This window comes from Anopheles marshallii, assembly GCF_943734725.1.
Source record: "Anopheles marshallii chromosome X unlocalized genomic scaffold, idAnoMarsDA_429_01 X_unloc_1, whole genome shotgun sequence".
NCBI lineage: Eukaryota > Metazoa > Arthropoda > Insecta > Diptera > Culicidae > Anopheles > Anopheles marshallii.
In genome coordinates, this window is record NW_026525668.1 from 304310 (window position 1) to 375091 (window position 70782).

The window sequence follows — 70782 nt, forward strand, 5'->3', positions numbered from 1 at the left end:
TCGCCGGGGCAAAGTCCGAGTTTGCGCCCGATGTGGTGTTGTCGCCGCGTGTGTGCGCGTGTTTCGGTACAAAATACTCGAGGGGTCCGGTGCAGGTGCACCGAAAAAGTGTAACACTTTGGGCAGAGTGCACGATTTAAGACACTTTTCGTTCACCGTGTGTTTCTGTGTGCGTGCGTGTGTGTGCGGGTTTCAGTGCGAAAATCGGCCGTACCAGCCAGGCCACGCGTGCTAGGGCCTTGGTTCCACGTGTGCCGTCCCCGATCTTGACCGCGGACCTCCCACCCAAATTTCACCCCCCATCCCCTCAAGGGGGAGGAGTTTTTCGCGGGAAGGTTTTTTAATTTTGATAAGAGTTGTGAACGAGCCACAAAGTCAAGCGAAACATCGTTGGATGCGTATTTGAAGGACCCATCGTTTGACGCATCATTCGTGTCTGTGTGTGTAACGGTTACAAAATGGCGGCGCAAAATGGCGGCGACATTATAAGTGCGCGTTAGTTTTGCACTAACTTTGAGTGCGTGGATTGATCCAAAAACATTGCAAAACGAAAGCTGAGACTCTTCGGCTTCGTTTGATAGGTCTACCATTTTTGTGCGATAAAAACTGCGGAAGTTATCAGCGGATAAAGTGCGATTTTTTTCACGTGGATTTTGTACCGAAAATCAACATTGTGAGGTCGGGTGTTGTCGCCGCGTGTGTCGCCGGGGCAAAGTCCGAGTTTGCGCCCGATGTGGTGTTGTCGCCGCGTGTGTGCGCGTGTTTCGGTACAAAATACTCGCGGGGTCCGGTGCGGGTGCACCGAAAAAGTGTAACACTTTGGGCAGAGTGCACGATTTAAGACACTTTTCGTTCACCGTGTGTTTCTGTGTGCGTGCGTGTGTGCGGGTTTCAGTGCGAAAATCGGCCGTACCAGCCAGGCCAAGCGTGCCAGGGCCTTGGTTCCACGTGTGCCGTCCCCGATCTTGACCGCGGACCCCCCACCCAAATTTCACCCCCGCACCCCTCAAGGGGGGGGAGTTTTTCGCGGGAGGGTTTTTTAATTTTAATAAGAGTTGTGAACGAGCCACAAAGTCAAGCGAAACATCGTTGGATGCGTATTTGAAGGACCCATCGTTTGACGCATCATTCGTGTCTGTGTGTGTAACGGTTACAAAATGGCGGCGCAAAATGGCGGCGACAGTATAAGTGCGCGTTAGTTTTGCACTAACTTTGAGTGCGTGGATTGATCCAAAAACATTGCAAAACGAAAGCTGAGACTCTTCGGCTTCGTTTGATAGGTCTACCATTTTTGTGCGATAAAAACTGCGGAAGTTATTAGCGGATAAAGTGCGATTTTTTTCACGTGGATTTTGTACCGAAAATCAACATTGTGAGGTCGGGTGTTGTCGCCGCGTGTGTCGCCGGGGCAAAGTCCGAGTTTGCGCCCGATGTGGTGTTGTCGCCGCGTGTGTGCGCGTGTTTCGGTACAAAATACTCGAGGGGTCCGGTGCGGGTGCACCGAAAAAGTGTAACACTTTGGGCAGAGTGCACGATTTAAGACACTTTTCGTTCACCGTGTGTTTCTGTGTGCGTGCGTGTGTGCGGGTTTCAGTGCGAAAATCGGCCGTACCAGCCAGGCCACGCGTGCCAGGGCCTTGGTTCCACGTGTGCCGTCCCCGATCTTGACCGTGGACCTCCCACCCAATTTTCACCCCCCCACCCCTCAAGGGGGAGAAGTTTTTCGCGGGAAGGTTTTTTAATTTTAATAAGAGTTGTGAACGAGCCACAAAGTCAAGCGAAACATCGTTGGATGCGTATTTGAAGGACCCATCGTTTGACGCATCATTCGTGTCTGTGTGTGTAACGGTTACAAAATGGCGGCGCAAAAACCGACATTATAAGTGCGCGTTAGTTTTGCACTAACTTTGAGTGCGTGGATTGATCCAAAAACATTGCAAAACGAAAGCTGAGACTCTTCGGCTTCGTTCGATAGGTCTGCCATTTTTGTGCGATAAAAACTGCGGAAGTTATCAGCGGATAAAGTGCGATTTTTTTCACGTGGATTTTGTACCGAAAATCAACATTGTGAGGTCGGGTGTTGTCGCCGCGTGTGTCGCCGGGGCAAAGTCCGAGTTTGCGCCCGATGTGGTGTTGTCGCCGCGTGTGTGCGCGTGTTTCGGTACAAAATACTCGAGGGGTCCGGTGCAGGTGCACCGAAAAAGTGTAACACTTTGGTCAGAGTGCACGATTTAAGACACTTTTCGTTCACCGTGTGTTTCTGTGTGCGTGCGTGTGTGTGTGGGTTTCAGTGCGAAAATCGGCCGTACCAGCCAGGCCACGCGTGCTAGGGCCTTGGTTCCACGTGTGCCGTCCCCGATCTTGACCGCGGACCCCCCACCCAATTTTCACCCCCCCCTCCCCTCAAGGGGGGGGAGTTTTTCGCGGGAAGGTTTTTTAATTTTAATAAGAGTTGTGAACGAGCCACAAAGTCAAGCGAAACATCGTTGGATGCGTATTTGAAGGACCCATCGTTTGACGCATCATTCGTGTCTGTGTGTGTAACGGTTACAAAATGGCGGCGCAAAATGGCGGCGACACTATAAGTGCGCGTTAGTTTTGCACTAACTTTGAGTGCGTGGATTGATCCAAAAACATTGCAAAACGAAAGCTGAGACTCTTCGGCTTCGTTCGATAGGTCTGCCATTTTTGTGCGATAAAAACTGCGGAAGTTATCAGCGGATAAAGTGCGATTTTTTTCACGTGGATTTTGTACCGAAAATCAACATTGTGAGGTCGGGTGTTGTCGCCGCGTGTGTCGCCGGGGCAAAGTCCGAGTTTGCGCCCGATGTGGTGTTGTCGCCGCGTGTGTGCGCGTGTTTCGGTACAAAATACTCGAGGGGTCCGGTGCAGGTGCACCGAGAAAGTGTAACACTTTGGGCAGAGTGCACGATTTAAGACACTTTTCGTTCACCGTGTGTTTCTGTGTGCGTGCGTGTGTGCGGGTTTCAGTGCGAAAATCGGCCGTACCAGCCAGGCCACGCGTGCTAGGGCCTTGGTTCCACGTGTGCCGTCCCCGATCTTGACCGCGGACCTCCCACCCAATTTTCACCCCCCATCCCCTCAAGGGGGGGGGGTTTTTCGCGGGAAGGTTTTTTAATTTTAATAAGAGTTGTGAACGAGCCACAAAGTCAAGCGAAACATCGTTGGATGCGTATTTGAAGGACCCATCGTTTGACGCATCATTCGTGTCTGTGTGTGTGTAACGGTTACAAAATGGCGGCGCAAAATGGCGGCGACATTATAAGTGCGCGTTAGTTTTGCACTAACTTTGAGTGCGTGGATTGATCCAAAAACATTGCAAAACGAAAGCTGAGACTCTTCGGCTTCGTTTGATAGGTCTGCCATTTTTGTGCGATAAAAACTGCGGAAGTTATTGGCGGATAAAGTGCGATTTTTTTCACGTGGATTTTGTACCGAAAATCAACATTGTGAGGTCGGGTGTTGTCGCCGCGTGTGTCGCCGGGGCAAAGTCCGAGTTTGCGCCCGATGTGGTGTTGTCGCCGCGTGTGTGCGCGTGTTTCGGTACAAAATACTCGCGGGGTCCGGTGCAGGTGCACCGAAAAAGTGTAACACTTTGGTCAGAGTGCACGATTTAAGACACTTTTCGTTCACCGTGTGTTTCTGTGTGCGTGCGTGTGTGCGGGTTTCAGTGCGAAAATCGGCCGTACCAGCCAGGCCAGGGGTGCTAGGGGCTTGGTTCCACGTGTGCCGTCCCCGATCTTGACCGCGGACCCCCCACCCAAATTTCATCCCCGCACCCGTCAAGGGGGGGGAGTTTTTCGCGGGAAGGTTTTTTAATTTTAATAAGAGTTGTGAACGAGCCACAAAGTCAAGCGAAACATCGTTGGATGCGTATTTGAAGGACCCATCGTTTGACGCATCATTCGTGTCTGTGTGTGTAACGGTTACAAAATGGCGGCGCAAAATGGCGGCGACAGTATAAGTGCGCGTTAGTTTTGCACTAACTTTGAGTGCGTGGATTGATCCAAAAACATTGCAAAACGAAAGCTGAGACTCTTCGGCTTCGTTTGATAGGTCTGCCATTTTTGTGCGATAAAAACTGCGGAAGTTATCAGCGGATAAAGTGCGATTTTTTTCACGTGGATTTTGTACCGAAAATCAACATTGTGAGGTCGGGTGTTGTCGCCGCGTGTGTCGCCGGGGCAAAGTCCGAGTTCGCGCCCGATGTGGTGTTGTCGCCGCGTGTGTGCGCGTGTTTCGGTACAAAATACTCGAGGGGTCCGGTGCAGGTGCACCGAAAAAGTGTAACACTTTGGGCAGAGTGCACGATTTAAGACACTTTTCGTTCACCGTGTGTTTCTGTGTGCGTGCGTGTGTGCGTGTTTCAGTGCGAAAATCGGCCGTACCAGCCAGGCCACGCGTGCTAGGGCCTTGGTTCCACGTGTGCCGTCCCCGATCTTGACCGCGGACCCCCCACCCAAATTTCACCCCCCCTCCCCTCAGGGGGGGGGAGTTTTTCGCGGGAAGGTTTTTTAATTTTAATAAGAGTTGTGAACGAGCCACAAAGTCAAGCGAAACATCGTTGGATGCGTATTTGAAGGACCCATCGTTTGACGCATCATTCGTGTCTGTGTGTGTAACGGTTACAAAATGGCGGCGCAAAAACCGACATTATAAGTGCGCGTTAGTTTTGCACTAACTTTGAGTGCGTGGATTGATCCAAAAACTTTGCAAAACGAAAGCTGAGACTCTTCGGCTTCGTTTGATAGGTCTGCCATTTTTGTGCGATAAAAACTGCGGAAGTTATCAGCGGATAAAGTGCGATTTTTTTTCACGTGGACTTTGTACCGAAAATCAACATTGTGAGGTCGGGTGTTGTCGCCGCGTGTGTGCGCGTGTTTCGGTACAAAATACTCGAGGGGTCCGGTGCAGGTGCACCGAAAAAGTGTAACACTTTGGGCAGAGTGCACGATTTAAGGCACTTTTCGTTCACCGTGTGTTTCTGTGTGCGTGCGTGTGTGCGGGTTTCAGTGCGAAAATCGGCCGTACCAGCCAGGCCACGCGTGCTAGGGCCTTGGTTCCACGTGTGCCGTCCCCGATCTTGACCGCGGACCCTCCACCCAATTTTCACCCCCCATCCCCTCAAGGGGGGGGAGTTTTTCGCGGGAAGGTTTTTTAATTTTAATAAGAGTTGTGAACGAGCCACAAAGTCAAGCGAAACATCGTTGGATGCGTATTTGAAGGACCCATCGTTTGACGCATCATTCGTGTCTGTGTGTGTAACGGTTACAAAATGGCGGCGCAAAATGGCGGCGACATTATAAGTGCGCGTTAGTTTTGCACTAACTTTGAGCGCGTGGATTGATCCAAAAACATTGCAAAACGAAAGCTGAGACTCTTCGGCTTCGTTTGATAGGTCTACCATTTTTGTGCGATAAAAACTGCGGAAGTTATTAGCGGATAAAGTGCGATTTTTTTCACGTGGATTTTGTACCGAAAATCAACATTGTGAGGTCGGGTGTTGTCGCCGCGTGTGTCGCCGGGGCAAAGTCCGAGTTTGCGCCCGATGTGGTGTTGTCGCCGCGTGTGTGCGCGTGTTTCGGTACAAAATACTCGAGGGGTCCGGTGCAGGTGCACCGAGAAAGTGTAACACTTTGGTCAGAGTGCACGATTTAAGACACTTTTCGTTCACCGTGTGTTTCTGTGTGCGTGCGTGTGTGTGCGGGTTTCAGTGCGAAAATCGGCCGTACCAGCCAGGCCACGCGTGCTAGGGCCTTGGTTCCACGTGTGCCGTCCCCGATCCTCACCGCGGACCCCCCACCCAATTTTCACCCCCCCTCCCCTCAAGGGAGGGGAGTTTTTCGCGGGAAGGTTTTTTAATTTTAATAAGAGTTGTGAACGAGCCACGAAGTCAAGCGAAACATCGTTGGATGCGTATTTGAAGGACCCATCGTTTGACGCCTCATTCGTGTCTGTGTGTGTAACGGTTACAAAATGGCGGCGCAAAATGGCGGCGACATTATAAGTGCGCGTTAGTTTTGCACTAACTTTGAGTGCGTGGATTGATCCAAAAACATTGCAAAACGAAAGCTGAGACTCTTCGGCTTCGTTTGATAGGTCTGCCATTTTTGTGCGATAAAAACTGCGGAAGTTATCAGCGGATAAAGTGCGATTTTTTTCACGTGGATTTTGTACCGAAAATCAACATTGTGAGGTCGGGTGTTGTCGCCGCGTGTGTCGCCGGGGCAAAGTCCGAGTTTGCGCCCGATGTGGTGTTGTCGCCGCGTGTGTGCGCGTGTTTCGGTACAAAATACTCGAGGGGTCCGGTGCAGGTGCACCGAAAAAGTGTAACACTTTGGTCAGAGTGCACGATTTAAGACACTTTTCGTTCACCGTGTGTTTCTGTGTGCGTGCGTGTGTGCGGGTTTCAGTGCGAAAATCGGCCGTACCAGCCAGGCCACGCGTGCCAGGGCCTTGGTTCCACGTGTGCCGTCCTCGATCTTGACCGCGGACCCCCCAACCAAGAGTTGTGAACGAGCCACAAAGTCAAGCGAAACATCGTTGGATGCGTATTTGAAGGACCCATCGTTTGACGCATCATTCGTGTCTGTGTGTGTAACGGTTACAAAATGGCGGCGCAAAATGGCGGCGACATTATAAGTGCGCGTTAGTTTTGCACTAACTTTGAGTGCGTGGATTGATCCAAAAACATTGCAAAACGAAAGCTGAGACTCTTCGGCTTCGTTTGATAGGTCTACCATTTTTGTGCGATAAAAACTGCGGAAGTTATCAGCGGATAAAGTGCGATTTTTTTCACGTGGATTTTGTACCGAAAATCAACATTGTGAGGTCGGGTGTTGTCGCCGCGTGTGTCGCCGGGGCAAAGTCCGAGTTTGCGCCCGATGTGGTGTTGTCGCCGCGTGTGTGCGCGTGTTTCGGTACAAAATACTCGAGGGGTCCGGTGCAGGTGCACCGAAAAAGTGTAACACTTTGGTCAGAGTGCACGATTTAAGACACTTTTCGTTCACCGTGTGTTTCTGTGTGCGTGCGTGTGTGCGGGTTTCAGTGCGAAAATCGGCCGTACCAGCTAGGCCACGCGTGCCAGGGCCTTGGTTCCACGTGTGCCGTCCTCGATCTTGACCGCGGACCCCCCAACCAAGAGTTGTGAACGAGCCACAAAGTCAAGCGAAACATCGTTGGATGCGTATTTGAAGGACCCATCGTTTGACGCATCATTCGTGTCTGTGTGTGTAACGGTTACAAAATGGCGGCGCAAAATGGCGGCGACATTATAAGTGCGCGTTAGTTTTGCACCAACTTTGAGTGCGTGGATTGATCCAAAAACATTGCAAAACGAAAGCTGAGACTCTTCGGCTTCGTTTGATAGGTCTACCATTTTTGTGCGATAAAAACTGCGGAAGTTATCAGCGGATAAAGTGCGATTTTTTTCACGTGGATTTTGTACCGAAAATCAACATTGTGAGGTCGGGTGTTGTCGCCGCGTGTGTCGCCGGGGCAAAGTCCGAGTTTGCGCCCGATGTGGTGTTGTCGCCGCGTGTGTGCGCGTGTTTCGGTACAAAATACTCGAGGGGTCCGGTGCAGGTGCACCGAAAAAGTGTAACACTTTGGGCAGAGTGCACGATTTAAGACACTTTTCGTTCACCGTGTGTTTCTGTGTGCGTGCGTGTGTGCGGGTTTCAGTGCGAAAATCGGCCGTACCAGCCAGGCCACGCGTGCTAGGGCCTTGGTTCCACGTGTGCCGTCCCCGATCTTGACCGCGGACCCCCTACCCAATTTTCACCCCCGCACCCCTCAAGGGGGGGGAGTTTTTCGCGGGAAGGTTTTTAAATTTTAATAAGAGTTGTGAACGAGCCACAAAGACAAACAATACATCGTTGGATGCGTATTTGAAAGACCCATCGTTTGACGCATCATTCGTGTCTGTGTGTGTAACGGTTACAAAATGGCGGCGCAAAAACCGACATTATAAGTGCGCGTTAGTTTTTCACTAACTTTGAGTGCGTGGATTGATCCAAAAACATTGCAAAACGAAAGCTGAGACTTTTCGGCTTCGTTTGATAGGTCTACCATTTTTGTGCAATAAAAACTGCGGAAGTTATTAGCGGATAAAGTGCGATTTTTTTCACGTGGATTTTGTACCGAAAATCAACATTGTGATCGGGTGTTGTCGCCGCGTGTGTCGCCGGGGCAAAGTCCGAGTTTGCGCCCGATGTGGTGTTGTCGCCGCGTGTGTGCGCGTGTTTCGGTACAAAATACTCGAGGGGTCCGGTGCAGGTGCACCGAAAAAGTGTAACACTTTGGGCAGAGTGCACGATTTAAGACACTTTTCGTTCACCGTGTGTTTCTGTGTGCGTGCGTGTGTGCGGGTTTCAGTGCGAAAATCGGCCGTACCAGCCAGGCCACGCGTGCTAGGGCCTTGGTTCCACGTGTGCCGTCCCCGATCTTGACCGCGGACCCCCTACCCAATTTTCACCCCCGCACCCCTCAAGGGGGGGGAGTTTTTCGCGGGAAGGTTTTTTAATTTTAATAAGAGTTGTGAACGAGCCACAAAGTCAAGCGAAACATCGTTGGATGCGTATTTGAAGGACCCATCGTTTGACGCATCATTCGTGTCTGTGTGTGTAACGGTTACAAAATGGCGGCGCAAAAACCGACATTATAAGTGCGCGTTAGTTTTGCACTAACTTTGAGTGCGTGGATTGATCCAAAAACATTGCAAAACGAAAGCTGAGACTCTTCGGCTTCGTTTGATAGGTCTACCATTTTTGTGCGATAAAAACTGCGGAAGTTATCAGCGGATAAAGTGCGATTTTTTTCACGTGGATTTTGTACCGAAAATCAACATTGTGAGGTCGGGTGTTGTCGCCGCGTGTGTGCGCGTGTTTCGGTACACAATACTCGAGGGGTCCGGTGCAGGTGCACCGAAAAAGTGTAACACTTTGGTCAGAGTGCACGATTTAAGACACTTTTCGTTCACCGTGTGTTTCTGTGTGCGTGCGTGTGTGTGCGGGTTTCAGTGCGAAAATCGGCCGTACCAGCCAGGCCACGCGTGCTAGTGCCTTGGTTCCACGTGTGCCGTCCCCGATCTTGACCGCGGACCCCCCACCCAAATTTCACCCCCCATCCCCTCAAGGGGGGGGAGTTTTTCGCGGGAAGGTTTTTTAATTTTAATAAGAGTTGTGAACGAGCCACAAAGTCAAGCGAAACATCGTTGGATGCGTATTTGAAGGACCCATCGTTTGACGCATCATTCGTGTCTGTGTGTGTAACGGTTACAAAATGGCGGCGCAAAATGGCGGCGACATTATAAGTGCGCGTTAGTTTTGCACTAACTTTGAGTGCGTGGATTGATCCAAAAACATTGCAAAACGAAAGCTGAGACTCTTCGGCTTCGTTTGATAGGTCTGCCATTTTTGTGCGATAAAAACTGCGGAAGTTATCAGCGGATAAAGTGCGATTTTTTTCACGTGGATTTTGTACCGAAAATCAACATTGTGAGGTCGGGTGTTGTCGCCGCGTGTGTCGCCGGGGCAAAGTCCGAGTTTGCGCCCGATGTGGTGTTGTCGCCGCGTGTGTGCGCGTGTTTCGGTACAAAATACTCGAGGGGTCCGGTGCAGGTGCACCGAAAAAGTGTAACACTTTGGTCAGAGTGCACGATTTAAGACACTTTTCGTTCACCGTGTGTTTCTGTGTGCGTGCGTGTGTGCGGGTTTCAGTGCGAAAATCGGCCGTACCAACCAGGCCACGCGTGCTAGGGCCTTGGTTCCACGTGTGCCGTCCCCGATGTTGACCGCGGACCCCCCACCCAATTTTCACCCCCCATCCCCTCAAGGGGGGGGAGTTTTTCGCGGGAAGGTTTTTTAATTTTAATAAGAGTTGTGAACGAGCCACAAAGTCAAGCGAAACATCGTTGGATGCGTATTTGAAGGACCCATCGTTTGACGCATCATTCGTGTCTGTGTGTGTAACGGTTACAAAATGGCGGCGCAAAATGGCGGCGACAGTATAAGTGCGCGTTAGTTTTGCACTAACTTTGAGTGCGTGGATTGATCCAAAAACATTGCAAAACGAAAGCTGAGACTCTTCGGCTTCGTTCGATAGGTCTGCCATTTTTGTGCGATAAAAACTGCGGAAGTTATCAGCGGATAAAGTGCGATTTTTTTCACGTGGATTTTGTACCGAAAATCAACATTGTGAGGTCGGGTGTTGTCGCCGCGTGTGTCGCCGGGGCAAAGTCCGAGTTTGCGCCCGATGTGGTGTTGTCGCCGCGTGTGTGCGCGTGTTTCGGTACAAAATACTCGAGGGGTCCGGTGCAGGTGCACCGAAAAAGTGTAACACTTTGGTCAGAGTGCACGATTTAAGACACTTTTCGTTCACCGTGTGTTTCTGTGTGCGTGCGTGTGTGTGGGTTTCAGTGCGAAAATCGGCCGTACCAGCCAGGCCACGCGTGCTAGGGCCTTGGTTCCACGTGTGCCGTCCCCGATCTTGACCGCGGACCCCCCACCCAAATTTCACCCCCCCTCCCTTCAAGGGGGGGGAAGAGTTTTTCGCGGGAAGGTTTTTTAATTTTAATAAGAGTTGTGAACGAGCCACAAAGTCAAACGAAACATCGTTGGATGCGTATTTGAAGGACCCATCGTTTGACGCATCATTCGTGTCTGTGTGTGTAACGGTTACAAAATGGCGGCGCAAAATGGCGGCGACAGTATAAGTGCGCGTTAGTTTTGCACTAACTTTGAGTGCGTGGATTGATCCAAAAACATTGCAAAACGAAAGCTGAGACTCTTCGGCTTCGTTTGATAGGTCTACCATTTTTGTGCGATAAAAACTGCGGAAGTTATCAGCGGATAAAGTGCGATTTTTTTCACGTGGATTTTGTACCGAAAATCAACATTGTGAGGTCGGGTGTTGTCGCCGCGTGTGTCGCCGGGGCAAAGTCCGAGTTTGCGCCCGATGTGGTGTTGTCGCCGCGTGTGTGCGCGTGTTTCGGTACAAAATACTCGAGGGGTCCGGTGCAGGTGCACCGAAAAAGTGTAACACTTTGGGCAGAGTGCCCGATTTAAGACACTTTTCGTTCACCGTGTGTTTCTGTGTGCGTGCGTGTGTGTGTGGGTTTCAGTGCGAAAATCGGCCGTACCAGCCAGGCCACGCGTGCTAGGGCCTTGGTTCCACGTGTGCCGTCCCCGATCTTGACCGCGGACCCCCCACCCAAATTTCACCCCCCCTCCCTTCAAGGGGGGGGAAGAGTTTTTCGCGGGAAGGTTTTTTAATTTTAATAAGAGTTGTGAACGAGCCACAAAGTCAAACGAAACATCGTTGGATGCGTATTTGAAGGACCCATCGTTTGACGCATCATTCGTGTCTGTGTGTGTAACGGTTACAAAATGGCGGCGCAAAATGGCGGCGACAGTATAAGTGCGCGTTAGTTTTGCACTAACTTTGAGTGCGTGGATTGATCCAAAAACATTGCAAAACGAAAGCTGAGACTCTTCGGCTTCGTTTGATAGGTCTACCATTTTTGTGCGATAAAAACTGCGGAAGTTATCAGCGGATAAAGTGCGATTTTGTTCACGTGGATTTTGTACCGAAAATCAACATTGTGAGGTCGGGTGTTGTCGCCGCGTGTGTCGCCGGGGCAAAGTCCGAGTTTGCGCCCGATGTGGTGTTGTCGCCGCGTGTGTGCGCGTGTTTCGGTACAAAATACTCGAGGGGTCCGGTGCAGGTGCACCGAAAAAGAGTAACACTTTGGTCAGAGTGCACGATTTAAGACACTTTTCGTTCACCGTGTGTTTCTGTGTGCGTGCGTGTGTGCGGGTTTCAGTGCGAAAATCGGCCGTACCAGCCAGGCCACGTGTGCTAGGGCCTTGGTTCCACGTGTGCCGTCCCCGATCTTGACCGCGGACCTCCCACCCAATTTTCACCCCCCATCCCCTCAAGGGGGGGGAGTTTTTCGCGGGAAGGTTTTTTAATATTAATAGGAGTTGTGAACGAGCCACAAAGTCAAGCGAAACATCGTTGGATGCGTATTTGAAAGACCCATCGTTTGACGCATCATTCGTGTCTGTGTGTGTAACGGTTACAAAATGGCGGCGCAAAAACCGACAGTATAAGTGCGCGTTAGTTTTGCACTAACTTTGAGTGCGTGGATTGATCCAAAAACATTGCAAAACGAAAGCTGAGACTCTTCGGCTTCGTTTGATAGGTCTACCATTTTTGTGCGATAAAAACTGCGGAAGTTATCAGCGGATAAAGTGCGATTTTTTTCACGTGGATTTTGTACCGAAAATCAACATTGTGAGGTCGGGTGTTGTCGCCGCGTGTGTCGCCGGGGCAAAGTCCGAGTTTGCGCCCGATGTGGTGTTGTCGCCGCGTGTGTGCGCGTGTTTCGGTACAAAATACTCGAGGGGTCCGGTGCAGGTGCACCGAAAAAGTGTAACACTTTGGGCAGAGTGCACGATTTAAGACACTTTTCGTTCACCGTGTGTTTCTGTGTGCGTGCGTGTGTGCGGGTTTCAGTGCGAAAATCGGCCGTACCAGCCAGGCCACGCGTGCCAGGGCCTTGGTTCCACGTGTGCCGTCCCCGATCCAGACCGCGGACCTCCCACCCAAATTTCACCCCCCCTACCCTCAAGGGGGGAGAGTTTTTCGCGGGAAGGTTTTTTGATTTTTATAAGAGTTGTGAACGAGCCACAAAGTCAAGCGAAACATCGTTGGATGCGTATTTGAAGGACCCATCGTTTGACGCATCATTCGTGTCTGTGTGTGTAACGGTTACAAAATGGCGGCGCAAAATGGCGGCGACATTATAAGTGCGCGTTAGTTTTGCACTAACTTTGAGTGCGTGGATTGATCCAAAAACATTGCAAAACGAAAGCTGAGACTCTTCGGCTTCGTTTGATAGGTCTGCCATTTTTGTGCGATAAAAACTGCGGAAGTTATCAGCGGATAAAGTGCGATTTTTTTCACGTGGATTTTGTACCGAAAATCAACATTGTGAGGTCGGGTGTTGTCGCCGCGTGTGTGCGCGTGTTTCGGTACAAAATACTCGAGGGGTCCGGTGCAGGTGCACCGAAAAAGTGTAACACTTTGGGCAAAGTGCACGATTTAAGACACTTTTCGTTCACCGTGTGTTTCTGTGTGCGTGCGTGTGTGCGGGTTTCAGTGCGAAAATCGGCCGTACCAGCCAGGCCACGCGTGCTAGGGCCTTGGTTCCACGTGTGCCGTCCCCGATCTTGACCGCGGACCCCCCACCCAATTTTCACCCCCCATCCCCTCAAGGGGGGGGAGTTTTTCGCGGGAAGGTTTTTTAATTTTAATAAGAGTTGTGAACGAGCCACAAAGTCAAGCGAAACATCGTTGGATGCGTATTTGAAGGACCCATCGTTTGACGCATCATTCGTGTCTGTGTGTGTAACGGTTACAAAATGGCGGCGCAAAAACCGACATTATAAGTGCGCGTTAGTTTTGCACTAACTTTGAGTGCGTGGATTGATCCAAAAACATTGCAAAACGAAAGCTGAGACTCTTCGGCTTCGTTTGATAGGTCTACCATTTTTGTGCGATAAAAACTGCGGAAGTTATCAGCGGATAAAGTGCGATTTTTTTCACGTGGATTTTGTACCGAAAATCAACATTGTGAGGTCGGGTGTTGTCGCCGCGTGTGTCGCCGGGGCAAAGTCCGAGTTTGCGCCCGATGTGGTGTTGTCGCCGCGTGTGTGCGCGTGTTTCGGTACAAAATACTCGAGGGGTCCGGTGCAGGTGCACCGAGAAAGTGTAACACTTTGGGCAGAGTGCACGATTTAAGACACTTTTCGTTCACCGTGTGTTTCTGTGTGCGTGCGTGTGTGCGGGTTTCAGGGGGAAAATCGGCCGTACCAGCCAGGCCACGCGTGCCAGGGCCTTGGTTCCACGTGTGCCGTCCCCGATCTTGACCGCGGACCCCCCACCCAAATTTCACCCCCGCACCCCTCAAGGGGGGGGAGTTTTTCGCGGGAAGGTTTTTTGATTTTAATAAGAGTTGTGAACGAGCCACAAAGTCAAGCGAAACATCGTTGGATGCGTATTTGAAGGACCCATCGTTTGACGCATCATTCGTGTCTGTGTGTGAAACGGTTACAAAATGGCGGCGCAAAATGGCGGCGACATTATAAGTGCGCGTTAGTTTTGCACTAACTTTGAGTGCGTGGATTGATCCAAAAACATTGCAAAACGAAAGCTGAGACTCTTCGGCTTCGTTCGATAGGTCTACCATTTTTGTGCGATAAAAACTGCGGAAGTTATCAACGGATAAAGTGCGATTTTTTTCACGTGGATTTTGTACCGAAAATCAACATTGTGAGGTCGGGTGTTGTCGCCGCGTGTGTGCGCGTGTTTCGGTACAAAATACTCGAGGGGTCCGGTGCAGGTGCACCGAAAAAGTGTAACACTTTGGGCAGAGTGCACGATTTAAGACACTTTTCGTTCACCGTGTGTTTCTGTGTGCGTGCGTGTGTGCGGGTTTCAGTGCGAAAATCGGCCGTACCAGCCAGGCCACGCGTGCTAGGGCCTTGGTTCCACGTGTGCCGTCCCCGATCCTCACCGCGGACCCCCCACCCAATTTTCACCCCCGCACCACTCAAGGGGGGGAGTTTTTCGCGGGAAGGTTTTTTAATTTTAATAAGAGTTGTGAACGAGCCACAAAGTCAAGCGAAACATCGTTGGATGCGTATTTGAAAGACCCATCGTTTGACGCATCATTCGTGTCTGTGTGTGAAACGGTTACAAAATGGCGGCGCAAAATGGCGGCGACATTATAAGTGCGCGTTAGTTTTGCACTAACTTTGAGTGCGTGGATTGATCCAAAAACATTGCAAAACGAAAGCTGAGACTCTTCGGCTTCGTTTGATAGGTCTACCATTTTTGTGCGATAAAAACTGCGGAAGTTATCAGCGGATAAAGTGCGATTTTTTTTCACGTGGACTTTGTACCGAAAATCAACATTGTGAGGTCGGGTGTTGTCGCCGCGTGTGTGCGCGTGTTTCGGTACAAAATACTCGAGGGGTCCGGTGCAGGTGCACCGAAAAAGTGTAACACTTTGGGCAGAGTGCACGATTTAAGACACTTTTCGTTCACCGTGTGTTTCTGTGTGCGTGCGTGTGTGCGGGTTTCAGTGCGAAAATCGGCCGTACCAGCCAGGCCACGCGTGCTAGGGCCTTGGTTCCACGTGTGCCGTCCCCGATCCTCACCGCGGACCCCCCACCCAATTTTCACCCCCGCACCACTCAAGGGGGGGAGTTTTTCGCGGGAAGGTTTTTTAATTTTAATAAGAGTTGTGAACGAGCCACAAAGTCAAGCGAAACATCGTTGGATGCGTATTTGAAAGACCCATCGTTTGACGCATCATTCGTGTCTGTGTGTGAAACGGTTACAAAATGGCGGCGCAAAATGGCGGCGACATTATAAGTGCGCGTTAGTTTTGCACTAACTTTGAGTGCGTGGATTGATCCAAAAACATTGCAAAACGAAAGCTGAGACTCTTCGGCTTCGTTCGATAGGTCTGCCATTTTTGTGCGATAAAAACTGCGGAAGTTATCAACGGATAAAGTGCGATTTTTTTCACGTGGATTTTGTACCGAAAATCAACATTGTGAGGTCGGGTGTTGTCGCCGCGTGTGTCGCCGGGGCAAAGTCCGGACCCCCCACCCAATTTTCACCCCCGCACCCCTCAAGGGGGGGGAGTTTTTCGCGGGAGGGTTTTTTAATTTTAATAAGAGTTGTGAACGAGCCACAAAGTCAAACGAAACATCGTTGGATGCGTATTTGAAGGACCCATCGTTTGACGCATCATTCGTGTCTGTGTGTGTAACGGTTACAAAATGGCGGCGCAAAAACCGACATTATAAGTGCGCGTTAGTTTTGCACTAACTTTGAGTGCGTGGATTGATCCAAAAACATTGCAAAACGAAAGCTGAGACTCTTCGGCTTCGTTTGATAGGTCTGCCATTTTTGTGCGATAAAAACTGCGGAAGTTATCAGCGGATAAAGTGCGATTTTTTTTCACGTGGACTTTGTACCGAAAATCAACATTGTGAGGTCGGGTGTTGTCGCCGCGTGTGTGCGCGTGTTTCGGTACAAAATACTCGAGGGGTCCGGTGCAGGTGCACCGAAAAAGTGTAACACTTTGGGCAGAGTGCACGATTTAAGACACTTTTCGTTCACCGTGTGTTTCTGTGTGCGTGCGTGTGTGCGGGTTTCAGTGCGAAAATCGGCCGTACCAGCCAGGCCACGCGTGCTAGGGCCTTGGTTCCACGTGTGCCGTCCCCGATCCTCACCGCGGACCCCCCACCCAATTTTCACCCCCGCACCACTCAAGGGGGGGAGTTTTTCGCGGGAAGGTTTTTTAATTTTAATAAGAGTTGTGAACGAGCCACAAAGTCAAGCGAAACATCGTTGGATGCGTATTTGAAGGACCCATCGTTTGACGCATCATTCGTGTCTGTGTGTGTAACGGTTACAAAATGGCGGCGCAAAATGGCGGCGCAAAATGGCGGCGACATTATAAGTGCGCGTTAGTTTTGCACTAACTTTGAGTGCGTGGATTGATCCAAAAACATTGCAAAACGAAAGCTGAGACTCTTCGGCTTCGTTTGATAGGTCTGCCATTTTTGTGCGATAAAAACTGCGGAAGTTATCAGCGGATAAAGTGCGATTTTTTTTCACGTGGACTTTGTACCGAAAATCAACATTGTGAGGTCGGGTGTTGTCGCCGCGTGTGTGCGCGTGTTTCGGTACAAAATACTCGAGGGGTCCGGTGCAGGTGCACCGAAAAAGTGTAACACTTTGGGCAGAGTGCACGATTTAAGACACTTTTCGTTCACCGTGTGTTTCTGTGTGCGTGCGTGTGTGCGGGTTTCAGTGCGAAAATCGGCCGTACCAGCCAGGCCACGCGTGCTAGGGCCTTGGTTCCACGTGTGCCGTCCCCGATCCTCACCGCGGACCCCCCACCCAATTTTCACCCCCGCACCACTCAAGGGGGGGAGTTTTTCGCGGGAAGGTTTTTTAATTTTAATAAGAGTTGTGAACGAGCCACAAAGTCAAGCGAAACATCGTTGGATGCGTATTTGAAAGACCCATCGTTTGACGCATCATTCGTGTCTGTGTGTGAAACGGTTACAAAATGGCGGCGCAAAATGGCGGCGACATTATAAGTGCGCGTTAGTTTTGCACTAACTTTGAGTGCGTGGATTGATCCAAAAACATTGCAAAACGAAAGCTGAGACTCTTCGGCTTCGTTCGATAGGTCTGCCATTTTTGTGCGATAAAAACTGCGGAAGTTATCAACGGATAAAGTGCGATTTTTTTCACGTGGATTTTGTACCGAAAATCAACATTGTGAGGTCGGGTGTTGTCGCCGCGTGTGTCGCCGGGGCAAAGTCCGGACCCCCCACCCAATTTTCACCCCCGCACCCCTCAAGGGGGGGGAGTTTTTCGCGGGAGGGTTTTTTAATTTTAATAAGAGTTGTGAACGAGCCACAAAGTCAAACGAAACATCGTTGGATGCGTATTTGAAGGACCCATCGTTTGACGCATCATTCGTGTCTGTGTGTGTAACGGTTACAAAATGGCGGCGCAAAAACCGACATTATAAGTGCGCGTTAGTTTTGCACTAACTTTGAGTGCGTGGATTGATCCAAAAACATTGCAAAACGAAAGCTGAGACTTTTCGGCTTCGTTTGATAGGTCTACCATTTTTGTGCAATAAAAACTGCGGAAGTTATCGGCGGATAAAGTGCGATTTTTTTCACGTGGATTTTGTACCGAAAATCAACATTGTGAGGTCGGGTGTTGTCGCCGCGTGTGTCGCCGGGGCAAAGTCCGAGTTTGCGCCCGATGTGGTGTTGTCGCCGCGTGTGTGCGCGTGTTTCGGTACAAAATACTCGAGGGGTCCGGTGCAGGTGCACCGAAAAAGTGTAACACTTTGGTCAGAGTGCACGATTTAAGACACTTTTCGTTCACCGTGTGTTTCTGTGTGCGTGCGTGTGTGCGGGTTTCAGTGCGAAAATCGGCCGTACCAGCCAGGCCACGCGTGCTAGGGCCTTGGTTCCACGTGTGCCGTCCCCGATCTTGACCGCGGACCTCCCACCCAAATTTCACCCCCGCACCCCTCAAGGGGGAGGAGTTTTTCGCGGGAAGGTTTTTTAATTTTAATAAGAGTTGTGAACGAGCCACAAAGTCAAGCGAAACATCGTTGGATGCGTATTTGAAGGACCCATCGTTTGACGCATCATTCGTGTCTGTGTGTGTAACGGTTACAAAATGGCGGCGACATTATAAGTGCGCGTTAGTTTTGCACTAACTTTGAGTGCGTGGATTGATCCAAAAACATTGCAAAACGAAAGCTGCGACTCTTCGGCTTCGTTTGATAGGTCTACCATTTTTGTGCGATAAAAACTGCGGAAGTTATCAGCGGATAAAGTGCGACTTTTTTCACGTGGATTTTGTACCGAAAATCAACATTGTGAGGTCGGGTGTTGTAGCCGCGTGTGTGCGCGTGTTTCGGTACAAAATACTCGAGGGGTCCGGTGCAGGTGCACCGAAAAAGTGTAACACTTTGGGCAGAGTGCACGATTTAAGACACTTTTCGTTCACCGTGTGTTTCTGTGTGCGTGCGTGTGTGCGGGTTTCAGTGCGAAAATCGGCCGTACCAGCCAGGCCACGCGTGCTAGGGCCTTGGTTCCACGTGTGCCGTCCCCGATCTTGACCGCGGACCTCCCACCCAATTTTCACCCCCGCACCCCTCAAGGGGGGGGAGTTTTTCGCGGGAAGGTTTTTTTTAAATTTTAATAAGAGTTGTGAACGAGCCACAAAGTCAAGCGAAACATCGTTGGATGCGTATTTGAAGGACCCATCGTCGTTGACGCATCATTCGTGTCTGTGTGTGTAACGGTTACAAAATGGCGGCGCAAAATGGCGGCGACATTATAAGTGCGCGTTAGTTTTGCACTAACTTTGAGTGCGTGGATTGATCCAAAAACATTGCAAAACGAAAGCTGAGACTTTTCGGCTTCGTTTGATAGGTCTGCCATTTTTGTGCGATAAAAACTGCGGAAGTTATCAGCGGATAAAGTGCGATTTTTTTCACGTGGATTTTGTACCGAAAATCAACATTGTGAGGTCGGGTGTTGTCGCCGCGTGTGTCGCCGGGGCAAAGTCCGAGTTTGCGCCCGATGTGGTGTTGTCGCCGCGTGTGTGCGCGTGTTTCGGTACAAAATACTCGAGGGGTCCGGTGCAGGTGCACCGAAAAAGTGTAACACTTTGGTCAGAGTGCACGATTTAAGACACTTTTCGTTCACCGTGTGTTTCTGTGTGCGTGCGTATGTGTGTGGGTTTCAGTGCGAAAATCGGCCGTACCAGCCAGGCCACGCGTGCTAGGGCCTTGGTTCCACGTGTGCCGTCCCCGATCTTGACCACGGACCCCCCACCCAATTTTCACCCCCCCTCCCCTCAAGGGGGGGGAGTTTTTCGCGGGAAGGTTTTTTAATTTTAATCAGAGTTGTGAACGAGCCACAAAGTCAAGCGAAACATCGTTGGATGCGTATTTGAAGGACCCATCGTTTGACGCCTCATTCGTGTCTGTGTGTGTAACGGTTACAAAATGGCGGCGCAAAAACCGACATTATAAGTGCGCGTTAGTTTTGCACTAACTTTGAGTGCGTGGATTGATCCAAAAACATTGCAAAACGAAAGCTGAGACTCTTCGGCTTCGTTTGATAGGTCTACCATTTTTGTGCGATAAAAACTGCGGAAGTTATCAGCGGATAAAGTGCGATTTTTTTCACGTGGATTTTGTACCGAAAATCAACATTGTGAGGTCGGGTGTTGTCGCCGCGTGTGTGCGCGTGTTTCGGTACAAAATACTCGAGGGGTCCGGTGCAGGTGCACCGAAAAAGTGTAACACTTTGGGCAGAGTGCACGATTTAAGACACTTTTCGTTCACCGTGTGTTTCTGTGTGCGTGCGTGTGTGCGGGTTTCAGTGCGAAAATCGGCCGTACCAGCCAGGCCACGCGTGCTAGGGCCATGGTTCCACGTGTGCCGTCCCCGATCCTGACCGCGGACCCCCCACCCAATTTTCACCCCCGCACCCCTCAAGGGGGGGGAGTTTTTCGCGGGAAGGTTTTTTAATTTTAATAAGAGTTGTGAACGAGCCACAAAGACAAGCGAAACATCGTTGGATGCGTATTTGAAGGACCCATCGTTTGACGCCTCATTCGTGTCTGTGTGTGTAACGGTTACAAAATGGCGGCGCAAAAACCGACATTATAAGTGCGCGTTAGTTTTGCACTAACTTTGAGTGCGTGGATTGATCCAAAAACATTGCAAAACGAAAGCTGAGACTCTTCGGCTTCGTTTGATAGGTCTACCATTTTTGTGCGATAAAAACTGCGGAAGTTATCAGCGGATAAAGTGCGATTTTTTTCACGTGGATTTTGTACCGAAAATCAACATTGTGAGGTCGGGTGTTGTCGCCGCGTGTGTGCGCGTGTTTCGGTACAAAATACTCGAGGGGTCCGGTGCAGGTGCACCGAAAAAGTGTAACACTTTGGGCAGAGTGCACGATTTAAGACACTTTTCGTTCACCGTGTGTTTCTGTGTGCGTGCGTGTGTGCGGGTTTCAGTGCGAAAATCGGCCGTACCAGCCAGGCCACGCGTGCTAGGGCCTTGGTTCCACGTGTGCCGTCCCCGATCCTCACCGCGGACCCCCCACCCAATTTTCACCCCCACACCCCTCAAGGGGGGGGAGTTTTTCGCGGGAGGGTTTTTTAATTTTAATAAGAGTTGTGAACGAGCCACAAAGTCAAGCGAAACATCGTTGGATGCGTATTTGAAGGACCCATCGTTTGACGCATCATTCGTGTCTGTGTGTGTAACGGTTACAAAATGGCGGCGCAAAATGGCGGCGACATTATAAGTGCGCGTTAGTTTTGCACTAACTTTGAGTGCGTGGATTGATCCAAAAACATTGCAAAACGAAAGCTGAGACTCTTCGGCTTCGTTTGATAGGTCTGCCATTTTTGTGCGATAAAAACTGCGGAAGTTATCAGCGGATAAAGTGCGATTTTTTTCACGTGGATTTTGTACCGAAAATCTACATTGTGAGGTCGGGTGTTGTCGCCGCGTGTGTCGCCGGGGCAAAGTCCGAGTTTGCGCCCGATGTGGTGTTGTCGCCGCGTGTGTGCGCGTGTTTCGATACAAAATACTCGAGGGGTCCGGTGCAGGTGCACCGAAACAGTGTAACACTTTGGGCAAAGTGCACGATTTAAGACACTTTTCGTTCACCGTGTGTTTCTGTGTGCGTGCGTGTGTGCGGGTTTCAGTGCGAAAATCGGCCGTACCAGCCAGGCCACGCGTGCTAGGGCCTTGGTTCCACGTGTGCCGTCCCCGATCCTCACCGCGGACCCCCCACCCAATTTTCACCCCCACACCCCTCAAGGGGGGGGAGTTTTTCGCGGGAGGGTTTTTTAATTTTAATAAGAGTTGTGAACGAGCCACAAAGTCAAGCGAAACATCGTTGGATGCGTATTTGAAGGACCCATCGTTTGACGCATCATTCGTGTCTGTGTGTGTAACGGTTACAAAATGGCGGCGCAAAATGGCGGCGACATTATAAGTGCGCGTTAGTTTTGCACTAACTTTGAGTGCGTGGATTGATCCAAAAACATTGCAAAACGAAAGCTGAGACTCTTCGGCTTCGTTTGATAGGTCTACCATTTTTGTGCGATAAAAACTGCGGAAGTTATCAGCGGACAAAGTGCGATTTTTTTCACGTGGATTTTGTACCGAAAATCAACATTGTGAGGTCGGGTGTTGTCGCCGCGTGTGTGCGCGTGTTTCGGTACAAAATACTCGAGGGGTCAGTGCGTCTCGACAAGACGCATCCATCGAGACGTCGGGAGCGTGTGTAAGTGCAGTCTACCGGAAAACCACACTTTTTCTGTTCTGGTAGATTTTGCCCCCCCAAAAGTGTACACAGCTGATCAACAATCGTGCGGAACGCTAAGTAAGAACAACGCGCTTCGTTAGAGGGGTCTGCCGTTCGTGTAGGTGCAACGATCGCCTAGATATAGGTGTCGGGACCGGTTTTTGGTACTTCAGTATCAAAGTTTGTACCAAGTCGCTATTTAGTACAAACGTGTCTCGACGGGGTGCAAAAATCCCCGTCGATCGAGCCCTCGCGCGTGTGATTCGGCGGCAAACTTGCGGAGCTAGAGCGGATTAAAAAGTTCGATAAGTAGTTATATAACTACTTATACACTTATCAGACTTTGTTGAAAATTCGCAAAAGTGTGATTACTCGGCCATCCTTGGGGCTAGGGACACGCCCGAGGCACCGTTGGAAAGGTCTCGGCGAGGGGCAGCGGACCGTTACTCCCCCCTTCCCCCCCCCCCCCCCCCCTACCCCCTCCCCTACAGGAGGGAAAAGGCCAGTTTGGAGAGCGTTTTCATCGTGTGGGGAGTCCATCAACGCGCTACGTCGCCGCGAGTCGGGGAGAACACCTCCACCGACTCCCCACCCACCGCCCACCCCCACCCCCCAGGTCGGAAAAAGGGTAAGTGAAAACGATTTTCCATCATTTTCACCATTAAGGGGTGGAGATAGACGTTTCGGGTGTTCGGGGGAATTGCTCGGGAGGCAATTTCGCCGCTATTCATCATGGATCCCGAATGTGAAGGGCGTGTGTTGCGGTCTCGAACGAGATCCATGTCCACCGTGCCGAAGGAATCAGTGGCTGAGTTGCCTCGCCCATCCACCCCGGTCGAGGTAACGGTCTGTTTGTCTTCGGACGATGAACGCGAGGACGACGAGTTCTCTGACGCCACCCTCATGGAGGAGTCCATCGCCGGGACTGCCTCAGCCAACGATACACGAGTTCCATCCGTGGACTTGGAATTCAACCAGAAGCTGTTGGAGTCGCTTCTGAAACAAGTACAGTCGTTGACGGAGGAGCTACGCCTTAGCCGTGAGCGGGAGGTAAGCTTGCAGTATACGCTGGAAACGCTGCAGGAAGGCATCGTTCGCTTACCGAGCTGCATGCTTCGGCAACCGTGGGAACCAAGGGTGGACTTGGTCGCAAACGCAGCCGTAACCGCCGGAATCGCATGCGTCAGCAGCAGCAAAGCCAGCCACAACGACAGACGGTCGTTGGCGTGGCAACGCAGCAGGAACGGCAGCAACAACAACGGGGACAGCAACAGCAGATGCAGCCACAACAGCGGCAGCAGAAGCAGCAGCCGCAGCAGCAGTCGCAGCAAAAACAGCGACAGCAGAAGCAGCAGCCGCAGCAGCAACGGAAACAGCAGCAGCAGCGAACGGTTGCAGTGACGGCTACGGCGGCGCCGTCTCTGAACCATGCAGGCGGCTCCTGGGCAGAAGTGGTGCGCCGTAAGCCGGCACAGCCGCAACTGGTCCAGCAGCGGCAGCAACAGCAGCAGCGACACGAGGTGGGGCCTTATCGCCCGCCTCAAATTCGCCAGCAGCAGCAGCAACCGAGCCAGGTACATCGCCGTAACCCCCGGCCTGATATCATCCGGGTCACGGCGATGGGTGGGTCAACATACCTCGAGGTGTATGCCACGATACGCCGGTTGACCACCGTTGACAAGGATGTTGTCCGTGCGCGGCGTGTTGACGATCACACGCTTTCAATGTATCTGCGGCCAGGAGCAGACGGCTCAACCATCAAGGCCGACATTGAAAAGTGTTCGGGCGACAAAGCTCAGGTGCGCATGGTGAGCGACATGAGCCAGGTGCTCATCTCTGATATTGACATGCTGGCGGAGCCTTCGACTACAGCAGCAGCAGTATCGTCAGTGGCAGGAATTGCCATCACCGAGGAGGCGGTGGACCAGTGGCGCCGACAGGAGGGCACCCAACGAGCACGGGTGAAAGTTCCGCGTCTGGTCGCCCAACGGTTGGATGGTGCTACCGTCACCATCGGCAACACTCGCTGCCACATGCGAGAGCTGGAGGTCCTGTCCAGCGACAGTAAGCGGTGTTTCCGCTGCTTAGAGAGGGGGCATTTGGCCTCTAATTGCAAGGGCATCGACAGGCAGACCAACTGCCTGAAGTGCGGAGCCACTGGCCACAAGGCCAAGCAGTGCGACGCGACGCCCAAGTGCATTGTCTGCGGAGGAACCCACGTCATCGGTTCCGCTCGGTGCATTGGTGTATCCAATGTCTGACGCGGCCCCCAATGCATCAGCAGTGACGACATCACCCCATCGGCGTGGTGCAAGGGCACCCCACAGCGAAATCGTCATCGGCTGCAGCAGCGTCATTAGGATGGCTACAAGCGGAACCAAGGGTCCGAGCGTTAATGCCCGTCATAAGGGCCAGACCCCATCCCCTACCATGCCTCGCGGCGATACGTAGGGGAGAAGCGGGATGCGCACATCGTGGGTTTTAGTCGGTAAAAATCCGGCATGCGGTTTCCCACGATGTAAAAAAAAAAAAAGCCAGTTATCCCTGACACACCATCGACCTGGAGGAGCGTAGCATCGCGGCGGCCGATCATCGCACGGCGAAGCGCAACCTTGAGAAGGCGATTCGAGCCAGCAAGCGGCAGGAATTCGTCAATCTGATCAGCGTCGCCGAGGAAACGGTGTTCTGTGCGGGGTACAGGGTGGTGACGTCTCGGCTGCGTGGCAGTCGTGTGCCGCCCGAGACCGACCGCGTCGAGCTGGAGCGGATCGTTTCTGATCTGTTCCCGGTCCATCCACCGGTTTCGTGGCCTGACACGGACGTCGTCGTTGACTCGGTCGAGGCCACAGTCGCAGACGTGACCTGCGACGAGCTGCTGGCCATCGTCGCCGACATGAGCTCGAGGAAGGCTCCTGGCCTGGACGGCATCCCGAACGCTGCGGTGAAGGCGGCGATCAGGAAGTACCCGGAGGTCTTCTGCCGTGTGTATCAGGACTGCCTGGCCCGCGGGACGTTCCCGCCGCAGTGGAAGAGGCAGCGCTTGGTGCTGCTGCCAAAGCCGGGCAAACCTCCGGGTGAGAGCTCGTCCTACCGGCCACTCTGCATGCTGGACGCGCTGGGCAAAGTGCTGGAGAAGCTCATCTTGAATCGCCTCGACGCGGGCAGAGGGGCCATGTCGTTTGGCCGCACCAACGCCGTGGACAAGCGCTGCCTGATGGTGGTTGCGCTGGACATTCGCAACGCCTTCAATACGGCGAGCTGGCAGTGCATTGCCGAGTCGTTGCGCACCAAGCGAGTTCCGTCGATGCTGGTCAACATCATCCGGTCATACTTCGAGGGACGCGAGCTGCTGTTTGACACACGTGATGGCCCCGTCGTACGTCCCATCACTGCCGGGGTTCCACAGGGGTCCATCCTGGGCCCGACCCTGTGGAACGTGATGTATGACGGTGTGCTCAGCGTTCCGCTGCCGCCTGGTGCCGAGATCATTGGATACGCGGACGATCTCGTCCTTCTTGCACCGGGTACAACTCCTACAGCGGCAGCAGCTACAGCGGAGGAGGCTGTGTCAGCAGTAGACCGGTGGTTGCGCGAGCACCACTTGGAGCTGGCACACGCCAAGACGGAGATGACTATAATTTCCAGTCTTAAGAAACCTCCGGTTGGAGTTACCATCACCGTTGGCGGCGTGGTCGTCCCGTACTCTCGTACCCTCAAATACTTGGGGGTGAGGCTCCAGGACCACCTCTCCTGGGTACCTCACGTGACGGCGATCACCGAGAAGGCAACACAGGTTGCACAGGCAGTCAACCGCCTAATGCCGAACCACCGGGGGCCGAAGACGTCAAAGTCTCGCTTGCTGGCGGCAGTCGCAGACTCCGTCATGCGCTACGCCGCCCCGGTCTGGCACGGTGCTCTGGCGAATCGTGAGTGTCGCAGGTTGCTACAACGGGTCCAGCGATCTTCGGTGATTCGCGTTGCTCGGGCGTTTGCGACGGTCCGGTATGAGACTGCCGTGCGGATGGCTGGGCTCGTGCCAATCTACAGAGCGGTGGAGGAGGATACCAGAGTCCACAGTCGCCGAGGAACGCGCACCAGCGGCGAGCTTCGGATAGAGGAGCGGCAGCGGACCATCGCCGAGTGGCAGTCGGCGTGGGATGCTGATGCCGCCGCAGAGGGAGCGAGTAGATATGTCAGGTGGGCCTACCGCACGATCCCGGACATTGAATCGTGGCAGTCGCGGAACCACGGAGAGGTGACCTTTCACCTTTCGCAGGTATTATCCGGTCACAGATTTTTCCGAGAATACCTGAGCGACATGGGTTTCACCTCATCCCCGGACTGCACGTGGTGCCCCGTGGTTGCGGAGAGCGCGGAACATGCTGTGTTCGCATGCCCTCGCTTCGCTGCCATCCGCAGAGAGTTGCTGGACGGTGTAGTTCCGGAATCGCTTGTAGGCCACATGCTTCAGTGTCCGGAGAACTGGAGTAACGTGTGCGAGGCCGCCAAGCGAATCACGCATGCGCTGCAGCGTGACTGGGACGAGTTCCGGACTATGTTGGCGGCCCAGGGAATGCTGCCAGACAACGCTCATCGTCCGAATCCCGAGGCTGTTCGACGGGCTCGGTACGATCGGCGCAACGTCGCTCGACACCGGCAACGGGCGCAGGAACGAGAGGAGCGGCGGGATGGGCGTCCGCCATCGCCACCCCCATCCCCGACGACGGAGGCTCGGCGAGCAGCAGTTCGCGAACGGGTCGCTCGATGGCGAGCCCGACGGCGCGAGAGCCTCGCCGATATCCCCCGTGGACGGTTCTGGGAGCATTAGCCGTACGACACCAGTACCGACGATGAGGAACAGGAACGCTCGCACCTCGGCCTTACGGCGGCTGAAGCTGCGGCTGCCGCGGAGGCAGTCACCTCGTCGCGTTAGTGGGTTTCACGCGTGTGATATTGAGGGCCAGCGGGGCACCAGTTTGCGGCCGATAAGAAGCGGGAAAAAAGGATGAGTATTCGCTAATCAAAAGGGAAAACGGAATTATTATATTATTTGAAAAATAAGAAAATAAAATGAAAGGTGCACTCGTGCACGGCATTAGGAGGCCACATTAGGTGGCATATTCGTTCTCACCCCTTACGACAACCTTCGCGGGTGATGGGGTGGGATTGACGAGAGAATGCTCTATTGTAAATGTGCTAATAGTTCAATAAAGCAATCTCACTTAAAAAAAAAGCCAGTTATCCCTGTAGTCTGTGTCTGGCAGCCGAAGTGGACGGACCTAATCCACGCTGCTCCGTGTGAAAAAAAGTGCAAGTGAGGAAAACTTTTCTTCTAGTGATTGGATCCAAGTGGTTTTTGGTATTGGGGGCGGAACCGCGATCCTGAACCCCCCCACCAAGTTTGGTCGCGATATTCGCGGAAACCGTGGAGTTTTTCGCGGATCCGTTGTTTGTGAATAACTAGTGAAGTTCTATACGGATTTTGAAAAGTGATACGTCAAAAGACGGGCGCCATCGAGGCGCACCAGTGGGTGCAAAAATATCCGCGGAATTCATGGAGTTCGCGGAGTTATCCGCATAAAAGTCGAAAACGGGCACCCTAATTACTCTCGTGTTTGCTGACCGATTTACAAGCTAAAACTTTTAAAAGCTAGAACTCAGGAGGACTACCGCAGTGCAAAATTTCGTGGCGATCCAGTGAAAACTCGCGAAGTTATTAGCGGACAAAGTTTGGAGCAAAAAGGGGGAAAAAATTTTCCACGCGGTAAAATGGCGGCTTTCGGCCGAAAGAACCGGTCCGGCCGATGATCGGCCGTTAATTTCAAAATTTCGTCCGGGAGTTGTCTCCGGAGGAACACTCGCGTGGAGCACCCGGTGATTTTTGGGTTGTGTCCGCCCTGGCTTCCTGGCTGGTGCCTGGCGGGCCTTCGGGGGTCACTTCGTAAAGTTGCTCCGATCCGGGCGTGCGACCCCTCAAACGACACGTCTCGGAGAAGGGAGTGAGGTGAACACCATCCCACCCACCCACCACCCACCGCGAAAAAACTCGCGACTTTTCGCGGTGACTTATTGGACCGTAGGTGAATGCTGATTCGGCCCCCTGGACATTGGCCGCCCGTGTGGAAAAGTGCGTCCGCGGAATTTTTCGCGGTTTTCGCGGTTTCCGCGGGTGAAAAAGTGCGTTTACTGAAAAAGTGCAATAACTTCGTGAAAAATTGACCGATCGGGACGGTTTCACGCATTGCGCCCCCGATCCTGGTCCTGAAGGTGTTAGCAAGAAATTTTGGCAAAAAGTTCAATAACTGGAGTTTTTCGGAAACTATAAAAACCCGATTTATAAGAAAACTATTAGTCCGATCGGGACGTTAGACGGCTCAAAAGTTGCGCGCGCGAAAGACGCTTATAGTGCTGTGTCGAGAAAAAATCGTCGTTGAGTGCAAATATTTTTTAGGAGTGTTTAAAGTGTTTTTTGAACACTTATCTAAAAATATTTGGAAAGTGTGCGTACGAACGATCGCAAAAGTATGCGAATAAGGTGCGCGCTAAAAAGACGCTTCGATTGAGTCCTGGATCGCGTAAATCGGTTCACTGGCGCCGGAGATATTCGGTTTATAAGTGTTGAGTAACGGTGTCGGTGCGTGCGTGTGACCACCACCCGCGGATCGAGCCGCGGTCTTTGTCGCGGGGTGGTGCCGCGATAGTGGGCGGTGAACAATTTTTTGCAGCACAAACGCGTCTCGGAGAGAGGAGTCCGAAAAACACCCTCCTGACCACCCACCACCCACCCCCGCCCCCATAGAGCGTGAAAAGTGTGGGTGAAAACGCGTTTTTCGCGTTTTTCACCCACAAGGAGCGGAGTTAGCAGCTCGGCGTGTTCCGCAAAAGTGAGCGGGAGGAAATTTCGCATTTTTTCCACCCTCCGCGAAGGCTCCACATCAAAGGGGGAGGAGATAGGGCGGAAAATCGCGATTTTCGCGAAATCCATTTTTCCAGAAATCCAATCCGCAGCAGCGGCATCAAGCGCAGGGGCGAGGAGCTCAGGGCCTGCCGGGCCAGTCGTCGGTGCAGACACGAACCTCGCAACCTTCGACGCAGCGAGCATCGCAGGGGGCTTCGAAGCGTCGGCAGTGCAGCCGCCCAGACGCCATCGAGATTACCCCTGGAGAGGGGCAAACATGGTCTGGGATGTACCAGATCGTACGCACGGCGCCAGAACTCCAGGAATTCGAATCGGTCCTTGGAGTGGGAAGACGGACGAGCCGCGACCGGCTGGTCATGAACATACGTGGCGGCAGCCCTCACAGCGCAGGTGGGGGAGCATGTTTCAGCGGCAGACGTTCGACTGTGGGAAGCCTGGAATGGCACGAAGACGGCGTGCGCGCGCGTCTCGGTCAAAGCCGCGGAGAAGGTGGCGGAGAGCACCATCAAGGTGAAGTACACCTCGTGCGTCGTCCGCCTGGTCCAGCCGCGTGCCAAGAAACAGCTACGCTGCTACAAGTGCCTGGAGATAGGGCACGTCCGGGCAGCGTGCAAGAGCGAGGTGGATCGCTCGGCCTGCTGCATTCGCTGCGGGAAGCCAGATCACCAGGCGAAGAACTGCACAGCGGAGGTGTGCAGTGCCGTGTGCAACGGCCCGCACCACGTCGGGCATCCGACGTGCCGGCGCTAAGAGTACTGCAGGTGAACATTGGGCGAAGCCGGGCAGCCCAGGACTTGATGCTGCAGACGGCTCGCGAGCTCGAGGTTCAGGTGGTGCTCGCCTGTGAGCTGTATCGGCCACCTCGTGACGATCCGCGGTAGGCCATCGATGTGGAGCAGAGCGTGGCGATCATCGCAACAGGTGCGTATCCTATACAACGTCTTTGGGGGAGCGTCGTTCCGGGACTGGTGGTGGCCACCATAGCGGGAGTCACGTTTGCCAGCTGTTACGTGTCTCCCAGCAGCGGTCTTGAAGACTTTGAAAGCTTCCTCGGTGCGGTGGAGGTGTCGCTGGTCGGACACACAACATCGGTCCTGGCCGGGGACTTCAATGCCTGGAACGAGGAGTGGGGGAGCGCGCGCACCACCCGGAAGGGGAAGGAGCTTCTGAGCGTAGTGGAGCAGTTTGGGCTTAATACGCTGAACCGCGGCAACGTGCCCACGTTCAAGGGCAACGGGGTTGCGCGGGAAAGCGTCATCGACGTCTCCTTCGCCAGCCAATCCATCGTGCGGCCGGACTCATGGCGCGTGCTCGATCGCTTCTCCGGTAGCGACCACGCCTACGTCGAGTTTCAGGTGGACGTTCCAGGGCAACGTTCCACGCGACGAGGTCAGCAGCACCAGCGAAGCCGAGCAGCAGCCAACGACGGGACAGCTAGGCACGCCGGGACCCGGTGGAAGACGGCGCAATTTGACAGCAAGTGCTTCGACATCGCCCTCACACGCGGCCGCTTCGAACAGGTCGACACTCCGGAGGGGCTGATCGGCGGACTGACCCAGGCGTGCGATGAGACCATGCAGAGAGTGTACGGGGCTACTTTTCACCGCAAGCCCCAGGTGTACTGGTGGTCCCCGGAGATCGAGCGCCTGAGGGAGGAGTGTGGAGCAGCAGAGGCCGCCCATCGCAGGGCTCAACCGTCGGAGCGTGCGGTGACGTCAGCCAGGTTGCAGGACTGCCGTCGTTTGCTGCAGGCTGGCATCCAGAGCAGCAAAGAGAGCAGCTTGCAAGAGCTGATCGACGGTGTCGAGGGCACCTGCGCAACAGGGCACCACCGGAAACGGACCGAGCCGTACTTGACCCGATCGTCGAAGCCCTGTTTCCGGAGCATCCAGCGTTCGAGTGGCCGGACATCGGCGCGTGCAGCGCCTCACACGAGGTTCTGAGGCCGGTCACGACCTCGGAGATCCTGTCGCTGGCCGAGCGGATGGCGTCCTCCAAGGCGCCAGGGTTGGATGGCATTCCCAACGCTGCAGTGAAGGCGGCGATGAGGAAGCACCCGGAGGTCTTCGTGAAGGTTTACAACCAGCTGCTGGAGCGAGTTGAGTTTCCTGCGGCGTGGAAGGAGGCTCGTCTTGTACTGATCGCGAAGTCGGGTAAGCCTCCGGGCGACCCGTCGTCGTAACGCCCGCTACTCATGCTGGGAGCAGTCGCCAAGGGGTTCGAACGGCTGATCCTAGATCGGCTGAACGACCACTTGGAGGACAGCGACGCCCCTCGCCTGTCGCCAAGGCAGTATGGGTTCCGGCGCGGTCGTTCCACGATACAGGCTATTGAGCGGTGATCGAGCGGGGCCAACACGCGAGGACGTTCCATCGCACCAACCAGCGGGATCCTCGATGTCTGGTGGTGGCGGCACTGCTGCATGAAGCAGTGCAGAAGCTGCATGTTCCTGTAGCCCTCCAGAGAATCCTGCGCAGCTATTTCTCTGAGAGGAGGTTGGTGTATGAGACCAGCGAGGGACCAGTGCGGCGTACGGTCACGGCGGGCGTTCCACAGGGCTCAATCCTGGGCCCGACTCTGTGGAACGCCATGTACGACGGCGTGCTTCGGCTGGCGCTACCCGAGGGCGCCGAAGTGATCGGCTTCGCGGACGACGTCGTGGTGCTGGCAAGTGGGACGACACCGGAGGCGGCGACGCGACTAGCAGAGACGACGATTGCGATGATCAGCTCGTGGATGGCACAACATCACCTGGAGCTTGCTCCGGCCAAGACCGAGCTGGTCATCGTGTCAACTATGAGGCGAGACAGCACCCGTGTCCCGGTGAACATCAACGGAGTGGAGAAGATGCCGACCCGCACGTTGAAGTATCTAGGGGTCGTCCTCGAGGACCACCTGTCGTGGAAGCCACACGTCGAGCAGGCCACGACGAAAGCGCTCCGTGTGGCACAGGGAATCTCCCGACTGCTCCGCAACCATGGCGGGCCAAAGTGCGCGAAGCGGCGGCTACTCGCATCGGTGGTAGACTCCACTCTCCGCACTGCTGCGCCGATTTGGCACAAGGCTGTCCGGCTCCAGGCGTGTCGCAGGAAGCTGAACCGCGTACAGCGACTCTACGCACGGCCAGTTGCCCGCACCTTCGTCACGGTGCGGTACGAGGTGGCGACGGTCCTGGCTGGCGTTATTCCGATTCGGTTGCAGGTCCAGGAAGATGCCAGGTGCCATCAGCGGCGTGGAGAGATCCCCATCGGGAACCTGCGAGCGGAGGAACGGGAAGCCACTATTCGACATTGGCAGCTAGAATGGGACGAGCTGGCACCTACGAGTCGGTTCACTCGATGGACGCGCAGGGTGATCCCTGACATTGCGACGTGGAAAGCAAGACGTCATGGCGAGATGACGTTTCACCTTGCCCAAATACTATCCGGGCATGGCTTTTTCCACGATTATTTGCACATTCAGCGAATCACGCCATCCCAGGACTGCGCTAGATGCCCGGGTGTGCCGGAGACGGCAGAACATGCGTTCTTCTTCTGCCCCCGTTTTGCGGAGGTAAGGCGGGAACTGCTGGGTGAGGAAGAGGAGCCGGTGGTAACGCCGGACAACATCCAGCAGTACATGCTCGAAAGCCGTGAACAATGGAGTCAGGTGTGCGAGGCCGCTCGCATTATTACCACCACACTCCAACAGGAGTGGTACATCGAGCGGGCCACGAGCGCGCACGAGGATAAGCAGAGTGCTGCACAACGGCTGGATGCTGCGCACGAGGAGCTGGTGGCCTTGCGCAACGAAAGGCGCAACGAGGCTCGTCGGCAGATCACCATCGAGCGACGAGCTGCGCGGGGGGAACCTCCACCACCAACCCACCCCGACGGGCGACTGATGACGATGGACGAGATTCAGGAGCGGGAGGAACATCAGCGGCGTGTAAGGAACAACGTTCGACGCTTCCGCGCGCGGCGGAGACTACGGAACGACGAGGTAGTCGACTGCCGGACGTACCTGTGGGCCCTCTTCGGGGTGGAAGCGTTTGAAGAGGAGGACGAACCCAGTAGCGGGGATGGGCAATGTTAACGAAATCCGTTGAGGCAAAAAGAGGCGCGAACGCCCATTAGGTATAAGGCACTGGGAACAATTTGGACAAAGGCCGCTAAGGCTAAAAGAGGCGCGATCGCCCACTAGCCATAAGCTGACTAGCTAGGGCGGAGTATGCATTAAAATGGCCGATACAGCCAAATAAGGCGTGTAAGCTACGTAGGCAGTAGGGCTCCCGGCAGTCCATCCCTCGCGGGTAACGGCTGTCGGGGGAGACGTCCCGGGTTATTGGTCAGATTGTGATTGAATAAACGGTGACATTGTACAAAAAAGCCAGTTATCCCTGATGGTAGTCTGTGTCTGGCAGCCGAAGTGAACGGACCTAATCCACGCTGCTCCGTGTGAAAAAAAGTGCAAGTGAGGAAAACTTTTGTTCTAGTGATTGGATCTAAGTGGTTTTTAGTATTGGGGGCGGAACCGCCATCCTGAACCCCCCCACCAAGTTTGGTCGCGATATTCGCGGAAACCGCGGAGTTTTTCGCGGATCCGTTGTTTGTGAATAACTAGTGAAGTTCTATACGGATTTTGAAAAGTGATACGTCAAAAGACGGGCGCCATCGAGGCGCACCAGTGGGTGCAAAAATATCCGCGGAATTCATGGAGTTCGCGGAGTTATCCGCATAAAAGTCGAAAACGGGCACCCTAATTACTCTCGTGATTGCTGACCGATTTACAATCTAAAACTTTTAAAAGCTAGAACTCAGGAGGACTACCGCTGTGCAAAATTTCGTGGCGATCCAGTGAAAACTCGCCAAGTTATTAGCGGACAAAGTTTGGAGCAAAAAGGGGGAAAAAATTTTCCACGCGGTAAAATGGCGGCTTTCGGCCGAAAGAACCGGTCCGGCCGATGATCGGCCGTTAATTTCAAAATTTCGTCCGGGAGTTGTCTCCGGAGGAACACTCGCGTGGAGCACCCGGTGATTTTTGGGTTGTGTCCGCCCTGGCTTCCTGGCTGGTGCCTGGCGGGCCTTCGGGGGTCACTTCGTAAAGTTGCTCCGATCCGGGCGTGCGACGTGAGGTGAACACCATCCCACCCACCCACCACCCACCGCGAAAAAACTCGCGACTTTTCGCGGTGACTTATTGGACCGTAGGTGAATGCTGATTCGGCCCCCTGGACATTGGCCGCCCGTGTGGAAAAGTGCGTCCGCGGAATTTTTCGCGGTTTTCGCGGTTTCCGCGGGTGAAAAAGTGCGTTTACTGAAAAAGTGCAATAACTTCGTGAAAAATTGACCGATCGGGACGGTTTCACGCATTGCGCCCCCGATCCTGGTCCTGAAGGTGTTAGCAAGAAATTTTGGCAAAAAGTTCAATAACTGGAGTTTTTCGGAAACTATAAAAACCCGATTTATAAGAAAACTTTTAGTCCGATCGGGACGTTAGACGGCTCAAAAGTTGCGCGCGCGAAAGACGCTTATAGTGCTGTGTCGAGAAAAAATCGTCGTTGAGTGCAAATATTTTTTAGGAGTGTTTAAAGTGTTTTTTGAACACTTATCTAAAAATATTTGGAAAGTGTGCGTACGAACGATCGCAAAAGTATGCGAATAAGGTGCGCGCTAAAAAGACGCTTCGATTGAGTCCTGGATCGCGTAAATCGGTTCACTGGCGCCGGAGATATTCGGTTTATAAGTGTTGAGTAACGGTGTCGGTGCGTGCGTGTGACCACCACCCGCGGATCGAGCCGCGGTCTTTGTCGCGGGGTGGTGCCGCGATAGTGGGCGGTGAACAATTTTTTGCAGCACCCCATCGTGCGGCATATCCACAAACGCGTCTCGGAGAGAGGAGTCCGAAAAACACCCTCCTGACCACCCACCACCCACCCCCGCCCCCATAGAGCGTGAAAAGTGTGGGTGAAAACGCGTTTTTCGCGTTTTTCACCCACAAGGAGCGGAGTTAGCAGCTCGGCGTGTTCCGCAAAAGTGAGCGGGAGGAAATTTCGCATTTTTTCCACCCCCCGCGAAGGCTCCACATCAAAGGGGGAGGAGATAGGGCGGAAAATCGCGATTTTCGCGAAATCCATTTTTCCAGAAATCCAATCCGCAGCAGCGGCATCAAGCGCAGGGGCGAGGAGCTCAGGGCCTGCCGGGCCAGTCGTCGGTGCAGACACGAACCTCGCAACCTTCGACGCAGCGAGCATCGCAGGGGGCTTCGAAGCGTCGGCAGTGCAGCCGCCCAGACGCCATCGAGATTACCCCTGGAGAGGGGCAAACATGGTCTGGGATGTACCAGATCGTACGCACGGCGCCAGAACTCCAGGAGTTCGAATCGGTCCTTGGAGTGGGAAGACGGACGAGCCGCGACCGGCTGGTCATGAACATACGTGGCGGCAGCCCTCACAGCGCAGGTGGGGGAGCATGTTTCAGCGGCAGACGTTCGACTGTGGGAAGCCTGGAATGGCACGAAGACGGCGTGCGCGCGCGTCTCGGTCAAAGCCGCGGAGAAGGTGGCGGAGAGCACCATCAAGGTGAAGTACACCTCGTGCGTCGTCCGCCTGGTCCAGCCGCGTGCCAAGAAACAGCTACGCTGCTACAAGTGCCTGGAGATAGGGCACGTCCGGGCAGCGTGCAAGAGCGAGGTGGATCGCTCGGCCTGCTGCATTCGCTGCGGGAAGCCAGATCACCAGGCGAAGAACTGCACAGCGGAGGTGTGCAGTGCCGTGTGCAACGGCCCGCACCACGTCGGGCATCCGACGTGCCGGCGCTAAGAGTACTGCAGGTGAACATTGGGCGAAGCCGGGCAGCCCAGGACTTGATGCTGCAGACGGCTCGCGAGCTCGAGGTTCAGGTGGTGCTCGCCTGTGAGCTGTATCGGCCACCTCGTGACGATCCGCGGTAGGCCATCGATGTGGAGCAGAGCGTGGCGATCATCGCAACAGGTGCGTATCCTATACAACGTCTTTGGGGGAGCGTCGTTCCGGGACTGGTGGTGGCCACCATAGCGGGAGTCACGTTTGCCAGCTGTTACGTGTCTCCCAGCAGCGGTCTTGAAGACTTTGAAAGCTTCCTCGGTGCGGTGGAGGTGTCGCTGGTCGGACACACAACATCGGTCCTGGCCGGGGACTTCAATGCCTGGAACGAGGAGTGGGGGAGCGCGCGCACCACCCGGAAGGGGAAGGAGCTTCTGAGCGTAGTGGAGCAGTTTGGGCTTAATACGCTGAACCGCGGCAACGTGCCCACGTTCAAGGGCAACGGGGTTGCGCGGGAAAGCGTCATCGACGTCTCCTTCGCCAGCCAATCCATCGTGCGGCCGGACTCATGGCGCGTGCTCGATCGCTTCTCCGGTAGCGACCACGCCTACGTCGAGTTTCAGGTGGACGTTCCAGGGCAACGTTCCACGCGACGAGGTCTCGGTCAAGCACTCGGAGGTCTTCGTGAAGGTTTACAACCAGCTGCTGGAGCGAGTTGAGTTTCCTGCGGCGTGGAAGGAGGCTCGTCTTGTACTGATCGCGAAGTCGGGTAAGCCTCCGGGCGACCCGTCGTCGTACCGCCCGCTACTCATGCTGGGAGCAGTCGCCAAGGGGTTCGAACGGCTGATCCTAGATCGGCTGAACGACCACTTGGAGGACAGCGACGCCCCTCGCCTGTCGCCAAGGCAGTATGGGTTCCGGCGCGGTCGTTCCACGATACAGGCTATTGAGCGGTGATCGAGCGGGGCCAACACGCGAGGACGTTCCATCGCACCAACCAGCGGGATCCTCGATGTCTGGTGGTGGCGGCACTGCTGCATGAAGCAGTGCAGAAGCTGCATGTTCCTGTAGCCCTCCAGAGAATCCTGCGCAGCTATTTCTCTGAGAGGAGGTTGGTGTATGAGACCAGCGAGGGACCAGTGCGGCGTACGGTCACGGCGGGCGTTCCACAGGGCTCAATCCTGGGCCCGACTCTGTGGAACGCCATGTACGACGGCGTGCTTCGGCTGGCGCTACCCGAGGGCGCCGAAGTGATCGGCTTCGCGGACGACGTCGTGGTGCTGGCGAGTGGGACGACACCGGAGGCGGCGACGCGACTAGCAGAGACGACGATTGCGATGATCAGCTCGTGGATGGCACAACATCACCTGGAGCTTGCTCCGGCCAAGACCGAGCTGGTCATCGTGTCAACTATGAGGCGAGACAGCACCCGTGTCCCGGTGAACATCAACGGAGTGGAGAAGATGCCGACCCGCACGTTGAAGTATCTAGGGGTCGTCCTCGAGGACCACCTGTCGTGGAAGCCACACGTCGAGTAGGCCACGACGAAAGCGCTCCGTGTGGCACAGGGAATCTCCCGACTGCTCCGCAACCATGGCGGGCCAAAGTGCGCGAAGCGGCGGCTACTCGCATCGGTGGTGGACTCCACTCTCCGCACTGCTGCGCCGATTTGGCACGAGGCTGTCCGGCTCCAGGCGTGTCGCAGGCAGCTGAACCGCGTACAGGGACTCTACGCACGGTCAGTTGCCCGCACCTTCGTCACGGTGCGGTACGAGGTGGCGACGGTCCTGGCTGGCGTTATTCCGATTCGGTTGCAGGTCCAGGAAGATGCCAGGTGCCATCAGCGGCGTGGAGAGATCCCCATCGGGGACCTGCGAGCGGAGGAACGGGAAGCCACTATTCGACAGTGGCAGCTAGAATGGGACGAGCTGGCACCTACGAGTCGGTTCACTCGCTGGACGCGCAGGGTGATCCCTGACATTGCGACGTGGAAAGCAAGACGTCATGGCGAGATGACGTTTCACCTTGCCCAAATACTATCCGGGCATGGCTTTTTCCACGATTATTTGCACATTCAGCGAATCACGCCATCCCAGGACTGCGCTAGATGCCCGGGTGTGCCGGAGACGGCAGAACATGCGTTCTTCTTCTGCCCCCGTTTTGCGGATGTAAGGCGGGAACTGCTGGGTGAGGAAGAGGAGCCGGTGGTAACGCCGGACAACATCCAGCAGTACATGCTCGAAAGCCGTGAACAATGGAGTCAGGTGTGCGAGGCCGCTCGCATTATTACCACCACACTCCAACAGGAGTGGTACATCGAGCGGGCCACGAGCGCGCACGAGGATATGCAGAGTGCTGCACAACGGCTGGATGCTGCGCACGAGGAGCTGGTGGCCTTGTGCAACGAAAGGCGCAACGAGGCTCGTCGGCAGATCACCATCGAGCGACGAGCTGCGCGGGGGGAACCTCCACCACCAACCCACCCCGACGGGCGACTGATGACGATGGACGAGATTCAGGAGCGGGAGGAACATCAGCGGCGTGTAAGGAACAACGTTCGACGCTTCCGCGCGCGGCGGAGACTGCGGAACGACGAGGTAGTCGACTGCCGGACGTACCTGTGGGCCCTCTTCGGGGTGGAAGCGTTTGATGAGGAGGACGTATCCAGCAGCGGGGATGGGCAATGTTAACGAAGGCCGTTGAGGCAAAAAGAGGCGCGAACGCCCATTAGGTATAAGGCACTGGGAACAATTTGGACAAAGGCCGCTAAGGCTAAAAGAGGCGCGATCGCCCACTAGCCATAAGCTGACTAGCTAGGGCGGAGTATGCATTAAAATGGCCGATACAGCCAAATAAGGCGTGTAAGCCTACGTAGGCAGTAGGGCCCCCGGCAGTCCATCCCTCGCGGGTAACGGCTGTCGGGGGAGACGTCCCGGGTTATTGGTCAGATTGTGATTGAATAAACGGTGACATTGTACAAAAAAGCCAGTTATCCCTGATGGTAGTCTGTGTCTGGCAGCCGAAGTGAACGGACCTAATCCACGCTGCTCCGTGTGAAAAAAAGTGCAAGTGAGGAAAACTTTTGTTCTAGTGATTGGATCTAAGTGGTTTTTAGTATTGGGGGCGGAACCGCCATCCTGAACCCCCCCACCAAGTTTGGTCGCGATATTCGCGGAAACCGCGGAGTTTTTCGCGGATCCGTTGTTTGTGAATAACTAGTGAAGTTCTATACGGATTTTGAAAAGTGATACGTCAAAAGACGGGCGCCATCGAGGCGCACCAGTGGGTGCAAAAATATCCGCGGAATTCATGGAGTTCGCGGAGTTATCCGCATAAAAGTCGAAAACGGGCACCCTAATTACTCTCGTGTTTGCTGACCGATTTACAAGCTAAAACTTTTAAAAGCTAGAACTCAGGAGGACTACCGCTGTGCAAAATTTCGTGGCGATCCAGTGAAAACTCGCGAAGTTATTAGCGGACAAAGTTTGGAGCAAAAAGGGGGAAAAAATTTTCCACGCGGTAAAATGGCGGCTTTCGGCCGAAAGAACCGGTCCGGCCGATGATCGGCCGTTAATTTCAAAATTTCGTCCGGGAGTTGTCTCCGGAGGAACACTCGCGTGGAGCACCCGGTGATTTTTGGGTTGTGTCCGCCCTGGCTTCCTGGCTGGTGCCTGGCGGGCCTTCGGGGGTCACTTCGTAAAGTTGCTCCGATCCGGGCGTGCGACGTGAGGTGAACACCATCCCACCCACCCACCACCCACCGCGAAAAAACTCGCGACTTTTCGCGGTGACTTATTGGACCGTAGGTGAATGCTGATTCGGCCCCCTGGACATTGGCCGCCCGTGTGGAAAAGTGCGTCCGCGGAATTTTTCGCGGTTTTCGCGGTTTCCGCGGGTGAAAAAGTGCGTTTACTGAAAAAGTGCAATAACTTCGTGAAAAATTGACCGATCGGGACGGTTTCACGCATTGCGCCCCCGATCCTGGTCCTGAAGGTGTTAGCAAGAAATTTTGGCAAAAAGTTCAATAACTTTGGAGTTTTTCGGAAACTATAAAAACCCGATTTATAAGAAAACTATTAGTCCGATCGGGACGTTAGACGGCTCAAAAGTTGCGCGCGCGAAAGACGCTTATAGTGCTGTGTCGGGAAAAAATCGTCGTTGAGTGCAAATATTTTTTAGGAGTGTTTAAAGTGTTGTTTGAACACTTATCTAAAAATATTTGGAAAGTGTGCGTACGAACGATCGCAAAAGTCTAATAATAAGGTGCGCGCTAAAAAGACGCTTCGATTGAGTCCCGGATCGCGTAAATCGGTTCACTGGCGCCGGAGATATTCGGTTTTAAAGTGTAGAGTAACGGTGTCGGTGCGTGCGTGTGACCACCACCCGCGGATCGAGCCGCGGTCTTTGTCGCGGGGTGGTGCCGCGATAGTGGGCGGTGAACAATTTTTTGCAGCACCCCATCGTGCGGCATATCCACAAACGCGTCTCGGAGAGAGGAGTCCGAAAAACACCCTCCTGACCACCCACCACCCACCCCCGCCCCCATAGAGCGTGAAAAGTGTGGGTGAAAACGGTTTTTCGCGTTTTTCACCCACAAGGAGCGGAGTTAGCAGCTCGGCGTGTTCCGCAAAAGTGAGCGGGAGGAAATTTCGCATTTTTTCCACCCCCCGCGAAGGCTCCACATCAAAGGGGGAGGAGATAGGGCGGAAAATCGCGATTTTCGCGAAATCCATTTTTCCAGAAATCCAATCCGCAGCAGCGGCATCAAGCGCAGGGGCGAGGAGCTCAGGGCCTGCCGGGCCAGTCGTCGGTGCAGACACGAACCTCGCAACCTTCGACGCAGCGAGCATCGCAGGGGGCTTCGAAGCGTCGGCAGTGCAGCCGCCCAGACGCCATCGAGATTACCCCTGGAGAGGGGCAAACATGGTCTGGGATGTACCAGATCGTACGCACGGCGCCAGAACTCCAGGAGTTCGAATCGGTCCTCGGAGTGGGAAGACGGACGAGCCGCGACCGGCTGGTCATGAACATACGTGGCGGCAGCCCTCACAGCGCAGGTGGGGGAGCATGTTTCAGCGGCAGACGTTCGACTGTGGGAACCCTGGAATGGCACGAAGACGGCGTGCGCACGCGTCTCGGTCAAAGCCACGAAGAAGGTGGCGGAGAGCACCATCAAGGTGAAGTACACCTCGTGCGTCGTCCGCCTGGTCCAGCCGCGTGCCAAGAAACAGTACGCTGCTACAAGTGCCTGGAGATAGGGCACGTCCGGGCAGCGTGCAAGAGCGAGGTGGATCGCTCGGCCTGCTGCATTCGCTGCGGGAAGCCAGATCACCAGGCGAAGAACTGCACAGCGGAGGTGTGCAGTGCCGTGTGCAACGGCCCGCACCACGTCGGGCATCCGACGTGCCGGCGCTAAGAGTACTGCAGGTGAACCTTGGGCGAAGCCGGGCAGCCCAGGACTTGATGCTGCAGACGGCTCGCGAGCTCGAGGTTCAGGTGGTGCTCGCCTGTGAGCTGTATCGGCCACCTCGTGACGATCCGCGGTGGGCCATCGATGTGGAGCAGAGCGTGGCGATCATCGCAACAGGTGCGTATCCTATACAACGTCTTTGGGGGAGCGTCGTTCCGGGACTGGTGGTGGCCACCATAGCGGGAGTCACGTTTGCCAGCTGTTACGTGTCTCCCAGCAGCGGTCTTGAAGACTTTGAAAGCTTCCTCGGTGCGGTGGAGGTGGCGCTGGTCGGACACACAACATCGGTCCTGGCCGGGGACTTCAATGCCTGGAACGAGGAGTGGGGGAGCGCGCGCACCACCCGGAAGGGGAAGGAGCTTCTGAGCGTAGTGGAGCAGTTTGGGCTTAATACGCTGAACCGCGGCAACGTGCCCACGTTCAAGGGCAACGGGGTTGCGCGGGAAAGCGTCATCGACGTCTCCTTCGCCAGCCAATCCATCGTGCGGCCGGACTCATGGCGCGTGCTCGATCGCTTTTCCGGTAGCGACCACGCCTACGTCGAGTTTCAGGTGGACGTTCCAGGGCAACGTTCCACGCGACGAGGTCAGCAGCAGCAGCGAAGCCGAGCAGCAGCCAACGACGGGACAGCTAGGCACGCCGGGACCCGGTGGAAGACGGCGCAATTTGACAGCAAGTGCTTCGACATCGCCCTCACACGCGACCGCTTCGAACAGGTCGACACTCCGGAGGGGCTGATCGGCGGACTGACCCAGGCGTGCGATGAGACCATGCAGAGAGTGCACGGGGCTACTTTCCACCGCAAGCCCCAGGTGTACTGGTGGTCCCCGGAGATCGAGCGCCTGAGGGAGGAGTGTGGAGCAGCAGAGGCCGCCCATCGCAGGGCTCAACCGTCGGAGCGTGCGGTGACGTCAGCCAGGTTGCAGGACTGCCGTCGTTTGCTGCAGGCTGGCATCCAGAGCAGCAAAGAGAGCAGCTTGCAAGAGCTGATCGACGGTGTTGAGGCCGAGGTCTTTGGACTCGGCTACAAGGTCGTGCGAGCGAAGCTGCGCAACAGGGCACCACCGGAAACGGACCGAGCCGTACTTGACCCGATCGTCGAAGCCCTGTTTCCGGAGCATCCAGCGTTCGAGTGGCCGGACATCGGCGCGTGCAGCGCCTCACACGAGGTTCTGAGGCCGGTCACGACCTCGGAGATCCTGTCGCTGGCCGAGCGGATGGCGTCCTCCAAGGCGCCAGGGTTGGATGGCATTCCCAACGCTGCAGTGAAGGCGGCGATGAGGAAGCACCCGGAGGTCTTCGTGAAGGTTTACAACCAGCTGCTGGAGCGAGTTGAGTTTCCTGCGGCGTGGAAGGAGGCTCGTCTTGTACTGATCGCGAAGTCGGGTAAGCCTCCGGGCGACCCGTCGTCGTACCGCCCGCTACTCATGCTGGGAGCAGTCGCCAAGGGGTTCGAACGGCTGATCCTAGATCGGCTGAACGACCACTTGGAGGACAGCGACGCCCCTCGCCTGTCGCCAAGGCAGTATGGGTTCCGGCGCGGTCGTTCCACGATACAGGCTATTGACCGGGTGATCGAGCGGGGAAAATCGCGAGGACGTTCCATCGCACCAACCAGCGGGATCCTCGATGTCTGGTGGTGGCGGCACTGCTGCATGAAGCAGTGCAGAAGCTGCATGTTCCTGTAGCCCTCCAGAGAATCCTGCGCAGCTATTTCTCTGAGAGGAGGTTGGTGTATGAGACCAGCGAGGGACCAGTGCGGCGTACGGTCACGGCGGGCGTTCCACAGGGCTCAATCCTGGGCCCGACTCTGTGGAACGCCATGTACGACGGCGTGCTTCGGCTGGCGCTACCCGAGGGCGCCGAAGTGATCGGCTTCGCGGACGACGTCGTGGTGCTGGCGAGTGGGACGACACCGGAGGCGGCGACGCGACTAGCAGAGACGACGATTGCGATGATCAGCTCGTGGATGGCACAACATCACCTGGAGCTTGCTCCGGCCAAGACCGAGCTGGTCATCGTCTCAACTATGAGGCGAGACAGCACCCGTGTCCCGGTGAACATCAACGGAGTGGAGAAGATGCCGACCCGCACGTTGAAGTATCTAGGGGTCGTCCTCGAGGACCACCTGTCGTGGAAGCCACACGTCGAGCAGGCCACGACGAAAGCGCTCCGTGTGGCACAGGGAATCTCCCGACTGCTCCGCAACCATGGCGGGCCAAAGTGCGCGAAGCGGCGGCTACTCGCATCGGTGGTGGACTCTACTCTCCGCTATGCTGCGCCGATTTGGCACGAGGCTGTCCGGCTCCAGGCGTGTCGCAGGCAGCTGAACCGCGTACAGCGACTCTACGCACGGCCAGTTGCCCGCACCTTCGTCACGGTGCGGTACGAGGTGGCGACGGTCCTGGCTGGCGTTATTCCGATTCGGTTGCAGGTCCAGGAAGATGCCAGGTGCCATCAGCGGCGTGGAGAGATCCCCATCGGGGACCTGCGAGCGGAGGAACGGGAAGCCACTATTCGACAGTGGCAGCTAGAATGGGACGAGCTGGCACCTACGAGTCGGTTCACTCGATGGACGCGCAGGGTGATCCCTGACATTGCGACGTGGAAAGCAAGACGTCATGGCGAGATGACGTTTCACCTTGCCCAAATACTATCCGGGCATGGCTTTTTCCACGATTATTTGCACATTCAGCGAATCACGCCATCCCAGGACTGCGCTAGATGCCCGGGTGTGCCGGAGACGGCAGAACATGCGTTCTTCTTCTGCCCCCGTTTTGCGGAGGTAAGGCGGGAACTGCTGGGTGAGGAAGAGGAGCCGGTGGTAACGCCGGACAACATCCAGCAGTACATGCTCGAAAGCCGTGAACAATGGAGTCAGGTGTGCGAGGCCGCTCGCATTATTACCACCACACTCCAACAGGAGTGGTACATCGAGCGGGCCACGAGCGCGCACGAGGATATGCAGAGTGCTGCACAACGGCTGGATGCTGCGCACGAGGAGCTGGTGGCCTTGCGCAACGAAAGGCGCAACGAGGCTCGTCGGCAGATCACCATCGAGCGACGAGCTGCGCGGGGGGAACCTCCACCACCAACCCACCCCGACGGGCGACTGATGACGATGGACGAGATTCAGGAGCGGGAGGAACATCAGCGGCGTGTAAGGAACAACGTTCGACGCTTCCGCGCGCGGCGGAGACTACGGAACGACGAGGTAGTCGACTGCCGGACGTACCTGTGGGCCCTCTTCGGGGTGGAAGCGTTTGAAGAGGAGGACGAACCCAGTAGCGGGGATGGGCAATGTTAACGAAATCCGTTGAGGCAAAAAGAGGCGCGAACGCCCATTAGGTATAAGGCACTGGGAACAATTTGGACAAAGGCCGCTAAGGCTAAAAGAGGCGCGATCGCCCACTAGCCATAAGCTGACTAGCTAGGGCGGAGTATGCATTAAAATGGCCGATACAGCCAAATAAGGCGTGTAAGCCTACGTAGGCAGTAGGGCTCCCGGCAGTCCATCCCTCGCGGGTAACGGCTGTCGGGGGAGACGTCCCGGGTTATTGGTCAGATTGTGATTGAATAAACGGTGACATTGTACAAAAAAGCCAGTTATCCCTGATGGTAGTCTGTGTCTGGCAGCCGAAGTGAACGGACCTAATCCACGCTGCTCCGTGTGAAAAAAAGTGCAAGTGAGGAAAACTTTTGTTCTAGTGAACGGATCCAAGTGGTTTTTAGTATTGGGGGCGGAACCGCCATCCTGAACCCCCCCACCAAGTTTGGTCGCGATATTCGCGGAAACCGCGGAGTTTTTCGCGGATCCGTTGTTTGTGAATAACTAGTGAAGTTCTATACGGATTTTGAAAAGTGATACGTCAAAAGACGGGCGCCATCGAGGCGCACCAGTGGGTGCAAAAATATCCGCGGAATTCATGGAGTTCGCGGAGTTATCCGCATAAAAGTCGAAAACGGGCACCCTAATTACTCTCGTGTTTGCTGACCGATTTACAATCTAAAACTTTTAAAAGCTAGAACTCAGGAGGACTACCGCTGTGCAAAATTTCGTGGCGATCCAGTGAAAACTCGCGAAGTTATTAGCGGACAAAGTTTGGAGCAAAAAGGGGGAAAAAATTTTCCACGCGGTAAAATGGCGGCTTTCGGCCGAAAGAACCGGTCCGGCCGATGATCGGCCGTTAATTTCAAAATTTCGTCCGGGAGTTGTCTCCGGAGGAACACTCGCGTGGAGCACCCGGTGATTTTTGGGTTGTGTCCGCCCTGGCTTCCTGGCTGGTGCCTGGCGGGCCTTCGGGGGTCACTTCGTAAAGTTGCTCCGATCCGGGCGTGCGACCCCTCAAACGACACGTCTCGGAGAAGGGAGTGAGGTGAACACCATCCCACCCACCCATCACCCACCACCCACCGCGAAAAAACTCGCGATTTTTCTTATTGGACCGCAGGTGAATGCGGATTTGGCCCCCTGGACATTGGCCTCCCGTGTGGTTAAGTGCGTCCGCGGAATTTTTCACGGTTTTCGCGGTTTCCGCGGGTGAAAAAGTGCGTTTACTGAAAAAGTGCAATAACTTCGTGAAAAATTGACCGATCGGGACGGTTTCACGCATTGCGCCCCCGATCCTGGTCCTGAAGGTGTTAGCAAGAAATTTTGGCAAAAAGTTCAATAACTTTGGAATTTTCGGAAACCATAAAAACCCGATTTATAAGAAAACTATTGGTCCGATCGGGACGTTAGACGGCTCAAAAGTTGCGCGCGCGAAAGACGCTTATAGTGCTGTGTCGGGAAAAAATCGTCGTCTAGTGCAAATATTTTTTAGGAGTGTTTAATATGTTTTTTGAACACTTATCTAAAAATCTTTGGAAAGTGTGCGTACGAACGACGTCAAAAGTATGCGAATAAGGTGCGCGCTAAAATTACGCTTCGATTGAGCCCCGGATCGCTTAAATCGGTTCACTGGCGCCGGAGATATTCGGTTTCAAAGTGTAGTGTAACGGTGTCGGTGCGTGCGTGTGACCACCACCCGCGGATCGAGCCGCGGTCTTTGTCGCGGGGTGGTGCCGCGATAGTGGGCGGTGAACAATTTTTTGCAGCACCCCATCGTGCGGCATATCCACAAACGCGTCTCGGAGAGAGGAGTCCGAAAAACACCCTCCTGACCACCCACCACCCACCCCCGCCCCCATAGAGCGTGAAAAGTGTGGGTGAAAACGGTTTTTCGCGTTTTTCACCCACAAGGAGCGGAGTTAGCAGCTCGGCGTGTTCCGCAAAAGTGAGCGGGAGGAAATTTCGCATTTTTTCCACCCCCCGCGAAGGCTCCACATCAAAGGGGGAGGAGATAGGGCGGAAAATCGCGATTTTCGCGAAATACATTTTTCCAGAAATCCAATCCGCAGCAGCGGCATCAAGCGCAGGGGCGAGGAGCTCAGGGCCTGCCGGGCCAGTCGTCGGTGCAGACACGAACCTCGCAACCTTCGACGCAGCGAGCATCGCAGGGGGCTTCGAAGCGTCGGCAGTGCAGCCGCCCAGACGCCATCGAGATTACCCCTGGAGAGGGGCAAACATGGTCTGGGATGTACCAGATCGTACGCACGGCGCCAGAACTCCAGGAGTTCGAATCGGTCCTCGGAGTGGGAAGACGGACGAGCCGCGACCGGCTGGTCATGAACATACGTGGCGGCAGCCCTCACAGCGCAGGTGGGGGAGCATGTTTCAGCGTCAGACGTTCGACTGTGGGAAGCCTGGAACGGCACGAAGACGGCGTGCGCACGCGTCTCGGTCAAAGCCGCGGAGAAGGTGGCGGAGAGCACCATCAAGGTGAAGTACACCTCGTGCGTCGTCCGCCTGGTCCAGCCGCGTGCCAAGAAACAGTACGCTGCTACAAGTGCCTGGAGATAGGGCACGTCCGGGCAGCGTGCAAGAGCGAGCTGGATCGCTCGGCCTGCTGTATTCGCTGCGGGAAGCCAGATCACCAGGCGAAGAACTGCACAGCGGAGGTGTGCAGTGCCGTGTGCAACGGCCCGCACTACGTCGGGCATCCGACGTGCCGGCGCTAAGAGTACTGCAGGTGAACCTTGGGCGAAGCCGGGCAGCCCAGGACTTGATGCTGCAGACGGCTCGCGAGCTCGAGGTTCAGGTGGTGCTCGCCTGTGAGCTGTATCGGCCACCTCGTGACGATCCGCGGTGGGCCATCGATGTGGAGCAGAGCGTGGCGATCATCGCAACAGGTGCGTATCCTATACAACGTCTTTGGGGGAGCGTCGTTCCGGGACTGGTGGTGGCCACCATAGCGGGAGTCACGTTTGCCAGCTGTTACGTGTCTCCCAGCAGCGGTCTTGAAGACTTTGAAAGCTTCCTCGGTGCGGTGGAGGTGTCGCTGGTCGGACACACAACATCGGTCCTGGCCGGGGACTTCAATGCCTGGAACGAGGAGTGGGGGAGCGCGCGCACCACCCGGAAGGGGAAGGAGCTTCTGAGCGTAGTGGAGCAGTTTGGGCTTAATACGCTGAACCGCGGCAACGTGCCCACGTTCAAGGGCAACGGGGTTGCGCGGGAAAGCGTCATCGACGTCTCCTTCGCCAGCCAATCCATCGTGCGGCCGGACTCATGGCGCGTGCTCGATCGCTTCTCCGGTAGCGACCACGCCTACGTCGAGTTTCAGGTGGACGTTCCAGGGCAACGTTCCACGCGACGAGGTCAGCAGCAGCAGCGAAGCCGAGCAGCAGCCAACGACGGGACAGCTAGGCACGCCGGGACCCGGTGGAAGACGGCGCAATTTGACAGCAAGTGCTTCGACATCGCCCTCACACGCGGCCGCTTCGAACAGGTCGACACTCCGGAGGGGCTGATCGGCGGACTGACCCAGGCGTGCGATGAGACCATGCAGAGAGTGCACGGGGCTACTTTCCACCGCAAGCCCCAGGTGTACTGGTGGTCCCCGGAGATCGAGCGCCTGAGGGAGGAATGTGGAGCAGCGGAGGCCGCCCATCGCAGGGCTCAACCGTCGGAGCGTGCGGTGACGTCGGCCAGGTTGCAGGACTGCCGTCGTTTACTGCAGGCTGGCATCCAGGACAGCAAAGAGAGCAGCTTGCAAGAGCTGATCGACGGTGTCGAGGGCACCTGCGCAACAGGGCACCACCGGAAACGGACCGAACCGTACTTGACCCGATCGTCGAAGCCCTGTTTCCGGAGCATCCAGCGTTCGAGTGGCCGGACATCGGCGCGTGCAGCGCCTCACACGAGGTTCTGAGGCCGGTCACGACCTCGGAGATCCTGTCGCTGGCCGAGCGGATGGCGTCCTCCAAGGCGCCAGGGTTGGATGGCATTCCCAACGCTGCAGTGAAGGCGGCGATGAGGAAGCACCCGGAGGTCTTCGTGAAGGTTTACAACCAGCTGCTGGAGCGAGTTGAGTTTCCTGCGGCGTAGAAGGAGGCTCGTCTTGTACTGATCGCGAAGTCGGGTAAGCCTCCGGGCGACCCGTCGTCGTACCGCCCGCTACTCATGCTGGGAGCAGTCGCCAAGGGGTTCGAACGGCTGATCCTAGATCGGCTGAACGACCACTTGGAGGACAGCGACGCCCCTCGCCTGTCGCCAAGGCAGTATGGGTTCCGGCGCGGTCGTTCCACGATACAGGCTATTGACCGGGTGATCGAGCGGGGAAAATCGCGAGGACGTTCCATCGCACCAACCAGCGGGATCCTCGATGTCTGGTGGTGGCGGCACTGCTGCATGAAGCAGTGCAGAAGCTGCATGTTCCTGTAGCCCTCCAGAGAATCCTGCGCAGCTATTTCTCTGAGAGGAGGTTGGTGTATGAGACCAGCGAGGGACCAGTGCGGCGTACGGTCACGGCGGGCGTTCCACAGGGCTCAATCCTGGGCCCGACTCTGTGGAACGCCATGTACGACGGCGTGCTTCGGCTGGCGCTACCCGAGGGCGCCGAAGTGATCGGCTTCGCGGACGACGTCGTGGTGCTGGCGAGTGGGACGACACCGGAGGCGGCGACGCGACTAGCAGAGACGACGATTGCGATGATCAGCTCGTGGATGGCACAACATCACCTGGAGCTTGCTCCGGCCAAGACCGAGCTGGTCATCGTCTCAACTATGAGGCGAGACAGCACCCGTGTCCCGGTGAACATCAACGGAGTGGAGAAGATGCCGACCCGCACGTTGAAGTATCTAGGGGTCGTCCTCGAGGACCACCTGTCGTGGAAGCAACACGTCGAGCAGGCCACGACGAAAGCGCTCCGTGTGGCACAGGGAATCTCCCGACTGCTCCGCAACCATGGCGGGCCAAAGTGCGCGAAGCGGCGGCTACTCGCATCGGTGGTAGACTCCACTCTCCGCACTGCTGCGCCGATTTGGCACAAGGCTGTCCGGCTCCAGGCGTGTCGCAGGCAGCTGAACCGCGTACAGCGACTCTACGCACGGCCAGTTGCCCGCACCTTCGTCACGGTGCGGTGCGAGGTGGCGACGGTCCTGGCTGGCGTTATTCCGATTCGGTTGCAGGTCCAGGAAGATGCCAGGTGCCATCAGCGGCGTGGAGAAATCCCCATCGGGGACCTGCGAGCGGAGGAACGGGAAGCCACTATTCGACAGTGGCAGCTAGAATGGGACGAGCTGGCACCTACGAGTCGGTTCACTCGATGGACGCGCAGGGTGATCCCTGACATTGCGACGTGGAAAGCAAGACGTCATGGCGAGATGACGTTTCACCTTGCCCAAATACTATCCGGGCATGGCTTTTTCCACGATTATTTGCACATTCAGCGAATCACGCCATCCCAGGACTGCGCTAGATGCCCGGGTGTGCCGGAGACGGCAGAACATGCGTTCTTCTTCTGCCCCCGTTTTGCGGATGTAAGGCGGGAACTGCTGGGTGAGGAAGAGGAGCCGGTGGTAACGCCGGACAACATCCAGCAGTACATGCTCGAAAGCCGTGAACAATGGAGTCAGGTGTGCGAGGCCGCTCGCATTATTACCACCACACTCCAACAGGAGTGGTACATCGAGCGGGCCACGAGCGCGCACGAGGATATGCAGAGTGCTGCACAACGGCTGGATGCTGCGCACGAGGAGCTGGTGGCCTTGTGCAACGAAAGGCGCAACGAGGCTCGTCGGCAGATCACCATCGAGCGACGAGCTGCGCGGGGGGAACCTTCACCACCAACCCACCCCGACGGGCGACTGATGACGATGGACGAGATTCAGGAGCGGGAGTAGCGTCAGCGGCGTGTAAGAAATAACGTTCGACGCTTCCGCGCGCGGCGGAGACTACGGAACGACGAGGTAGTCGACTGCCGGACGTACCTGTGGGCCCTCTTCGGGGTGGAAGCGTTTGAAGAGGAGGACGAACCCAGTAGCGGGGATGGGCAATGTTAACGAAGGCCGTTGAGGCAAAAAGAGGCGCGAACGCCCATTAGGTATAAGGCACTGGGAACAATTTGGACAAAGGCCGCTAAGGCTAAAAGAGGCGCGATCGCCCACTAGCCATAAGCTGACTAGCTAGGGCGGAGTATGCATTAAAATGGCCGATACAGCCAAATAAGGCGTGTAAGCCTACGTAGGCAGTAGGGCTCCCGGCAGTCCATTCCTCGCGGGTAACGGCTGTCGGGGGAGACGTCCCGGGTTATTGGTCAGATTGTGATTGAATAAACGGTGACATTGTACAAAAAAGCCAGTTATCCCTGATGGTAGTCTGTGTCTGGCAGCCGAAGTGAACGGACCTAATCCACGCTGCTCCGTGTGAAAAAAAGTGCAAGTGAGGAAAACTTTTGTTCTAGTGATTGGATCTAAGTGGTTTTTAGTATTGGGGGCGGAACCGCCATCCTGAACCCCCCCACCAAGTTTGGTCGCGATATTCGCGGAAACCGCGGAGTTTTTCGCGGATCCGTTGTTTGTGAATAACTAGTGAAGTTCTATACGGATTTTGAAAAGTGATACGTCAAAAGACGGGCGCCATCGAGGCGCACCAGTGGGTGCAAAAATATCCGCGGAATTCATGGAGTTCGCGGAGTTATCCGCATAAAAGTCGAAAACGGGCACCCTAATTACTCTCGTGTTTGCTGACCGATTTACAATCTAAAACTTTTAAAAGCTAGAACTCAGGAGGACTACCGCTGTGCAAAATTTCGTGGCGATCCAGTGAAAACTCGCCAAGTTATTAGCGGACAAAGTTTGGAGCAAAAAGGGGGAAAAAATTTTCCACGCGGTAAAATGGCGGCTTTCGGCCGAAAAAACCGGTCCGGCCGATGATCGGCCGTTAATTTCAAAATTTCGTCCGGGAGTTGTCTCCGGAGGAACACTCGCGTGGAGCACCCGGTGATTTTTGGGTTGTGTCCGCCCTGGCTTCCTGGCTGGTGCCTGGCGGGCCTTCGGGGGTCACTTCGTAAAGTTGCTCCGATCCGGGCGTGCGACCCCTCAAACGACACGTCTCGGAGAAGGGAGTGAGGTGAACACCATCCCACCCACCCACCACCCACCGCGAAAAAACTCGCGACTTTTCGCGGTGACTTATTGGACCGTAGGTGAATGCTGATTCGGCCCCCTGGACATTGGCCGCCCGTGTGGAAAAGTGCGTCCGCGGAATTTTTCGCGGTTTTCGCGGTTTCCGCGGGTGAAAAAGTGCGTTTACTGAAAAAGTGCAATAACTTCGTGAAAAATTGACCGATCGGGACGGTTTCACGCATTGCGCCCCCGATCCTGGTCCTGAAGGTGTTAGCAAGAAATTTTGGCAAAAAGTTCAATAACTGGAGTTTTTCGGAAACTATAAAAACCCGATTTATAAGAAAACTATTAGTCCGATCGGGACGTTAGACGGCTCAAAAGTTGCGCGCGCGAAAGACGCTTATAGTGCTGTGTCGGGAAAAAATCGTCGTTGAGTGCAAATATTTTTTAGGAGTGTTTAAAGTGTTTTTTGAACACTTATCTAAAAATATTTGGAAAGTGTGCGTACGAACGATCGCAAAAGTCTAATAATAAGGTGCGCGCTAAAAAGACGCTTCGATTGAGTCCTGGATCGCGTAAATCGGTTCACTGGCGCCGGAGATATTCGGTTTTAAAGTGTAGAGTAACGGTGTCGGTGCGTGCGTGTGACCACCACCCGCGGATCGAGCCGCGGTCTTTGTCGCGGGGTGGTGCCGCGATAGTGGGCGGTGAACAATTTTTTGCAGCACCCCATCGTGCGGCATATCCACAAACGCGTCTCGGAGAGAGGAGTCCGAAAAACACCCTCCTGACCACCCACCACCCACCCCCGCCCCCATAGAGCGTGAAAAGTGTGGGTGAAAACGGTTTTTCGCGTTTTTCACCCACAAGGAGCGGAGTTAGCAGCTCGGCGTGTTCCGCAAAAGTGAGCGGGAGGAAATTTCGCATTTTTTCCACCCCCCGCGAAGGCTCCACATCAAAGGGGGAGGAGATAGGGCGGAAAATCGCGATTTTCGCGAAATCCATTTTTCCAGAAATCCAATCCGCAGCAGCGGCATCAAGCGCAGGGGCGAGGAGCTCAGGGCCTGCCGGGCCAGTCGTCGGTGCAGACACGAACCTCGCAACCTTCGACGCAGCGAGCATCGCAGGGGGCTTCGAAGCGTCGGCAGTGCAGCCGCCCAGACGCCATCGAGATTACCCCTGGAGAGGGGCAAACATGGTCTGGGATGTACCAGATCGTACGCACGGCGCCAGAACTCCAGGAGTTCGAATCGGTCCTCGGAGTGGGAAGACGGACGAGCCGCGACCGGCTGGTCATGAACATACGTGGCGGCAGCCCTCACAGCGCAGGTGGGGGAGCATGTTTCAGCGGCAGACGTTCGACTGTGGGAAGCCTGGAATGGCACGAAGACGGCGTGCGCACGCGTCTCGGTCAAAGCCGCGGAGAAGGTGGCGGAGAGCACCATCAAGGTGAAGTACACCTCGTGCGTCGTCCGCCTGGTCCAGCCGCGTGCCAAGAAACAGTACGCTGCTACAAGTGCCTGGAGATAGGGCACGTCCGGGCAGCGTGCAAGAGCGAGGTGGATCGCTCGGCCTGCTGCATTCGCTGCGGGAAGCCAGATCACCAGGCGAAGAACTGCACAGCGGAGGTGTGCAGTGCCGTGTGCAACGGCCCGCACCACGTCGGGCATCCGACGTGCCGGCGCTAAGAGTACTGCAGGTGAACCTTGGGCGAAGCCGGGCAGCCCAGGACTTGATGCTGCAGACGGCTCGCGAGCTCGAGGTTCAGGTGGTGCTCGCCTGTGAGCTGTATCGGCCACCTCGTGACGATCCGCGGTGGGCCATCGATGTGGAGCAGAGCGCAACAGGTGCGTATCCTATACAACGTCTTTGGGGGAGCGTCGTTCCGGGACTGGTGGTGGCCACCATAGCGGGAGTCACATTTGCCAGCTGTTACGTGTCTCCCAGCAGCGGTCTTGAAGACTTTGAAAGCTTCCTCGGTGCGGTGGAGGTGTCGCTGGTCGGACACACAACATCGGTCCTGGCCGGGGACTTCAATGCCTGGAACGAGGAGTGGGGGAGCGCGCGCACCACCCGGAAGGGGAAGGAGCTTCTGAGCGTAGTGGAGCAGTTTGGGCTTAATACGCTGAACCGCGGCAACGTGCCCACGTTCAAGGGCAACGGGGTTGCGCGGGAAAGCGTCATCGACGTCTCCTTCGCCAGCCAATCCATCGTGCGGCCGGACTCATGGCGCGTGCTCGATCGCTTCTCCGGTAGCGACCACGCCTACGTCGAGATTCAGGTGGACGTTCCAGGGCAACGTTCCACGCGACGAGGTCAGCAGCAGCAGCGAAGCCGAGCAGCAGCCAACGACGGGACAGCTAGGCACGCCGGGACCCGGTGGAAGACGGCGCAATTTGACAGCAAGTGCTTCGACATCGCCCTCACACGCGGCCGCTTCGAACAGGTCGACACTCCGGAGGGGCTGATCGGCGGACTGACCCAGGCGTGCGATGAGACCATGCAGAGAGTGCACGGGGCTACTATCCACCGCAAGCCCCAGGTGTACTGGTGGTCCCCGGAGATCGAGCGCCTGAGGGAGGAGTGTGGAGCAGCGGAGGCCGCCCATCGCAGGGCTCAACCGTCGGAGCGTGCGGTGACGTCGGCCAGGTTGCAGGACTGCCGTCGTTTGCTGCAGGCTGGCATCCAGAGCAGCAAAGAGAGCAGCTTGCAAGAGCTGATCGACGGTGTCGAGGGCACCTGCGCAACAGGGCACCACCGGAAACGGACCGAGCCGTACTTGACCCGATCGTCGAAGCCCTGTTTCCGGAGCATCCAGCGTTCGAGTGGCCGGACATCGGCGCGTGCAGCGCCTCACACGAGGTTCTGAGGCCGGTCACGACCTCGGAGATCCTGTCGCTGGCCGAGCGGATGGCGTCCTCCAAGGCGCCAGGGTTGGATGGCATTCCCAACGCTGCAGTGAAGGCGGCGATGAGGAAGCACCCGGAGGTCTTCGTGAAGGTTTACAACCAGCTGCTGGAGCGAGTTGAGTTTCCTGCGGCGTGGAAGGAGGCTCGTCTTGTACTGATCGCGAAGTCGGGTAAGCCTCCGGGCGACCCGTCGTCGTAACGCCCGCTACTCATGCTGGGAGCAGTCGCCAAGGGGTTCGAACGGCTGATCCTAGATCGGCTGAACGACCACTTGGAGGACAGCGACGCCCCTCGCCTGTCGCCAAGGCAGTATGGGTTCCGGCGCGGTCGTTCCACGATACAGGCTATTGAGCGGTGATCGAGCGGGGCCAACACGCGAGGACGTTCCATCGCACCAACCAGCGGGATCCTCGATGTCTGGTGGTGGCGGCACTGCTGCATGAAGCAGTGCAGAAGCTGCATGTTCCTGTAGCCCTCCAGAGAATCCTGCGCAGCTATTTCTCTGAGAGGAGGTTGGTGTATGAGACCAGCGAGGGACCAGTGCGGCGTACGGTCACGGCGGGCGTTCCACAGGGCTCAATCCTGGGCCCGACTCTGTGGAACGCCATGTACGACGGCGTGCTTCGGCTGGCGCTACCCGAGGGCGCCGAAGTGATCGGCTTCGCGGACGACGTCGTGGTGCTGGCGAGTGGGACGACACCGGAGGCGGCGACGCGACTAGCAGAGACGACGATTGCGATGATCAGCTCGTGGATGGCACAACATCACCTGGAGCTTGCTCCGGCCAAGACCGAGCTGGTCATCGTCTCAACTATGAGGCGAGACAGCACCCGTGTCCCGGTGAACATCAACGGAGTGGAGAAGATGCCGACCCGCACGTTGAAGTATCTAGGGGTCGTCCTCGAGGACCACCTGTCGTGGAAGCCACACGTCGAGCAGGCCACGACGAAAGCGCTCCGTGTGGCACAGGGAATCTCCCGACTGCTCCGCAACCATGGCGGGCCAAAGTGCGCGAAGCGGCGGCTACTCGCATCGGTGGTGGACTCTACTCTCCGCTATGCTGCGCCGATTTGGCACGAGGCTGTCCGGCTCCAGGCGTGTCGCAGGCAGCTGAACCGCGTACAGCGACTCTACGCACGGCCAGTTGCCCGCACCTTCGTCACGGTGCGGTACGAGGTGGCGACGGTCCTGGCTGGCGTTATTCCGATTCGGTTGCAGGTCCAGGAAGATGCCAGGTGCCATCAGCGGCGTGGAGAGATCCCCATCGGGGACCTGCGAGCGGAGGAACGGGAAGCCACTATTCGACAGTGGCAGCTAGAATGGGACGAGCTGGCACCTACGAGTCGGTTCACTCGATGGACGCGCAGGGTGATCCCTGACATTGCGACGTGGAAAGCAAGACGTCATGGCGAGATGACGTTTCACCTTGCCCAAATACTATCCGGGCATGGCTTTTTTCACGATTATTTGCACATTCAGCGAATCACGCCATCCCAGGACTGCGCTAGATGCCCGGGTGTGCCGGAGACGGCAGAACATGCGTTCTTCTTCTGCCCCCGTTTTGCGGAGGTAAGGCGGGAACTGCTGGGTGAGGAAGAGGAGCCGGTGGTAACGCCGGACAACATCCAGCAGTACATGCTCGAAAGCCGTGAACAATGAAGTCAGGTGTGCGAGGCCGCTCGCATTATTACCACCACACTCCAACAGGAGTGGTACATCGAGCGGGCCACGAGCGCGCACGAGGATAAGCAGAGTGCTGCACAACGGCTGGATGCTGCGCACGAGGAGCTGGTGGCCTTGCGCAACGAAAGGCGCAACGAGGCTCGTCGGCAGATCACCATCGAGCGACGAGCTGCGCGGGGGGAACCTCCACCACCAACCCACCCCGACGGGCGACTGATGACGATGGACGAGATTCAGGAGCGGGAGGAACATCAGCGGCGTGTAAGGAACAACGTTCGACGCTTCCGCGCGCGGCGGAGACTGCGGAACGACGAGGTAGTCGACTGCCGGACGTACCTGTGGGCCCTCTTCGGGGTGGAAGCGTTTGAAGAGGAGGACGAACCCAGTAGCGGGGATGGGCAATGTTAACGAAATCCGTTGAGGCAAAAAGAGGCGCGAACGCCCATTAGGTATAAGGCACTGGGAACAATTTGGACAAAGGCCGCTAAGGCTAAAAGAGGCGCGATCGCCCACTAGCCATAAGCTGACTAGCTAGGGCGGAGTATGCATTAAAATGGCCGATACAGCCAAATAAGGCGTGTAAGCCTACGTAGGCAGTAGGGCTCCCGGCAGTCCATCCCTCGCGGGTAACGGCTGTCGGGGGAGACGTCCCGGGTTATTGGTCAGATTGTGATTGAATAAACGGTGACATTGTACAAAAAAGCCAGTTATCCCTGATGGTAGTCTGTGTCTGGCAGCCGAAGTGAACGGACCTAATCCACGCTGCTCCGTGTGAAAAAAAGTGCAAGTGAGGAAAACTTTTGTTCTAGTGATTGGATCCAAGTGGTTTTTGGTATTGGGGGCGGAACCGCGATCCTGAACCCCCCCACCAAGTTTGGTCGCGATATTCGCGGAAACCGCGGAGTTTTTCGCGGATCCGTTGTTTGTGAATAACTAGTGAAGTTCTATACGGATTTTGAAAAGTGATACGTCAAAAGACGGGCGCCATCGAGGCGCACCAGTGGGTGCAAAAATATCCGCGGAATTCATGGAGTTCGCGGAGTTATCCGCATAAAAGTCGAAAACGGGCACCCTAATTACTCTCGTGATTGCTGACCGATTTACAATCTAAAACTTTTAAAAGCTAGAACTCAGGAGGACTACCGCTGTGCAAAATTTCGTGGCGATCCAGTGAAAACTCGCCAAGTTATTAGCGGACAAAGTTTGGAACAAAAAGGGGGAAAAAATTTTCCACGCGGTAAAATGGCGGCTTTCGGCCGAAAGAACCGGTCCGGCCGATGATCGGCCGTTAATTTCAAAATTTCGTCCGGGAGTTGTCTCCGGAGGAACACTCGCGTGGAGCACCCGGTGATTTTTGGGTTGTGTCCGCCCTGGCTTCCTGGCTGGTGCCTGGCGGGCCTTCGGGGGTCACTTCGTAAAGTTGCTCCGATCCGGGCGTGCGACGTGAGGTGAACACCATCCCACCCACCCACCACCCACCGCGAAAAAACACGCGACTTTTCGCGGTGACTTATTGGACCGTAGGTGAATGCTGATTCGGCCCCCTGGACATTGGCCGCCCGTGTGGAAAAGTGCGTCCGCGGAATTTTTCGCGGTTTTCGCGGTTTCCGCGGGTGAAAAAGTGCGTTTACTGAAAAAGTGCAATAACTTCGTGAAAAATTGACCGATCGGGACGGTTTCACGCATTGCGCCCCCGATCCTGGTCCTGAAGGTGTTAGCAAGAAATTTTGGCAAAAAGTTCAATAACTGGAGTTTTTCGGAAACTATAAAAACCCGATTTATAAGAAAACTATTAGTCCGATCGGGACGTTAGACGGCTCAAAAGTTGCGCGCGCGAAAGACGCTTATAGTGCTGTGTCGAGAAAAAATCGTCGTTGAGTGCAAATATTTTTTAGGAGTGTTTAAAGTGTTTTTTGAACACTTATCTAAAAATATTTGGAAAGTGTGCGTACGAACGATCGCAAAAGTCTAATAATAAGGTGCGCGCTAAAATTACGCTTCGATTGAGCCCCGGATCGCGTAAATCGGTTCACTGGCGCCGGAGATATTCGGTTTTAAAGTGTAGAGTAACGGTGTCGGTGCGTGCGTGTGACCACCACCCGCGGATCGAGCCGCGGTCTTTGTCGCGGGGTGGTGCCGCGATAGTGGGCGGTGAACAATTTTTTGCAGCACCCCATCGTGCGGCATATCCACAAACGCGTCTCGGAGAGAGGAGTCCGAAAAACACCCTCCTGACCACCCACCACCCACCCCCGCCCCCATAGAGCGTGAAAAGTGTGTTTCGCGTTTTTCACCCACAAGGAGCGGAGTTAGCAGCTCGGCGTGTTCGGCAAAAGTGGGCGGGAGGAAATTTCGCATTTTTTCCACCCCCCGCGAAGGCTCCACATCAAAGGGGGAGGAGATAGGGCGGAAAATCGCGATTTTCGCGAAATCCATTTTTCCAGAAATCCAATCCGCAGCAGCGGCATCAAGCGCAGGGGCGAGGAGCTCAGGGCCTGCCGGGCCAGTCGTCGGTGCAGACACGAACCTCGCAACCTTCGACGCAGCGAGCATCGCAGGGGGCTTCGAAGCGTCGGCAGTGCAGCCGCCCAGACGCCATCGAGATTACCCCTGGAGAGGGGCAAACATGGTCTGGGATGTACCAGATCGTACGCACGGCGCCAGAACTCCAGGAGTTCGAATCGGTCCTCGGAGTGGGAAGACGGACGAGCCGCGACCGGCTGGTCATGAACATACGTGGCGGCAGCCCTCACAGCGCAGGTGGGGGAGCATGTTTCAGCGGCAGACGTTCGACTGTGGGAAGCCTGGAACGGCACGAAGACGGCGTGCGCACGCGTCTCGGTCAAAGCCGCGGAGAAGGTGGCGGAGAGCACCATCAAGGTGAAGTACACCTCGTGCGTCGTCCGCCTGGTCCAGCCGCGTGCCAAGAAACAGTACGCTGCTACAAGTGCCTGGAGATAGGGCACGTCCGGGCAGCGTGCAAGAGCGAGCTGGATCGCTCGGCCTGCTGTATTCGCTGCGGGAAGCCAGATCACCAGGCGAAGAACTGCACAGCGGAGGTGTGCAGTGCCGTGTGCAACGGCCCGCACCACGTCGGGCATCCGACGTGCCGGCGCTAAGAGTACTGCAGGTGAACCTTGGGCGAAGCCGGGCAGCCCAGGACTTGATGCTGCAGACGGCTCGCGAGCTCGAGGTTCAGGTGGTGCTCGCCTGTGAGCTGTATCGGCCACCTCGTGACGATCCGCGGTGGGCCATCGATGTGGAGCAGAGCGTGGCGATCATCGCAACAGGTGCGTATCCTATACAACGTCTTTGGGGGAGCGTCGTTCCGGGACTGGTGGTGGCCACCATAGCGGGAGTCACATTTGCCAGCTGTTACGTGTCTCCCAGCAGCGGTCTTGAAGACTTTGAAAGCTTCCTCGGTGCGGTGGAGGTGTCGCTGGTCGGACACACAACATCGGTCCTGGCCGGGGACTTCAATGCCTGGAACGAGGAGTGGGGGAGCGCGCGCACCACCCGGAAGGGGAAGGAGCTTCTGAGCGTAGTGGAGCAGTTTGGGCTTAATACGCTGAACCGCGGCAACGTGCCCACGTTCAAGGGCAACGGGGTTGCGCGGGAAAGCGTCATCGACGTCTCCTTCGCCAGCCAATCCATCGTGCGGCCGGACTCATGGCGCGTGCTCGATCGCTTCTCCGGTAGCGACCACGCCTACGTCGAGATTCAGGTGGACGTTCCAGGGCAACGTTCCACGCGACGAGGTCAGCAGCAGCAGCGAAGCCGAGCAGCAGCCAACGACGGGACAGCTAGGCACGCCGGGACCCGGTGGAAGACGGCGCAATTTGACAGCAAGTGCTTCGACATCGCCCTCACACGCGGCCGCTTCGAACAGGTCGACACTCCGGAGGGGCTGATCGGCGGACTGACCCAGGCGTGCGATGAGACCATGCAGAGAGTGCACGGGGCTACTATCCACCGCAAGCCCCAGGTGTACTGGTGGTCCCCGGAGATCGAGCGCCTGAGGGAGGAGTGTGGAGCAGCGGAGGCCGCCCATCGCAGGGCTCAACCGTCGGAGCGTGCGGTGACGTCGGCCAGGTTGCAGGACTGCCGTCGTTTGCTGCAGGCTGGCATCCAGAGCAGCAAAGAGAGCAGCTTGCAAGAGCTGATCGACGGTGTCGAGGGCACCTGCGCAACAGGGCACCACCGGAAACGGACCGAGCCGTACTTGACCCGATCGTCGAAGCCCTGTTTCCGGAGCATCCAGCGTTCGAGTGGCCGGACATCGGCGCGTGCAGCGCCTCACACGAGGTTCTGAGGCCGGTCACGACCTCGGAGATCCTGTCGCTGGCCGAGCGGATGGCGTCCTCCAAGGCGCCAGGGTTGGATGGCATTCCCAACGCTGCAGTGAAGGCGGCGATGAGGAAGCACCCGGAGGTCTTCGTGAAGGTTTACAACCAGCTGCTGGAGCGAGTTGAGTTTCCTGCGGCGTGGAAGGAGGCTCGTCTTGTACTGATCGCGAAGTCGGGTAAGCCTCCGGGCGACCCGTCGTCGTAACGCCCGCTACTCATGCTGGGAGCAGTCGCCAAGGGGTTCGAACGGCTGATCCTAGATCGGCTGAACGACCACTTGGAGGACAGCGACGCCCCTCGCCTGTCGCCAAGGCAGTATGGGTTCCGGCGCGGTCGTTCCACGATACAGGCTATTGAGCGGTGATCGAGCGGGGCCAACACGCGAGGACGTTCCATCGCACCAACCAGCGGGATCCTCGATGTCTGGTGGTGGCGGCACTGCTGCATGAAGCAGTGCAGAAGCTGCATGTTCCTGTAGCCCTCCAGAGAATCCTGCGCAGCTATTTCTCTGAGAGGAGGTTGGTGTATGAGACCAGCGAGGGACCAGTGCGGCGTACGGTCACGGCGGGCGTTCCACAGGGCTCAATCCTGGGCCCGACTCTGTGGAACGCCATGTACGACGGCGTGCTTCGGCTGGCGCTACCCGAGGGCGCCGAAGTGATCGGCTTCGCGGACGACGTCGTGGTGCTGGCGAGTGGGACGACACCGGAGGCGGCGACGCGACTAGCAGAGACGACGATTGCGATGATCAGCTCGTGGATGGCACAACATCACCTGGAGCTTGCTCCGGCCAAGACCGAGCTGGTCATCGTCTCAACTATGAGGCGAGACAGCACCCGTGTCCCGGTGAACATCAACGGAGTGGAGAAGATGCCGACCCGCACGTTGAAGTATCTAGGGGTCGTCCTCGAGGACCACCTGTCGTGGAAGCCACACGTCGAGCAGGCCACGACGAAAGCGCTCCGTGTGGCACAGGGAATCTCCCGACTGCTCCGCAACCATGGCGGGCCAAAGTGCGCGAAGCGGCGGCTACTCGCATCGGTGGTGGACTCTACTCTCCGCTATGCTGCGCCGATTTGGCACGAGGCTGTCCGGCTCCAGGCGTGTCGCAGGCAGCTGAACCGCGTACAGCGACTCTACGCACGGCCAGTTGCCCGCACCTTCGTCACGGTGCGGTGCGAGGTGGCGACGGTCCTGGCTGGCGTTATTCCGATTCGGTTGCAGGTCCAGGAAGATGCCAGGTGCCATCAGCGGCGTGGAGAGATCCCCATCGGGGACCTGCGAGCGGAGGAACGGGAAGCCACTATTCGACAGTGGCAGCTAGAATGGGACGAGCTGGCACCTACGAGTCGGTTCACTCGATGGACGCGCAGGGTGATCCCTGACATTGCGACGTGGAAAGCAAGACGTCATGGCGAGATGACGTTTCACCTTGCCCAAATACTATCCGGGCATGGCTTTTTTCACGATTATTTGCACATTCAGCGAATCACGCCATCCCAGGACTGCGCTAGATGCCCGGGTGTGCCGGAGACGGCAGAACATGCGTTCTTCTTCTGCCCCCGTTTTGCGGAGGTAAGGCGGGAACTGCTGGGTGAGGAAGAGGAGCCGGTGGTAACGCCGGACAACATCCAGCAGTACATGCTCGAAAGCCGTGAACAATGGAGTCAGGTGTGCGAGGCCGCTCGCATTATTACCACCACACTCCAACAGGAGTGGTACATCGAGCGGGCCACGAGCGCGCACGAGGATAAGCAGAGTGCTGCACAACGGCTGGATGCTGCGCACGAGGAGCTGGTGGCCTTGTGCAACGAAAGGCGCAACGAGGCTCGTCGGCAGATCACCATCGAGCGACGAGCTGCGCGGGGGGAACCTCCACCACCAACCCACCCCGACGGGCGACTGATGACGATGGACGAGATTCAGGAGCGGGAGGAACATCAGCGGCGTGTAAGGAACAACGTTCGACGCTTCCGCGCGCGGCGGAGACTGCGGAACGACGAGGTAGTCGACTGCCGGACGTACCTGTGGGCCCTCTTCGGGGTAGAAGCGTTTGAAGAGGAGGACGAACCCAGTAGCGGGGATGGGCAATGTTAACGAAGGCCGTTGAGGCAAAAAGAGGCGCGAACGCCCATTAGGTATAAGGCACTGGGAACAATTTGGACAAAGGCCGCTAAGGCTAAAAGAGGCGCGATCGCCCACTAGCCATAAGCTGACTAGCTAGGGCGGAGTATGCATTAAAATGGCCGATACAGCCAAATAAGGCGTGTAAGCCTACGTAGGCAGTAGGGCCCCCGGCAGTCCATCCCTCGCGGGTAACGGCTGTCGGGGGAGACGTCCCGGGTTATTGGTCAGATTGTGATTGAATAAACGGTGACATTGTACAAAAAAGCCAGTTATCCCTGATGGTAGTCTGTGTCTGGCAGCCGAAGTGAACGGACCTAATCCACGCTGCTCCGTGTGAAAAAAAGTGCAAGTGAGGAAAACTTTTGTTCTAGTGATTGGATCCAAGTGGTTTTTGGTATTGGGGGCGGAACCGCGATCCTGAACCCCCCCACCAAGTTTGGTCGCGATATTCGCGGAAACCGCGGAGTTTTTCGCGGATCCGTTGTTTGTGAATAACTAGTGAAGTTCTATACGGATTTTGAAAAGTGATACGTCAAAAGACGGGCGCCATCGAGGCGCACCAGTGGGTGCAAAAATATCCGCGGAATTCATGGAGTTCGCGGAGTTATCCGCATAAAAGTCGAAAACGGGCACCCTAATTACTCTCGTGATTGCTGACCGATTTACAATCTAAAACTTTTAAAAGCTAGAACTCAGGAGGACTACCGCTGTGCAAAATTTCGTGGCGATCCAGTGAAAACTCGCCAAGTTATTAGCGGACAAAGTTTGGAACAAAAAGGGGGAAAAAATTTTCCACGCGGTAAAATGGCGGCTTTCGGCCGAAAGAACCGGTCCGGCCGATGATCGGCCGTTAATTTCAAAATTTCGTCCGGGAGTTGTCTCCGGAGGAACACTCGCGTGGAGCACCCGGTGATTTTTGGGTTGTGTCCGCCCTGGCTTCCTGGCTGGTGCCTGGCGGGCCTTCGGGGGTCACTTCGTAAAGTTGCTCCGATCCGGGCGTGCGACGTGAGGTGAACACCATCCCACCCACCCACCACCCACCGCGAAAAAACTCGCGACTTTTCGCGGTGACTTATTGGACCGTAGGTGAATGCTGATTCGGCCCCCTGGACATTGGCCGCCCGTGTGGAAAAGTGCGTCCGCGGAATTTTTCGCGGTTTTCGCGGTTTCCGCGGGTGAAAAAGTGCGTTTACTGAAAAAGTGCAATAACTTCGTGAAAAATTGACCGATCGGGACGGTTTCACGCATTGCGCCCCCGATCCTGGTCCTGAAGGTGTTAGCAAGAAATTTTGGCAAAAAGTTCAATAACTGGAGTTTTTCGGAAACCATAAAAACCCGATTTATAAGAAAACTATTGGTCCGATCGGGACGTTAGACGGCTCAAAAGTTGCGCGCGCGAAAGACGCTTATAGTGCTGTGTCGGGAAAAAATCGTCGTCTAGTGCAAATATTTTTTAGGAGTGTTTAATATGTTTTTTGAACACTTATCTAAAAATCTTTGGAAAGTGTGCGTACGAACGACGTCAAAAGTATGCGAATAAGGTGCGCGCTAAAATTACGCTTCGATTGAGCCCCGGATCGCTTAAATCGGTTCACTGGCGCCGGAGATATTCGGTTTCAAAGTGTAGTGTAACGGTGTCGGTGCGTGCGTGTGACCACCACCCGCGGATCGAGCCGCGGTCTTTGTCGCGGGGTGGTGCCGCGATAGTGGGCGGTGAACAATTTTTTGCAGCACCCCATCGTGCGGCATATCCACAAACGCGTCTCGGAGAGAGGAGTCCGAAAAACACCCTCCTGACCACCCACCACCCACCCCCGCCCCCATAGAGCGTGAAAAGTGTGGGTGAAAACGGTTTTTCGCGTTTTTCACCCACAAGGAGCGGAGTTAGCAGCTCGGCGTGTTCCGCAAAAGTGAGCGGGAGGAAATTTCGCATTTTTTCCACCCCCCGCGAAGGCTCCACATCAAAGGGGGAGGAGATAGGGCGGAAAATCGCGATTTTCGCGAAATCCATTTTTCCAGAAATCCAATCCGCAGCAGCGGCATCAAGCGCAGGGGCGAGGAGCTCAGGGCCTGCCGGGCCAGTCGTCGGTGCAGACACGAACCTCGCAACCTTCGACGCAGCGAGCATCGCAGGGGGCTTCGAAGCGTCGGCAGTGCAGCCGCCCAGACGCCATCGAGATTACCCCTGGAGAGGGGCAAACATGGTCTGGGATGTACCAGATCGTACGCACGGCGCCAGAACTCCAGGAGTTCGAATCGGTCCTCGGAGTGGGAAGACGGACGAGCCGCGACCGGCTGGTCATGAACATACGTGGCGGCAGCCCTCACAGCGCAGGTGGGGGAGCATGTTTCAGCGTCAGACGTTCGACTGTGGGAAGCCTGGAACGGCACGAAGACGGCGTGCGCACGCGTCTCGGTCAAAGCCGCGGAGAAGGTGGCGGAGAGCACCATCAAGGTGAAGTACACCTCGTGCGTCGTCCGCCTGGTCCAGCCGCGTGCCAAGAAACAGTACGCTGCTACAAGTGCCTGGAGATAGGGCACGTCCGGGCAGCGTGCAAGAGCGAGCTGGATCGCTCGGCCTGCTGTATTCGCTGCGGGAAGCCAGATCACCAGGCGAAGAACTGCACAGCGGAGGTGTGCAGTGCCGTGTGCAACGGCCCGCACTACGTCGGGCATCCGACGTGCCGGCGCTAAGAGTACTGCAGGTGAACCTTGGGCGAAGCCGGGCAGCCCAGGACTTGATGCTGCAGACGGCTCGCGAGCTCGAGGTTCAGGTGGTGCTCGCCTGTGAGCTGTATCGGCCACCTCGTGACGATCCGCGGTGGGCCATCGATGTGGAGCAGAGCGTGGCGATCATCGCAACAGGTGCGTATCCTATACAACGTCTTTGGGGGAGCGTCGTTCCGGGACTGGTGGTGGCCACCATAGCGGGAGTCACGTTTGCCAGCTGTTACGTGTCTCCCAGCAGCGGTCTTGAAGACTTTGAAAGCTTCCTCGGTGCGGTGGAGGTGTCGCTGGTCGGACACACAACATCGGTCCTGGCCGGGGACTTCAATGCCTGGAACGAGGAGTGGGGGAGCGCGCGCACCACCCGGAAGGGGAAGGAGCTTCTGAGCGTAGTGGAGCAGTTTGGGCTTAATACGCTGAACCGCGGCAACGTGCCCACGTTCAAGGGCAACGGGGTTGCGCGGGAAAGCGTCATCGACGTCTCCTTCGCCAGCCAATCCATCGTGCGGCCGGACTCATGGCGCGTGCTCGATCGCTTCTCCGGTAGCGACCACGCCTACGTCGAGTTTCAGGTGGACGTTCCAGGGCAACGTTCCACGCGACGAGGTCAGCAGCAGCAGCGAAGCCGAGCAGCAGCCAACGACGGGACAGCTAGGCACGCCGGGACCCGGTGGAAGACGGCGCAATTTGACAGCAAGTGCTTCGACATCGCCCTCACACGCGACCGCTTCGAACAGGTCGACACTCCGGAGGGGCTGATCGGCGGACTGACCCAGGCGTGCGATGAGACCATGCAGAGAGTGCACGGGGCTACTTTCCACCGCAAGCCCCAGGTGTACTGGTGGTCCCCGGAGATCGAGCGCCTGAGGGAGGAATGTGGAGCAGCGGAGGCCGCCCATCGCAGGGCTCAACCGTCGGAGCGTGCGGTGACGTCGGCCAGGTTGCAGGACTGCCGTCGTTTACTGCAGGCTGGCATCCAGGACAGCAAAGAGAGCAGCTTGCAAGAGCTGATCGACGGTGTCGAGGGCACCTGCGCAACAGGGCACCACCGGAAACGGACCGAACCGTACTTGACCCGATCGTCGAAGCCCTGTTTCCGGAGCATCCAGCGTTCGAGTGGCCGGACATCGGCGCGTGCAGCGCCTCACACGAGGTTCTGAGGCCGGTCACGACCTCGGAGATCCTGTCGCTGGCCGAGCGGATGGCGTCCTCCAAGGCGCCAGGGTTGGATGGCATTCCCAACGCTGCAGTGAAGGCGGCGATGAGGAAGCACCCGGAGGTCTTCGTGAAGGTTTACAACCAGCTGCTGGAGCGAGTTGAGTTTCCTGCGGCGTAGAAGGAGGCTCGTCTTGTACTGATCGCGAAGTCGGGTAAGCCTCCGGGCGACCCGTCGTCGTACCGCCCGCTACTCATGCTGGGAGCAGTCGCCAAGGGGTTCGAACGGCTGATCCTAGATCGGCTGAACGACCACTTGGAGGACAGCGACGCCCCTCGCCTGTCGCCAAGGCAGTATGGGTTCCGGCGCGGTCGTTCCACGATACAGGCTATTGACCGGGTGATCGAGCGGGGAAAATCGCGAGGACGTTCCATCGCACCAACCAGCGGGATCCTCGATGTCTGGTGGTGGCGGCACTGCTGCATGAAGCAGTGCAGAAGCTGCATGTTCCTGTAGCCCTCCAGAGAATCCTGCGCAGCTATTTCTCTGAGAGGAGGTTGGTGTATGAGACCAGCGAGGGACCAGTGCGGCGTACGGTCACGGCGGGCGTTCCACAGGGCTCAATCCTGGGCCCGACTCTGTGGAACGCCATGTACGACGGCGTGCTTCGGCTGGCGCTACCCGAGGGCGCCGAAGTGATCGGCTTCGCGGACGACGTCGTGGTGCTGGCGAGTGGGACGACACCGGAGGCGGCGACGCGACTAGCAGAGACGACGATTGCGATGATCAGCTCGTGGATGGCACAACATCACCTGGAGCTTGCTCCGGCCAAGACCGAGCTGGTCATCGTCTCAACTATGAGGCGAGACAGCACCCGTGTCCTGGTGAACATCAACGGAGTGGAGAAGATGCCGACCCGCACGTTGAAGTATCTAGGGGTCGTCCTCGAGGACCACCTGTCGTGGAAGCAACACGTCGAGCAGGCCACGACGAAAGCGCTCCGTGTGGCACAGGGAATCTCCCGACTGCTCCGCAACCATGGCGGGCCAAAGTGCGCGAAGCGGCGGCTACTCGCATCGGTGGTAGACTCCACTCTCCGCACTGCTGCGCCGATTTGGCACGAGGCTGTCCGGCTCCAGGCGTGTCGCAGGCAGCTGAACCGCGTACAGCGACTCTACGCACGGCCAGTTGCCCGCACCTTCGTCACGGTGCGGTGCGAGGTGGCGACGGTCCTGGCTGGCGTTATTCCGATTCGGTTGCAGGTCCAGGAAGATGCCAGGTGCCATCAGCGGCGTGGAGAAATCCCCATCGGGGACCTGCGAGCGGAGGAACGGGAAGCCACTATTCGACAGTGGCAGCTAGAATGGGACGAGCTGGCACCTACGAGTCGGTTCACTCGATGGACGCGCAGGGTGATCCCTGACATTGCGACGTGGAAAGCAAGACGTCATGGCGAGATGACGTTTCACCTTGCCCAAATACTATCCGGGCATGGCTTTTTCCACGATTATTTGCACATTCAGCGAATCACGCCATCCCAGGACTGCGCTAGATGCCCGGGTGTGCCGGAGACGGCAGAACATGCGTTCTTCTTCTGCCCCCGTTTTGCGGATGTAAGGCGGGAACTGCTGGGTGAGGAAGAGGAGCCGGTGGTAACGCCGGACAACATCCAGCAGTACATGCTCGAAAGCCGTGAACAATGGAGTCAGGTGTGCGAGGCCGCTCGCATTATTACCACCACACTCCAACAGGAGTGGTACATCGAGCGGGCCACGAGCGCGCACGAGGATATGCAGAGTGCTGCACAACGGCTGGATGCTGCGCACGAGGAGCTGGTGGCCTTGTGCAACGAAAGGCGCAACGAGGCTCGTCGGCAGATCACCATCGAGCGACGAGCTGCGCGGGGGGAACCTCCACCACCAACCCACCCCGACGGGCGACTGATGACGATGGACGAGATTCAGGAGCGGGAGTAGCGTCAGCGGCGTGTAAGAAATAACGTTCGACGCTTCCGCGCGCGGCGGAGACTACGGAACGACGAGGTAGTCGACTGCCGGACGTACCTGTGGGCCCTCTTCGGGGTGGAAGCGTTTGAAGAGGAGGACGAACCCAGTAGCGGGGATGGGCAATGTTAACGAAATCCGTTGAGGCAAAAAGAGGCGCGAACGCCCATTAGGTATAAGGCACTGGGAACAATTTGGACAAAGGCCGCTAAGGCTAAAAGAGGCGCGATCGCCCACTAGCCATAAGCTGACTAGCTAGGGCGGAGTATGCATTAAAATGGCCGATACAGCCAAATAAGGCGTGTAAGCCTACGTAGGCAGTAGGGCTCCCGGCAGTCCATTCCTCGCGGGTAACGGCTGTCGGGGGAGACGTCCCGGGTTATTGGTCAGATTGTGATTGAATAAACGGTGACATTGTACAAAAAAGCCAGTTATCCCTGATGGTAGTCTGTGTCTGGCAGCCGAAGTGAACGGACCTAATCCACGCTGCTCCGTGTGAAAAAAAGTGCAAGTGAGGAAAACTTTTGTTCTAGTGAACGGATCCAAGTGGTTTTTAGTATTGGGGGCGGAACCGCCATCCTGAACCCCCCCACCAAGTTTGGTCGCGATATTCGCGGAAACCGCGGAGTTTTTCGCGGATCCGTTGTTTGTGAATAACTAGTGAAGTTCTATACGGATTTTGAAAAGTGATACGTCAAAAGACGGGCGCCATCGAGGCGCACCAGTGGGTGCAAAAATATCCGCGGAATTCATGGAGTTCGCGGAGTTATCCGCATAAAAGTCGAAAACGGGCACCCTAATTACTCTCGTGTTTGCTGACCGATTTACAATCTAAAACTTTTAAAAGCTAGAACTCAGGAGGACTACCGCTGTGCAAAATTTCGTGGCGATCCAGTGAAAACTCGCCAAGTTATTAGCGGACAAAGTTTGGAGCAAAAAGGGGGAAAAAATTTTCCACGCGGTAAAATGGCGGCTTTCGGCCGAAAAAACCGGTCCGGCCGATGATCGGCCGTTAATTTCAAAATTTCGTCCGGGAGTTGTCTCCGGAGGAACACTCGCGTGGAGCACCCGGTGATTTTTGGGTTGTGTCCGCCCTGGCTTCCTGGCTGGTGCCTGGCGGGCCTTCGGGGGTCACTTCGTAAAGTTGCTCCGATCCGGGCGTGCGACCCCTCAAACGACACGTCTCGGAGAAGGGAGTGAGGTGAACACCATCCCACCCACCCACCACCCACCGCGAAAAAACTCGCGACTTTTCGCGGTGACTTATTGGACCGTAGGTGAATGCTGATTCGGCCCCCTGGACATTGGCCGCCCGTGTGGAAAAGTGCGTCCGCGGAATTTTTCGCGGTTTTCGCGGTTTCCGCGGGTGAAAAAGTGCGTTTACTGAAAAAGTGCAATAACTTCGTGAAAAATTGACCGATCGGGACGGTTTCACGCATTGCGCCCCCGATCCTGGTCCTGAAGGTGTTAGCAAGAAATTTTGGCAAAAAGTTCAATAACTGGAGTTTTTCGGAAACTATAAAAACCCGATTTATAAGAAAACTATTAGTCCGATCGGGACGTTAGACGGCTCAAAAGTTGCGCGCGCGAAAGACGCTTATAGTGCTGTGTCGGGAAAAAATCGTCGTTGAGTGCAAATATTTTTTAGGAGTGTTTAAAGTGTTTTTTGAACACTTATCTAAAAATATTTGGAAAGTGTGCGTACGAACGATCGCAAAAGTCTAATAATAAGGTGCGCGCTAAAAAGACGCTTCGATTGAGTCCTGGATCGCGTAAATCGGTTCACTGGCGCCGGAGATATTCGGTTTTAAAGTGTAGAGTAACGGTGTCGGTGCGTGCGTGTGACCACCACCCGCGGATCGAGCCGCGGTCTTTGTCGCGGGGTGGTGCCGCGATAGTGGGCGGTGAACAATTTTTTGCAGCACCCCATCGTGCGGCATATCCACAAACGCGTCTCGGAGAGAGGAGTCCGAAAAACACCCTCCTGACCACCCACCACCCACCCCCGCCCCCATAGAGCGTGAAAAGTGTGGGTGAAAACGGTTTTTCGCGTTTTTCACCCACAAGGAGCGGAGTTAGCAGCTCGGCGTGTTCCGCAAAAGTGAGCGGGAGGAAATTTCGCATTTTTTCCACCCCCCGCGAAGGCTCCACATCAAAGGGGGAGGAGATAGGGCGGAAAATCGCGATTTTCGCGAAATCCATTTTTCCAGAAATCCAATCCGCAGCAGC

At 55.9% G+C, this 70782-nt stretch overlaps 1 protein-coding gene across 1 annotated transcript; it reads left to right on the top strand.

Moving 5' to 3' along the window:
* Positions 1 to 29158: 29158 nt before the first annotated feature.
* On the top strand, positions 29159 to 29652 carry LOC128716747 (uncharacterized). The gene is made up of 2 exons (XM_053811359.1): positions 29159 to 29180; positions 29288 to 29652. Exons 1-2 carry the CDS (start codon positions 29159 to 29161, stop codon positions 29650 to 29652), a joined length of 387 nt encoding a protein of 128 aa, XP_053667334.1.
* Positions 29653 to 70782: the final 41130 nt, after the last annotated feature.

Bases quoted from the DNA above. Each gene is read 5' to 3' on its own strand.
- LOC128716747 (XM_053811359.1), top strand. From the start codon at position 29,159: ATGGTCTGGGATGTACCAGATC. The intron at 29,181-29,287 runs GTACGCACGGCG...CAGCCCTCACAG, and splicing joins GGTCTGGGATGTACCAGATC to CGCAGGTGGGGGAGCATGTT.